Source organism: Eumetopias jubatus, unplaced genomic scaffold (genome assembly GCF_037043125.1).
Source record: "Eumetopias jubatus isolate StellerSeaLion01/CBP00866 unplaced genomic scaffold, mEumJub1_p1.0 scaffold_5, whole genome shotgun sequence".
NCBI lineage: Eukaryota > Metazoa > Chordata > Mammalia > Carnivora > Otariidae > Eumetopias > Eumetopias jubatus.
The window spans coordinates 149,150,184-149,220,609 of NW_028274811.1; the positions used below are offsets into that span (position 1 = coordinate 149,150,184).

At 47.9% G+C, this 70,426-nt stretch overlaps 2 protein-coding genes across 3 annotated transcripts; one reads left to right on the forward strand and one right to left on the reverse strand.

Moving 5' to 3' along the window:
- Positions 1-9,192: 9,192 nt before the first annotated feature.
- Positions 9,193-29,639, reverse strand: SRD5A1 (steroid 5 alpha-reductase 1). 2 transcript variants are annotated; one of them, XM_028122666.1, is made up of 5 exons: positions 29,301-29,639; positions 19,750-19,916; positions 16,708-16,809; positions 15,097-15,247; positions 9,193-11,045 (listed from the first exon to the last, which is right to left on the reverse strand). In XM_028122666.1, exons 1-5 carry the CDS (start codon positions 29,579-29,581, stop codon positions 10,979-10,981), a joined length of 768 nt encoding a protein of 255 aa, XP_027978467.1. In that variant the 5' UTR covers positions 29,582-29,639; the 3' UTR covers positions 9,193-10,978. The 2 variants fall into 2 exon arrangements, with proteins under 2 accessions (XP_027978467.1, XP_087879665.1); XM_088023539.1 differs by lacking the exon at positions 19,750-19,916.
- Positions 29,640-29,911: 272 nt separating this feature from the next.
- On the forward strand, positions 29,912-57,019 carry NSUN2 (NOP2/Sun RNA methyltransferase 2). Its single transcript, XM_028122654.2, has 19 exons — positions 29,912-30,237; positions 30,354-30,511; positions 31,142-31,246; positions 35,895-36,000; positions 38,306-38,377; positions 39,120-39,204; positions 40,614-40,806; positions 42,583-42,657; positions 43,718-43,848; positions 46,604-46,677; positions 47,286-47,416; positions 47,803-47,899; positions 50,267-50,451; positions 50,681-50,773; positions 51,447-51,582; positions 51,891-51,971; positions 52,127-52,265; positions 53,476-53,515; positions 56,183-57,019. Exons 1-19 carry the CDS (start codon positions 30,127-30,129, stop codon positions 56,484-56,486), a joined length of 2,316 nt encoding a protein of 771 aa, XP_027978455.1. The 5' UTR covers positions 29,912-30,126; the 3' UTR covers positions 56,487-57,019.
- Positions 57,020-70,426: the final 13,407 nt, after the last annotated feature.

Sequence of the window (70,426 nt, forward strand, 5' to 3'; positions counted from 1 at the left end):
GGATTTTAAAAAGGACTGCACCAGGACGAAGCCTGTGCTCGCTGCGGCCGGGCACAGGGAAGGGTGTCCCCAGGAGGGCAACAGCAGGAGAGGGCTGGAGCAGGCTAATCAGGGTTTGGCCGCCACGATGGCCCAGGATGGAGGCTCGGCCCCTCCAGGGGTCCTAATCCCTTCACATGGCCTTGTGTGTATTTTTGTCACTGTTATTTTAGCTACTTACCTGTTTCCTGCCTTTCTCGGCACCTGGGTGGGGACTGGTTCAGCTGCAGCTGACGCACCTCTGACTGTGCTTGGCACCGTCCGAGCTCATTCAACAGTTTGGAAGGCACACCTGACCCTGCGAAGCATCCTTTGAGAAGGGTACAAGAAGTTCTCTGCCTCGGTGCATTTCCACTTTAAGCAAGTTGGCCAGTGGGCATAGTCTTCCCACAGCTGGCAGCCACCGAGCATTCCCAGATCACGTGTGATGGAGGCTGTGCCTGGCGGCCTTGCTGAGGGAGAAGCTGGGACACAGATGGTTCAGTAAAAAGCAGGTGAAAGGTGGGAGGGGAGTCCCTGGCCAGGAAGAGTGCCAGATGCCACAAAGTCAAGTGGGGAGAGGCTTCAGAAGTGAGCCCTAGGGATGCTGGAGGGGATTCTGAGTCAGTGGATGATAGGCCATAGGGCCCGATGGGAAAACTGGGCAAAAGCCCAGTTGGAAGAGGCAGGCTCCCGTGGTGGTTGTTAAGACAGCGGAATGCCCCCTGACTCCAACCCCTTCCTGCCAGGCCAGCCCCTCTCTCTGCCCTGCAGCCTGGGTGCCATCCAAATCTCAAGGCTGAGGTTGGAGACAGGCTGGGCTGCAGGGGATAAGCGTGGGAGCCTGCCTCTTCCAACGCTGGGGACACTGAACTGGGGAAGAAGTGGCTCTCAAACCCTGGCTCCAAGTGGGGAGAGGGGCACACAAGCCAGGAGAGCACTGTAGGAAAGGGCTTTGCCTCTGCCCATTGCCTTGGCAGTTTCAGCTAAGGGAGTCCAGGGGTGGGGACGTAGGAGCTCACAGGGGCCTCCAGACTCAAAGGGGTGGCTCTGAAGGGAGCAGAGCAGTGAGCAGGGTGCCTGGATGCGCCTGCTTCCCCGAGGATCCCCAACCACAAGGGAGGGCTGCGGCCGGGTGGAGAGGGCCAGGGGCCACCACCCTGACCAATTAAGGCTGGAACACAGGTTCCCCAAGGAGAGGCCGTGGCCCCAGCAGCAGGGCTGTTTCCCTGCAGAGCAGCCTCCTGCCCGGCGGGCACTGGTGGACAGGGCCGGCGTCCCATGCTGAATCCTAGCTAAGAGCTGCTCACAGTGGGGTGGGGGACCCATGTTCACACACAGGAAAAAACAAAGGAAGTGGGTCCTCCCCAGGGGCGTAGAAGGAAGCTGGAGGGACCAGCAACCACTGACTCACACTACCGGTTCTAAAGTCATGATTTGTTTGGCAATCTTGGACTTCATGATAGCCTGGGGATTCCCCAAATCTCATCCTCGGTGAAGCTAGTCAGGTTTGAGCAGAGCTTTGAGAAAGAGGTCAGGTAACAGCCCAGAGGCAGATGTAGGGGCTCACACTGGCCTAGGGAGGGGCTGTAGCTTCTGGAAGTTGCTTCTGCCCCGAGGAAGCCACTGCCCACAGACACCACTAACTTGCTTCCAAGGGGACAGAGTTCCAAGACTGTGACGCGTTTGAAAATACACCGGCTAGTGGTATTTGGCGGCACACTGGAGGGCCTCTAACCCTAGAGGTGCTCCAGACCCTCCTCCTGAAAGCCACCACCCTCTGCACGATGCTTCCTTCGGGATCCAGGCCCTCGGGCTTTGGTGCCCTGTCCCGGCTTCCACCGAAGCACGGGGCTGTTCTACCTTGGTCTTCTCACTCCATTGAGAAGCAAAGTGAAAGTCATTTTCTGTATTTAACAAGTGTTTCACGCGCCCTGCCCATTATTCCAGGCTCCCTGCTAGGTCTTCATGTGGACTGCGGTGGACAGTGGGATGAAGCGTGAACCACCAAGGTCGTGCGGCGCTCACCTCGGATCCTTGGCGCCCGGCCTCCTGGGCGCTGACCAACCCTCGTGAATGGAACACTCTGGGGGATCAGCCATTCAGGACAGCCGCCAGCAATAGCTTGGGGAAATGGCAATAAATAAATAATTAGCAGAGAACCATTCAACATCTGAACAATTGAACACGTTAACAATCAACCTCCTGCTTGTGTTGAGTATGTGTCTGATAGTCTCGCACGGTGTCGTCCCTGTAACGTGTCCCAAGACGTGGTGCTGGTGTGTCAGAGCAATGGTGTGAGGAATCCTAAGGCAGGCCGTAGGAAATAAAAGAGGAAATCACTCACGTCTCTCACTGTGGTCAGGCAAAGGTGCATCTTTATAGGACGAGGCCACTTTTGGACTAGTTTTTTTTTTTTTTTTAATGAAAAAAATTGGGTTAAAATTTTGTAAATAAAAATGGTATTTTTAGTTAATAATAGTCACTTTTTTTTGGTCCAACCAGTTTGCACTGTACCTGGAGAACCTCCACTTTGAGCAAATCTGTAGTTTTTAAATGTTGGATGTAAATGTGACAATATTTAATGAAGTATTGTAACTTAGTATCACATCTATAACTGTAGTGTATGTACATAGTACAGTAGTATAACTTACAGTATACATAGTAGAATAATAGAATTTTATGAATTTTGAGTGTTGCTGGGAAAATGTTCATATTTTGGTGACTACCATATTTTGAATGAAATTTTATAGGTTTCAACTTTTCACATCAAAGAGCTTTGTGCAAAGCTGGCTGATGTAGGAGCCTGTGAACTCTTGGGCTATGAATTATTGAATGTCTTCATGGCTTGACATCTCTAGAAAGAGCCAAGTGGGACAACAGTGTAGGAATTGTTCTCATGTGTGCCTTCTGTTCTTTGCAGGGCCAAGCCTTTGAAAATGAAATCATTATTTTATGAATGAAATTATTATGTTTTCATAAATGAAATTTATGAATGAAAATACCCATATTTTCAAATGTATTTCAGATATATTTTCAAATATATCACAAAAATATTACTCATAAATATAATATTCATCAAATATTATATTATGAATGAAAATACTTATTCATTACTGAAATTATTATTATTTATTCAAATTGAGTTTTACTTTCTTTTTAAATACAGAACTCTTAAGCCTGAGTTATGTTTTGCCTGCCAACTTGAACCGGAATTTCTTACGGTATTACAGTCTATACTTAGTGTGTGATAAACTGTCTCCAAATCCTCCAATAACACACTTGTAATTCAGTCCATGGGATAAACACTTCTGAGTTTTGACAATAAAGCAAAGCTTTCAGTAATAATAAGTCCAGGGATGATGAATATCAGAAATGTAATTCCTAAAATTTGCAATGGTGCACTTACTAAATTCACACTGAATGTTCTTCGAAGAATATGCAAAAAATTTTTTTTAAATGCAATGATTGTTTATGGCTAAAACCTCCTAAGTTTCGAGAGAAATTCAGCTAAACTTTGAAACTCACAGTTAAAAGATTAAGAAAATGTTATGTTCTTGGGTGTGGGTAGATGACCCTTTGGAGACCAACAGCATTTGCAGTTCATGATCAAGTGATGGTAAAACTGTTAAGACCATGAATTCCTGGGGCTTTGATTAGCATTAAGTATCTGACAATAAAAAAAAAAAGAGAGAGAGAGAGAAGAAAAAAGAAGGAAGCTGGAATTTGGAGATTTCCCCAAGCGGCCTCACTGCTTCACCACCACCCCCCCCCCCACACACACACTCCCCACGCCCGCGAAGCAGGATGACAGTTCCTGGTGCTGGATGTGCTTGCCTGCACTTAGTACAGTCAGGCCTTTTAATTTCAGCCATTCTATCACCTGCGTGGTGTATGTTACGGTTTTAATTTTCATTTCCCTTGTGACTAAAGATGTTGAACATTTTTCCATGTGCTTATCTGTCGCAGGCATAGCTTCTTTAGTGACGTGTCTGTTCAAATCTTATGCTCGTTGAAAAATACAGCCTTCCACTCTCACTCCCAAATGCGGTTCATATTCACCTCCTCCAATACTTCATTAGTTCTGATCCTCATTTCCTCTTCTCTGGATTCACTGCCTGCCTCGCAGCCGCCCCCCACCGCCCCCCGCATTACTTCTCCACATTGCTACCCCAGAGTGACGGGGTCTTTCTGTCGTCCTTCAGCTGTCGCGTGGACACCTTCTTGCTCTGCTTCTCACCTGTCTGTTTCACCCTGGTCCCCCCACCACGCCCCCTTCTCACTTTATTTTCACCAACATGGGACTAAATGCCGAGCCTCCTTGCTCTCCCACACCTCTGGCCCCTACAGGTATGACTTGTGCCCAGAGTGTTTCTCCCTGAATCATATAGAAATACTCTCTTCTCTCTGAGCAGACGTGGGGGCACTCTGTCCTTTTAATTTTCCATAATGCAAACATCAGGTTGTATTTTCGTGATACATCTGTCTCCACACCGGCCCACAGATCTCCTGAGGACGAAACTGTATTTTGCCTTTGATCCGCCGTGTCTCCTGGAAAAGCCTGAGCACAGTGGGCCACAGGCTGTTCTGGAGACGCACTGACAGAGTGACCTGCCCCTGAAGTTCTCCGCTGGGCCCCGGGTCTCAGGGGGTGTATATTTATCCCGGGAAACTCCCCCCACCCCACCGCCCGCCAGGCTGCAGAGGGGTTCAAGAACTCCTTGTGCTGCCGTGGGCCCTGAATCACAACAACGAAGACAACCGAGACACGTTGAAGACTCTCTGTCCTAGGAATACAGGGGCAGGCCACAGGTGCGTGTGGGGCACTCCGGGGTCCCGCATGCCTTGCTGCCTCATGTCTGCCTTCTGAGTTACATATCCTGGCTTCACTCTCCTCACAATCTAGGCTCCATAGCCCCTCTCTACATTCTCTCTTTTTTTTTAAATTAAGAAATAAACAATACATAAAACCGCAAAGTATAACATAACCGCCCAGGGTAGTCATATCTGAAAAAACAGATCTGATATATTTGCTTCAGATTTCTCAAACCAGCAGGAAGAAATGCCCATCACAGAACACTGACATCACCTAAACTCCCTCCTCGGTCCCCCCTTGTCTTCAAAGGTAGCCACAGCCAGGGGCTTAACGTGTTTCCAGTCCACATTTTCATACTTTTACTACACATGTGCTCTCCACAGATAGTAAATATTCTTTTGTGTTTCCTCTCAAATTGCAAACACTGTATTATTCTCCAGTGAATCACTGCCCCTTGCTTCCTTCCTTCACCAGAAAGGTAACCAGGTCTGGCAGTTCTAGTGAGTCCACTTTGTCTCACAGGTCACCGTAAAGCAAACCTCTGATCAGCCTTCGTGGAGAAAGTGTCCGAAATCATCCCCATCACAGAAGTACAGAGAATGCTTTTCTGTAACACCCACAGGTCAGACGTTGGACCTCTTAATTGATCTTGTGTCTCTTGGTTCTTGGCCTTTTGTTATATTGTCTAGGATCAACTTGATTTTACCCTCTACCTTCTCTACCACATTTTTGTTTTCTAAATTCCTAGATTCACTGTTCTTGGATCATTTTGTTTTCATTGCACCCAGTTGTTGTATGGGTATAATAAACTTATGTCTTCAAAACATTGAGGTGTAACAGACATTCAATGAACTGCATATATTTACAGTATAATTTGATGCATACAGATGGGAAACTATCACACAAACAAGATAATGAGCATCAACCCCAAATGTTTCCTCTTGCCCTTCTGTAAGCCTCCCTGCCCACCTCGCTCCCATCCACAGGCAAATACTTACCTTACACAACACAGTCTGCGCTATTTTTTGTCCTGCTTCTTTCAGTCAGCATGGTGATTCTGAGATACCGTCATTTTGTTGTTGCTGTGTATTCCTCTGTTATGGTGCAGTAGTATTCCACTGTATGGACATAACCACCAGCTGGTTAGTCATTCACCTGCTGATGGACAACTGGATTGTTTCCAGTTTTTGGCTGTTGCAAATAAAGCCGCTTCGTACATTCGCGTAAAAGTCTTTGATTAGATATATGCCTTCACTTGTCTTGGGTAATTACCTAGGAGGGAAATATTTGTATCATATAGCAAGTGCGTGTTTAACTTTTCAAGAAACTGCCAGAATGCTTTCACCATTGCACATTCCCACTAGCAATGTGTGTGAGTTTCAGAACCTCTGCCTCCTTGCCAAGCCTCTGTTGGTCATTTTCTTCAATTTTAGTTATTCTGAGAGATAGGTAGCCGTGTCTCATTGTGGTTTGACTGGTGTTTCCCTCATGACCAAAGATGGTGAGCATCTTTGCATGTGCTTATTGCCGCTTGTATGTATTCTGTGGTGAAGGGTCTGTTCAAATCTTTTGCCTGTTAAAAAGATTGTTTTAAAATTTTTATTGTTGGAATTTGGGAGTTCTTTATGTATTTGGAGGCAGAATTCGTATCGGGTGAGCAATTTGTCAATCATACCAGCAGTCCATTCCTGGACATTGCTGGGTCATATTCTGGGCCCCATGACCCTCTGTCCACGCACCTGCTAATGCCCAATCTCCCCACGTTACATTTTTTTTCTAAAACATTTCCCTTTTGCTTCTGGAGTGATGTTTCTGAAGAGGCATTTGCTTTTTATTCATGATGTAGACTTCACTAAGTATCTGGTGATCCTTGGTCATCAGTGAATATTGCTGAAAAGGCTCCAGAAAAGCTGGGTGGGGGCCTGTACCTGAGGAGACCACACCTGCCTGGGCTCTCGTAGGACACAGGCAGAAGCTAACCAGTTACTACACTGGTGGATCCCTGAGAACCAAAATGTGGGGAATGTTTTTCTCTGGGATGTCAACAGCTAGTTACTCTGCTTCTCCCCAAATAGCTAATTTTTATTTATGAAAGGACCCCCCTCCCTTGCTCCTTCCCCAACCCCGCGCCCACTGTGTTTTTCCCAGAAATGGGTGTATATATATATACATATATATAGCTTCTGGGTTTTATTGCTGTTTGTGGGGTGCAAGAATGGAGGGGGTACTATTGCGTGCTCTCAGTATAAAGTCCGGTCGGCTTTCATTCCGAGGCGCGCGTTTCACCTCTCCCTTCTGTCAGCCGTGGCATTAGGACCTGCTCCTTCCCCAGGGCACGCCGTGGGCTCTCCATCGCCACAGCCCCCTGCCCCGCCTTATCAGCCCAGCCCTGTGCCCTTCAGCTCCCTCGCAGTGAATATAGCAGGTCAGGATCAGGACGGGGAGTAAAAGCATGTGTTCAGTTCCTCATATTGAATTGGGAACTTTTAAGTGTACTTCTAAAAAACATAAAAACCATTCCTAATGTTGCCTTTTTTTTTTAAGAAAATACCTTTCTAAATCACTATAGAAAATGTAAAGAAAAAAAAGGAAGTTGCAAACAATAAAAACAGAAAACATGATAAAAAGCATCTTAGTATAGCAGTTAGTGGGAGAATTTGAGCCAACATATTCAATGGCAAAGTCTGTTTATCATGTTGTTAAAGATAACCAAACAAATGACATTTGAAGCCTTGGAAAGGCCAGGAAATGCTGGATGAATTTGTCAATAAAAGCAGCAGAATGATAATTCTTTCATGAAAGCCAGATCCCAGGGGAGCAGCTCCAGCAGGAAGATCACCTTAAATTGTTAGCAGGGATAGATAGAAAGTTTAGCAGAATGCCAGCATCAAAACACAAAGCACTGGGTGTTATATGCAACTGATGAATTATTGAACACTGCATGTGAAACTAATGATGTACTGTATGTTGCCTAATTGAATTTATGTTAAAAAAAGAAACAAAACACAAAGCAAAACCTCTTAGAAGTACAAGGAAAATTTGACACAGAAGAAAAATAAGGTTGCAGAGAATTTTAACAATATGATCAATATCCCTGAATTAACAAGCTACAGAGCAAATAGCATCAACTATAAAGAACGGCCTTGTTATTGTTATAAAAGCCTCGAGGCTGCAAAAGAAAAAGTCAAAATCCGCAAAGGAGAGACTGTTTCACAGCAAACAATCTCTACTATATCCACACGTGTGAAAAAGAACAAAAGCCTTTCCATGAAATCTCCCAAATCGTTGAAAAGAAAAAAGCATCATGTCCAATAAAAATTAATTTCCTAGAAATATTGAGATCAAAGCAAACCTAAGAAGTACAGCTGGAGACCATTTAGGATCATAATTCTAGGAAAATGTCATCAGTGTCACTTCGCAGAGAGACACACAGGCTTAAAAGCTGAAAACACACCTGCGGAGAAAGCAGCTGAATGCGGCACGCCTCCAAGGCAGCTGTGCGCACAAGGAGATCTTCCCTCAACTAGAACAGTGAAGATAAAAGCAGATATGAAGTTAGGAGATACAGGGGAAATCACCATAACAAAAATTAGTTTAGAGTAAGACAAGATAAACTGAGAATATCTGATGAAAAAAACGATCCCCCAGATCAGAGCGTCCAGGTGGGCGCGTTCTCAGGTGCTGCCCCCTCGCACCCGCGGGCTAACCCTCCTCACTTCTGATGTGTACAGAGAATCTGTGAAAATCTCAAGGGAAATACCACAGATTTTTTTTTTTAAAGCAAAGAAATGATCCCATTGGCTAAAGTAAAAAACAGACCAATAAGTGTGCAAGAAAATAAAAGAATGCTCCAAACAGTAATCTCAAAGAAAGGCATTCCTGTTAAAATCACACGCGAATCCTGACAATCACCTCTTTTATTCAGGATTGTCTTCGCGTTACTTGCTACTCTAAGAAGCAAACAACAACACAAGTGACAGCTTCAAATACCGCCACACAAGAACGTGGCATGTTTGCAAGTGACATGACTGCGAAGTGAGGGAACTGGAGAATAACCAGAGAAAATTGTAGGAATTCATAAAATCCTCCCAGCAGTATGGCAAACATCAATAGCTTTGATTTATCCCAGTTATAAATGTACTGGGGATGCATTTTCAGCCACAATGAACAAAGCATTAAACACCCAGGAATGAGATTCACACGGAGAGTGTCTGTTGCATGGCTCCGCTGAGACTCGAGAGTATGTGACACTGTGAAATTGTTAACCTTGGTGGGAAGCAGGTTTCAGGGCTCCAGATGCTGTCTGAACTTGTAGAGTGAAGACGTGTGGATAGAATGGAGTCACACTGAAGACAAAATGCCTGGATTTTATGTAATTTTATTAATCTCCTCATTGTAATTAACACAGTAACTGATGACTGTTTACTAAGTTACAGTTTTTAGGAAATGGGAGGGCAGGGAGCCAAGATAGAACAGGGATTCTTCCTATTAATCGTGCACCTGGTGCAGGCCAGCGAAACCAGTAAGGGCGCATCAAAGCCTGAGTGAACGCGAAGGTCCGGTGGCCCCGGCCGCTCACATGAAGAAGGAACATTCGCGGAAGCTTCCCAGCTCTCAGACCAGCATCCTGCTCCTGCCCAGTGCGCCTTGCCGAACACGGCGGCCTCAATCTCTCCTGACGCGCTCGGCATTTTGGGTGTTCCTGAGGCAATCCAGAATACTTAATGCTTCACGTTTTCCAGTGATTGGAAAATGGCCAGGAAAAGGGACAATGTTCATTCAATAACAAGATTTCTGTTAAAAAAAAATGTGCTGTTTCCAGTTAAAATGAAGCACAGCTGCACCGGACAAGTTTTTGGTGAATTCTGAAACCACAAGAGACTCTAAAAATCCACTCACCCTGAGAACACGGCTTCTGTGTAAAACCTTGTAAGGGACACCGACCCTGGTTGGGAAGGCCAGCCAAGAGAGGGTGCAGGAGGCCCGCCGGGCGCTCTGGACGGCCCCCGCCCCCCACCTACAGAGCAGTGTCAGTGGGCCAGAGTGAACAGTCTGCTCCTTCCTTCCCCTGCTCCTGTGGTTTCCCACTCTGTGGAGGTGGCGGCCACCCAGGCAGCGCTGTCCCAGGCCAGGAGGGGACCTCCACCGTGTGTCCATCAGAGCTTCACGGAGTGGCCCAGAGATTGAACAGCCTTCTAGTTGGAGATTGCTTTTAAATATCTGGCAATAGGCAGTAAATTTTACTACTGCCATTTATCTCCGTGGACCTCTCAAGAGCATCTAGAGTAAGGAATTCTGTTTCAAGATATTGTTTTGCAATATTGAAGGTACTTTAAAAAGAAGTACCTTCCAACATCCCAGTTCTACCCAGAAGGAAGAAAAAATCATCTTGAACCAGAGCCTACCAATGCCTCTGGCAATCAGCATAAGGAGGCTCCCCGCTGCCTTGGGGGCTCTAAGTCCTTTCAGTGGGAGACAGAGCGGTTTACCCCTTAGGAGCACACCCAGCACCCTGCCCTGCTGTGGAGTCACCTGGGGAGCCAGGCTGTAGAAAGTGCCAGATGCCTTTTGTCCGGGCCTCAGCTGGACTCCTTGCTGTGCCTCAAGGTCTCTGCCCCACAACACCCACAGTGAGAGCCCAGGCATTCCCCTGGGGCTGTGGGGGAACACCACCACACCGTGGGCGCCCCTGGCCTCTGACCCAGCAGGATGAGAGGAACCAGAGAGGCGGGCCTGCCTTTATCGGGGGAGGGAGGAACATGGCCTTTGGCCTTGGGCTGATGGCTGGAATGGGTTGTGAGGGGCAGGGGTGTGTTTCAGCCCACAGAGGCCACCAGAGATGGCTTGTCATTCTGGTCTTGTGCACACTTAGCTGTACGTAGTCAAAACAGGAGACTCCAAAAGCAGAGAAACGGTCAGCTGGAATGACCCAGAGTTCCCGATTCTTGACCCAGTATGCAGTCCAGGCGTTCAACCTGCATTCCAGTCTGATTAGTTTGCTATTAGGTAGCTTACAAATTCATAGGAAAAAATGCCTACAGCAAATCTTGAAAAAGATGAAGTAGCAGGAAAATGGCAGAGACATAATTCATTTATATAATCATGAAATGCTGCAAGTCCAAGATGAGTCCATTGACAATGGACTTAAAACAAAAATGGGATTATAATTTTTCTGAACTTTGGATAATCTTCAAATTTTTCAAGGTACCACCTGAAATAAGACAAAAAAGAAACAGTAAGAAAAGGGTATGATTTTGTCGCTTAAACGTTTAATGGATGCCGGCAAAGGGCAACACTTTTCATTGCGCAGGAATACGGAGATTTTTAGGAGTAATACTAAAAACTGTGGCATTTCAGAGATGTAGTTTGATTTTGTCTCTACGAGGAATAATTAAATATATTTGATTCTAAAGCATGATTCATAAGAAGTAGCCCATGTAATTCGCTCAGGAGGAGTGTCTCCAACGTCGTCTTCGTCTGGTGACTCCCGATGGTTTTCCTCGGACCCCAGGACAGAGCTCCGGCTCCGGCTCCGGCTCCGGCTCCGGCTCCGGGGTCTGTGGAGCGGGCACCCAGCTGCGTGCCAGGGGGCTCTCAGACAAATCTGGGAGGCGCGGGGGGGCCGGCACACGGAACAAACACACATTTTCGGTGTTGCTATACACGACACCAACGAGGCACCCCCCCTCGTTTTGGGGTAGTGGCTAGTTGGGGAGGGCGGCATCTAAGGGGATGGAGTGAACACTTAAAATAACCTGGCAAGATGGAGAAATAGCCAGAAAACAAGGAGTTTCTGTCAGCACAACAGATAAACAGACGAAACATCATGATGGGAAGTGACTATGAGCTCATATGGCGGAAATGCGTGACAGCAGCAACCTGACAGGGAGTCGGCAAAATCTGCTGGTTTCTGGCACGTTTCACACCATGGTCGGCGGACAGATTGGAACTGCAGCCCATCAGATGGCCGTGGGCGCTTCCACACGCTGTCCTGCAACCCCGGGGAAGCCACGCGCGGTCCTGCGCCCCCCGGGGAAGCCACGAGCCGCCCTGCGCCCCCCGGGGAAGCCACGCGCCGCCCTGCGCCCCCCCGGGAAGCCACGCGCGGTCCTGCGCCCCCCCGGGGAAGCCACGAGCCGCCCTGCGCCCCCCCGGGAAGCCACGCGCGGTCCTGCGCCCCCCGGGGAAGCCACGCGCCGCCCTGCGCCCCCCCGGGGAAGCCACGAGCCGCCCTGCGCCCCCCGGGGAAGCCACGCGCCGCCCTGCGCCCCCCCGGGGAAGCCCCGCGCCGCCCTGCGCCCCCCGGGGAAGCCACGCGCCGCCCTGCGCCCCCCGGGGAAGCCACGCGCTGGCAGGGAAGAGAACAGTCCGAAAACATTCCTCCTTCCCATTCCTCTTTCCCAATTCCCATTTTGCCCTAAAACCACAGCATCTGTTAGCGACTGGGCACAGCTGACCCAATGTTCCCACCTAGAGCTTAATTATCAGTATAATTCTCTATGAATTTAAATATTTCACGTCCAATTATAGAAATAAACTCAGTGTAATAAAATATTGCTTTGAGAACATCATAATAAAATACAGGGCTAGGAATAGTCCCATGGATTGTTTTCTTTTAGTTTAATTAGCTGGGTTCGCTGGAGTATTTAAAAAAAAAAAAAAAAAGGATAGCTTTTATTTTGTCCTCAGCTTGTATATCCAACATTTCTGAGCATACTTCCACTAAACTGAATTCATTCATTTTTCAGCAATTAAAATTGGTTTTGCACTGACATCAGTATAAATAGCAAATGAATGAAAAAGAATCCTTTCAACTCGTGAACTTTCTGCAAAGAATACCTTTGGTTTTTATTAACAGAGACTTTCATTTGGAGAATGAAGTTATTTATTTCTATTTCCTAGTCAAATGATAGAATTTGAATATTTCCTATTAGAAATTTGAATATTTCCTACTCAAATGTTGAGGGAGATTTTCCCATTTTCATTTGAGAAAACGTCATTACCACTGACTTGGCATGCTCTTGTTCAATCTTCCTCTGATCCAATTTCTTAAAATATCAGTATCATCTCATTTTTTCCATTATTAGAAACCAGCCAATATTTGCTTTCTACTCTCTAGTGCACCTAATGTACAAGAAGAGCATGTTCCTCCAGAGGCGGTGCCAGGGATGAGAAGGTGGTCTCGGGGGATGGGGGGACCTGGGGAGGGGGAGAGAGGGGAGGATGGACAGAGGAAGAAGACGGGGAGAGGGGGAGGAAGGGAGGAGGGGAGGAACGGGGGAGGGGGGCAGAGGGGTCAGGAACACGGGCCGGTCAGGCTGGGCCAAGATTCAGGTACTGCTATCACTGTTATTTTTCTCCGAAATGCTTTGTTCACACCCGGGAAGAGGCATTCTGCAACAGCATGAGCTCTGGGGACACGCCGGTGTGGTGTCATCTGGAAGGAGGAAACGGAGGGCTCCAGAACTCACACACCTTGTCTTTCTCTTTCCTTACGGCCCAGTGGGGTTTGGATGGCTCAAAGGCGGGTGTCTTGGTTTCCTGGGGCCTCTGCAACAAAGGACCACGTGCAGGGGGCTTCAAACAGCAGGAATTTATTCTCTCCCAGTTCTGGAGCCAGAGGTCTGACCGTGCTGCTTCCCAGGCTCTCAGGGAGGGGCCTTCTCTGCCTCTCTCAGCTTCCAGCAGCCTCGGGAGTGTGCGGCAGCGTCCCCACGTGCTCTGCGTCCATGCTTCCCACGGCCGTCCTCGTGGGTGTCTTCGTGTGGCCTTCCCGTCCCTGTGTGCGCGTCTGCAATCTCCCTCCTAATAAAGGCACCGGGACTGCTGGGTCAGGGGCCCGCTTACCCCAGCGTGACCTCACCTTAACTAACTACATCTGTGATGACCCCTACTGCCAAATAAGGTCACATTCGCGGGGTCAGTTAGGACTGCAACATATTTTGGGGGGCGTGGGGGGAGGACACAGTTCAGCCCATCGTAGCAAATTGTTTCGTTTTCTGTCCCTTTGACGCGGTAACCACTTTCCCGAGGCTTCCCTGGTGTGAGCTTTTCCTACCTCTCTCCTCCTCCGCAGCTCTGGCGTAGGGACAGGTCCTGGCTCTCAGATCCCCCACTGTCTGGAGCGTAGTGGGGCACCTCAGAACACAGAGGGCTGGAGGATGCTTCTCCTCTGATCTCAATAATCTCAGGCTTTTGGCCTAATGTCTACAAATATTAGCTGAAGAGACCTTCCACTCTGCCCATTCTCTTCAGTAGCTCTGGTAATAAACCTCTGCATCTTTAAATACATGGTGAACCTGGAAAGAACCCTAGGAATTCTGACTCTGAAAAGTCTGTATGCGTTCCACTACGCCATGACATCAGTCTGTTCTTCTGGGGGCTTCTCTCTGCCCCATTCCCGAGAGATGGCAGACGGCCTGGAGTCAGAGGAAACTCTGTGTCTGCACATGCCTCCTAGAGTGTCAGCAGAACCAGAGATCTTCATGAAATGTGTTCGAGGGGAATGAAGCCAGGGAAGGGGGGCGGTGCCCTTTCTAGCTCGGGGGCACAAGCCGGCGTGAACCGCCTGTGCCCTATTTCCATCATCGCTGTGGTCTCGGGGGACGGCCGAGTCCTCTCCCTTCTGAGAAGCCTGGACTTTGTCCCCTGAGCTTCAGTCCCTTCATGGGTCAGATTGCGAGGGCACTCCCTAGGTTCACTTCAGCTTTGAAGCCTTGGATCGGTTTTTATGAGTTTATATGGGTCCCAGAGATCACAGGCCGTTTGGGGGATGTGATAAAGGCTGTGGCCCCGGACCTTGGAAAACAATGTGATTTCAAGGGCGCGCAGAGCCCAGGAGCCCGACCGCGACCGCGGGTCTGCAGGGGTGCAGGGCGCTCACGTGCAGGAGCTGCGTGAGGGCCAAGGGGGCTTCCTCTGGGCCCGGTTACAGGTGCTCAGCCTTCCACACTGCAGACTGCATGCTCCTGGCCAGTCCCCAAGGCCCCTGCCTGACCTTTCACTTGACCATCAGCTCCAGCAGCAAACATTCAAAGGGGCTCAGAGTTGGGTGCAGCCAGTGATGATGCTGACGTGTACCTGATTCCCTAGAGCAGGTTTTCTGGACGTCTGCAGGGTTTTGGACTTGGTTAGCTAATGCCAGGTACACCCTGGGATTCGGCAATTCAAACGAATGTGAACATTTCGAGCATCAAACCTGCCAATTGTTATAAGAAGGCCAGAGCACAAATTCAACATGCTGAAAGTGTTTGCAAACTTACTGGTGATGCTGCTGGGCCCGGGTGAATAAGATGCAGAAGGTGAAGAGGGCGAAGGCCCCGCCTTGGAGGGACCAGCCGGCCAGGCTGTAGCCGCACCACTCAACCACCTCCCCGAAGTAGTTGGCTGCCGTCACGTATTCGAACAAGCCTCCTGTAAGGAAACACAGGCAAGGGGGGCGCTTCCTACACAACGGTGCCCAGTAAGACCCTGACCGAACAGACAGCTGTGGACACTTGGCATGAATTCAGCCCGGGGGACACGGCTGCTCCGGAATGGTAATCAATGAAACACACCCAACATTACTAGTTCTACCATCTCACATCACGATTTCTGGTAGTAACCACATATCTAGATCAATACCTACACTGTTCATCTGAATATAAAATGCGACAGGTTTCATGTACTTTAAAATGTCACTTGACTAGTCAATGAATCACATGGATGAAAACGAAGTAAGGACCGAGACCACAGAATAACAATTAAGGAACTAGTTTGATCAGACAGACCTATGCAGAGGCCTGGACCCAAAATAGAAAAAATAAGAATTTTCAAGGGCAGATTCATTCATTCAGTCATCCATTTTCACAGATCCCTCAAGTGCACAGGACAGGCCAGGCCCTGCTCTAGGCACTGGGAGTGCACCGTGGATAAGACCACCCGCCGCTTCCAGAACACTAATCCCCAGCGTAGCCCACGTGGAAAGCACGGAGCCCAGCACATGGTGGGGAGTGCTGCAGAGCAGGAGAGAGGGGCCCAGAAGTCAGGCTGGGGGTGCAGGGAGGTCTGGTCGTGGCCGGTGGCTGGGAAGGGGCCCTGCTGGCAGGTGAGGTTTGGGGCCGCAGTGGTTGGGGCTGGGACACTCTGGGCGCTCTGGGCACTCTGGGCAGCAAAGGCTCGGAAGCTGGAGAGCAGAGTGGCATGCTCCAAGGACCACCTTAGGGTCATAGTTTAAACGACCTGAGATGTGTAGGGTTTTTCCCGTCATTTGTGGTCTGCCGGGCTCTCCGAGGCCTGAGTTAAAGACAGGTCTCTTTGGGGATCTGGCTTTGTGCAGGCCGGATGTGTGAAGGCACCCCTTCCCTAGGACCACATGGATCCTAACTCATGGCTTGAGGTTTTCGGAGTGTCCACAGTTGGCGCACATTTGGGCTACAAAGCTGCCTGAGAACAGCTAGTGGTTATGGACTCCCACGAGTTGGGTCCTAGACTCAAGCATTTACCCAGGTTTTGCCCTCTGATGATTATGACTTCCTTTCTTGACACCACATGGATGCACTTTAAAAGATTTAAAAACAAAAACAAAAAACATTTACCCAACATTTTTAACTATTTTCAGTTGTCCACTCCTGCTATTACCAGAAATGAGGTATTGCGCACCCCCGGTAAACCATAAATTCTTCCTCATATTCTCCTTCCAAAGAGATACAACTGGTTTCCTTTTTGCTTAATAACCACTCAGTGAACCAAAATGGGCTCTTCTATCATTCTAAGAAAACAATAATCATAGTGATTGCGATCGGTAATGGTTAGTTATTGGATCCGACAAAACTGAAACAGCAAGGCATCCTGCAGAGCAATCTGGGATCAAGTCTCCCGTTTTCAGTACGTACCCCTTGGTATCTTATATCCAGTCTCCCCTGGTTTCCGGAGATTCCTCAGGATATGGTCTGAATGGATGTTTATCAGCATGCCTATTAACCACAAGCAGAAACCTGCAGAAAAGCCAATACAGAAGAGTATTATGGTCAATAAACCAGGAAATTCCCAAACCCAAGCCTGAATGAGCGGTATGACTGTAATCCGTCCTATTATCATTATGAGCAAGCCATGTTAGCCACAGTTGATAGTGAAAATCATAATAAATACCATGCTTCACTTAGAAAGATAAGTGCTGCACTCAGGTCTGCGAAAGTGGGCGGCACCACCATCTGTGGGTCGGCCCCTCAGGAAAACTGGGTGCGGGTGGCCGGGCCCTCCCCAGGGCACACAAAAGCCTGGCTAGCCGCGCAGGGGCCCCTGCAGCTGTGGCTCCTGGTAGCTCGGCCCTGGTGCTCCTCTCTTCTTTCATTAGAGCCTCATTTGCACAGGCTCACACCCATCCACAGCTTCGCCTGCGAGTCCCTTCCTGCTCATGGCCAGTTGCGCTCCTGGGTCTGCTCCTTTGCCTCAGCTCTGGAGAGAATCCCCAGCCGCTGGCTACACGTCTCCCCCTACACATCCTGTGGCATCCCACATGTTCTCTCTCCCGTTCCTAAAAGTCTTCGGAGGTTTGTCATCACCTAAAGGGAGTCTTATTAGTATCATGCAAATTAATTCCAAAAAGAAGACGGAAAATACCCAGTGTTTTATAAAAGGAATACCTTGATTTGATAAAAAGAGTTAATTTGATCATCCTGTAGTATTAGAAAACTGGGAAAGTCTGACAGTGCTGATGGGTGGCACTCGATTCAGGATCAAGGAAACGTCCAAGTGGAGTAACTCTATCATTCCTCTCTCCTCGGCCCCCCAGCGGCATGGACTCCTCTTCCAGCTACTACAGGGACAGGGGATGATGCATTCTGGCCCGCAGCAAGGGTTTCAAGCCTTCTTCCTTCTGATTTCACCACGGTAGGCAGTTTTCTTTCTAGATAGTTCCTGCCAAAGCTTGTAGTATTTTATAAGTCACTTATTAGATCCATAAATGTATAGTTGATTTGAGACCTTTTTGTGCATTGCGGTATGTCGCCTCTAGGTGATTTGGCCCCAATGTGAGGTTCCAGAAAGAATCACGTTCTCAAAATGCCATTTTTTCCTTATTTCTCTTCTAGGAGACAAGCTCCCTTTATTGTCCCGATTGGTAAGAAAACTAGTATTTGTGTTCATCTCAGCTAATTATTTAATCCTGTTTTGGGGGATCTTAAAATCTTTTAGATTAACCACTTCTGCTGCTCTGGAAAACTTTTTTTTAGGATATTATTATTACTACTTGCTTAGCTCTTCATGGCAAGTAGCATAAATGCAATTAATTATTCATGTTATTTCATATTTATTTCCGTACAAAAACTATAAACTCTATGTAATAAGCATAACAGAAAAGTAACCTAGTTTGTTTCCCTGTTGGCATTTTTTTTTTCATTTTTGATTCCTCCTGCTCACTTGTAGAGAAGTTGAGAGGTTGGTATACAATTTAGTGGTGTCTTTAATGTTAGACCAGCTTCAAAGACATGTGCAAGTGAAGTGGTCTATCAGCAGACCTACTTCTAATCACATTTAAATTCACTTTCACATTAAATTCACAAAGGACTCTTTGCTGTTGTTCGTCAAACATATCCAAACAATTCATCATAGAAATGATTTGTGGGGGGAACTCAAACGAACATGCAAAGCCTACATCCTGGAGTTAACAACCCCCTTCCCCTTGCCCCTGGCAGCCTGCTCTTGGGGCACCAGCACTGCGGTTCTGCTATTTCCTCAGTGCAGACCTTGGGCCAGGTGTTTAGGCATCGGTCTCCCTTGCTCCTGTGAAAGGTCCCTAATTTCTGTCCTCTCAGGAACTTGGGGTGGCAGAAGGCTCATGTGGGGCTCCTGGCAGAGAATGAGGCCTTCTCTGCAGGGCCCCCGCAGCCTGCTTTCTCCTCCTGCTGGCTGGGGTGAAAGAAAATCAGGTAGTCAAAAAGCGGGTAAGTCAAGAAGGTATTTGGGGGCACTGCACCAATAAAATCACTTGGGTCTGGCATCTGGTGGAGGGCTTGGCGGAGCTGCCGAGGCCCTTGGGGACCCTCTCACCCTTCCCCCACCTGGTGGCCGGGGGTGCACATACCCTGCTGCCACGGCACCCTGGTATGACACGTGAGGACATGGCCCTGGGAATAGAATTTTAATACACGGACACAGATGACCGAGAAACGTGAACATGCCTCATCAACAGCAGAGTACTCCTCCAGCGCTAGGCTCCCACGGTCACGCACTCGCACACAGAGCGATGCCCGGTGAAACGGGAGGCCACGTCAGGGCACTAACGCCAAGAGCTGTGGGACTCTCCGAAACTTAGAAGAAAACTTCCTCATCAACAAGAGCCTCAAGGTGATGTATTTTTTAACACTCTTGCATGTATTTTTGACCGCTGATGTTATATTTTCATTTTTACCCAGAACTTACAAGGCTTCAAGTAGAACTCAAAAATGATAAAAGATTTAAAAAAAAAAAAATCAGAAACTTCACACACCTAAAAGCTTATTCAAGTTAGCATAATCAGCAAACTCTGACTGCCTTGTTGGAAGGTGACCCGTCGGACTTTTTCTCATATTCCAGAAGGAACTGTGGGAGGCTTAATGATGGTCTTAGATTACACGGCCAGTTAGTGACAGAGTTCCTCAATCTTCATCTGCTGCTCACTCTGCTGGAACCTGTTGCTATTTTTAGGTCCGCTTTAGGAACAGGTATTTATGCTTTCTGTGCCAAGTTGGCCGTGGTGCTGGGCACCTGCATCATCTGCTGCTGCTGGCGCCGCCCGCCTCTCCCTCCGCATTCAGCCTCCCTACCACTAGGTCATGGACCAGCACAGACCCCCTCTCTCCCTCGAGGAGCGTGGGTTTTCTAACCAGGAACGGCGGGAGCATGAAAACCCAAGTTCTGATGAGAACAACGGAGTGCATCCCTGGGGGGACTCTTACCTACTAGAAATCGGGGATCCGTGACCCAGTCGTCGGCATACACAGCATACTGGCTCAAGTATCTGCTTTGCAAGTAGCCATTATAGATACAGAACATGAATGCCAATACAAATGTATACAAGGGCATGGGCTTTCCTCCTCGGATCAGAAATGGGAAAATCAAGGACCTTAGGAAACATGAAACAGAAACACATTTAAATAAAACACAGACCAATGATAAGAAATCTCATTTCTGCAATTCTATTTCAAGTCTTGGGTTTTTAATCTTGCTTCCTTGTCCAGAAGTCATTCTCAGTAATGCTCAGACTGATATACTCTGTTCAAAGCAGAATTTCTAAAGAATTAACCATGTTTCAATAAGGTTCACCATAGTGCACAAACTCAGGGTTCTAATTATATTGAACATGAGACAGACATATGGAGAGAAAACTAAAGGCTTCAAGAGGCTGTCAACATTTGCATTATCCTCCCTCACTCTCGTCTGAGCAACACGACGTGGGGGACACCATCACGCTATCCATCAGCACGGTGGCTGCATTGGCTGAGCATTCTCCACCCCACTCGTGGTACCTGGAGACACCCACACAGGAAACACCATGACACACGCAGGACAGAGCACGAGATGGACTCAGAGTGGGTATGCCCATCAACTCACGGTCACAGAGCTAGTGAGTGGCTAAGCTTTGGTACAAATCCAGGCAGCTCAAGGGTCACATTTTTCTATTCCACCACACTAGTGAAAGTTTAGGGAGATAAAATAGACGGACAAGAAAGTAGACCTTATGAAGAAAAGAGGACACAATATTGTACTCTGAACTTCCTCTGTAAAATCAGTATGTAATATGCTGAGAGAGGGCTGTCACTACATAGCCTAGGGACCTTAAGGGGATAGTAAGGAACAACCGTCTGCAACTTCATGCCAATAAATGTGAGCATCTGGACAACACAGACTCCTTCGATGACACGGGTGACCAAAACTGACCCCAGAAGAAATCGACAACTCAAATAGTCCTCTGTGAATGAAAGACATTGAAGTGACTTGTGAAGTTCTAGAAAAGGCGCAACTAGAGTTGGGGGAGGGGACTAGTTAGCTGCACAGAGGCCCAGGGACATATCAGGGGATGCAACTGCTCTGCATCTTATTGTGCTGATGATACGTGCTGTATGCAATCATCAAAACTGACCAAGCCACAGACTTAAAATGAGTGAATTTCATCCTATGTAAGTTATATCTTAAAATGGGAAAAACATAAAGGCTCATTATTTGTTTCTATTCCGACCATCCACTCCAGGGCGAAAACAGAACAGATTCTTAGCAGCAGTAGTAACAGCCTGATAGCATGACACTGGCTATGTGTCCTCAAGGCATTCTCTTGTAACATGCTCCCTCAGGTCCTGCGAAGGACATTCTTGCCATCAAAGGCAGCCTTCAAGGTTCTCATCTTGCTCAGGCCAGCTCCCCTGAAGCAGACATCATATGGGGTTAGGGCAAAGCACTGGTTGGATGGAAACATGCATCTGGCTATGATGTCATCAGTGAGGTTAGTTGTTTGCCTGGAAACCAGTGTCGAGAAGGACCTCAAAAAGAACAGGGGATCTCAGCCATTTCTCTCTGCATTGTGGAAGCATGGTTCACTCTTTAGCAGAGTTGGGACAGTGAGCTGGCGTCTGGGATGCAGGCCCGCTGCAAACGTCTGTACCGCAAGAGGTGGATTCTCACATAAATTTGCAATGGATATGATTTCTAAGCTCCAGATGGAGTTCCACCAGTGGTTTTTGAACATTTCAAAACCTATTTAACTGTAATTAAGGAACTGCCACCTGCCAACCAGAAGACATTCATCTACATTGTAGTGACATACTAAAGGACAAATATCAAGAGAAGAATGGAATAGAATTCCATAAATGTATTCCAAGCAATTGACATGGTAAATTACAATCAGAAACTTGTGGACTGAAATCAAAATTTGGCAGTACCAATGTATGTGAAAAGACATTTTCAAAGAGAAAATCTCGAGGTTCCTGGGTGGCTCAGGCGGTTGAGCCTCTGCCTTCAGCTCAGGTCACATGGAATTAGTCCCACATCAGGCTCCCTGCTCAGCGGGAGAGTCTGCTTCTCCTCCTCCCTCTGCCCTTCTCTCCCCCCCACTTGTGTTCTCTCTCTCAAATAAATGAAATCTTATAAAAACTTTTAGAAAAAGAGAAAATCTCATTGCCCATCAATCAGCATTAAGGGGTGAACACTTGCCATGGATGTTGATCATGGGGAATGCTAACTCTGAAGCCCAATTAAGTGAATGTTGTCCCCACCAAATAAAGAATTCTACTCTTCTTGTTATACCTGTTAGAGAAATTAAGGTATTAGATTTAGAATTTTCTCAATAGAAATCTTTGTGAAATATCTCTTTCACAACAACCCTAATTTTGTCCCTTGGTCCACAAAGCTTAAAAAAAGCACTACGGTCCTTTCCAAAAAGTTTTGACCCTTGACCTAGATGAAAACAGAGGTTACACTCTGGAAACCTCATTGTGACTTTCTTAGTGAATGCTCTTGCTCAAGGCCCCAGTACCTAGATTGCAGGCAGCCTCTTTGGTTTGGGGTCCACCTGGTCTGCGAGATGGGGTCTGTGCATCTGGGTCCTCAGTTATGCAACAGGACAGAGAGTCACAGTGATCTGCTCCAGGGTGTGCCCTGGGGGAGCCTGGAAAAGACATGCCCAGAGGACCTGGGACAAGATTCACTTCTCTCTGGTCTCATATGAACGTCAGAAGCATGGCAAGGACTGGAAACAGGGCTTCAGAAAGGTTGATGCAGATCTCTTCTGTTCCTCTCTTATCTCTACCCTTGAAGGGACAGCAACGCCCCTGACGTCCATAGGCCTGGCCATAAAATCAGAGGTCGGGAGAACAAGCTGGCTCAGGCAATGTCACTTATGCCTTCAGACCTTGAAGGGGGAGCTAACATCTCCTCACCCAGCCTCCCCTACCCCACAGGCTGAGTGCACCAATATGAACCAAGCACTCCTGGCTCTGGGGTCTTCAGCAAGCTAGATGGCCGGATGCAACGCACCTTCCAGAGGGGAGCACTCTGCTCCCTCTTGCTATCTTTGGGATTGTCTTTCTCCTTTTAGGTTATGCCCTTTGGCTTTACTTCTTTTCCTTGGAAGTCCATGCAACAGTTGTTGGAAAGGGTTTCCTTTGAATTGGGTCAATTAGGAACCAAAATGGGGCAGGGGGCCTTCTGGGCATGACTTTTATCTGAGCCTTCATCTCGACGCTAGCGGGACAAGGGCAACCCAAGGATTGCAGTGGACCCCAGGCTGCTTATCACGGTGAAGGATCTACTTCAAGACATGATGCCAGGCTCCGTGAGGAAGGTAGACATGGCCGCTGGACCCACACAGCACTTGCCCTGACCCGGTGATCGGGGGCCCAGGACATCTCAGTTCAAAAGCCTTTCTCAAGTAGTGTCTCATCTGCACTAACAAGCACCCTTCCACATAGGAACTGTGGGAAACGGGCATTACCCCTCTTTGAGAAAACATATGAAGTCGGAAGTTGAAAATCCCTTAACGTGGAAATCATCTGTAAGATAAACCGTGAAGAGCTTGCACTTAAAAGTACCTTATTTAGGTAATGTGTTATATAAATCTATGCTCTGTTCCAATAATGAGCTAAAGGACATAAAACTGTCGGGTCCCAGGGAGGTACAAAGAGCTACAAAGAGATTCTGTTTTCTACCTCATCAGATGGAGTGTGGGATTGAATCTGACACTTTGTTTTCTATCATGTTACAATATCCCATTTTCCCCCTTCTGTTCCATGTAAAGAAACAGTACTTACTTTTTCATCAAGTTGTTATTACCCATGGAAACTTGCACATCTCTGTGGTTGTGAGGCAAGCAGGACAGCGGGACACGTTTGATGAGGGGTTGAACTGAGAGCTTTCAGAACCTGAATCTCTGTGGACCTTCGATGGCCAGGCAGCATGCTGTCTCCTGCGTGGGTGAGTTTACAAGCTTGGGGAGAGTGGAAGTGTTTCTCACAGTTCCTGACACAAAGTGTCTAGTAATTCCTAATCCTACACAAAATGGTTTTTTTTTTTTTTTTTTTTTTACACTTCACAACTGTTACTATTAACCTATGTAACAAATCAGGACCTGGAGGCTCAGAGGAGCCTGGTGGTAGAGACTCAAAGTGGCAGTTCCAAGGCTATGTCCCCTTCCCACATGTTCTCCCAATAAACTGGAATAATCACATCCAGTTATTTTGCAATGAGAAACTATGTATTCATTCAACAAATGATTTGACTCTCAAAATAAAAGCAATTGGACATTGTGTCCCAGGTACAATGAAACATCCAATTTGGTGATTTGCCAGCAAATCTAACAGTAGATTTAATCATTTTTAAATGTTTAAAACTGAAAGTGGTTGTTATAATTTTAATAACTATATTACTTTTTCTCAACAATTTGACATCTTTGAAATCTACAGATCAGTTCCTGTTACTTCTCCCTTCTGAAATGCTCTTTTGCAACAAAAGGCAGATTCCTATAAAGCCACACACTTAGATAAGCTCTGTGGGCTTTTAAGGCAAGGTTACAAATGCAATGAATATTTCACTACCTGTCATTCTATACTTTTGAATAAAAGTGTTTTTTTTTTTTTTCCAAATTATTTGAATCCACAAGGCAAGGGCCAAGGGTTCAGTGTATCCTTCAGCTTCTCCAGTTCCCTGGTGTGTTTTAATATTAAACGTGCCATATGGCACATTTAAAAGTGAGGCTGGGGCCAGGTTCTTCCCCGCAGGGCCACCAGGAGAAAAGATGAATCCAGGCAGGTATGACTCTTTGAGGATCACCATCAGGGGTAACAACAGAATCGAGATCCTGCAAGCTCAGGGAACTGGCTGAGCACCGACCTTGGGGAGGGTGTTAGGAAGAGGAGGCCTTGCGGGCATGTGAAAGTCTGCATTCAGCACTCTCCCTCTGCTTCACAGTAAAGGTGGTTCCTGGGGCCTCGGTGGTAATTGGCGCCATGTGCTCAAGTGGGACTTCGTCTCATTCGCTAACTCACCGAGTGGCAAGAGAAAATTCATGAGCAAAGGCAGCCTGAGCTCAGTGACTACTGAAAAAAACCTGCTTGGCAGGAGAGGAAGCAGCAGAACAGGAGGTCCGACTGCAGTTTAGGGGCCTATCAGGAGGGCCTGTGACACATGCAGAGCTGCTCCGCACTGATGCTGGGGACCACAGGAAGCCACTGCCCACAGCTAGCGTGCACTCGTCTGCGGGGCAGCAGACGCTGCTCCACGCGCAGCAAAACCAAGGATGGTGTGAGAAGACACCCGCCGAGCCCTCCAGAACTCAGAAGCCCTGTGGTCAGCATGAGACACCTCAGGGCATACAGGATTCAGGCAAACACTATAACCATCAAGGGCTGTGGGAAGACTATGTTGTTTGTCATGGCTTACAAACGTTCCTACAAATGTCCTTCGCCACCCAAGGGGGAGCCGCCTAGGGCTCTGGGATATTCTTTCCTATAGCTACCCCCTCTTCCTGTCCAGGACGGCCTTCCCTTCTTTCTCCGACTCTTCTTCCAAAAAGATCCCATAGATTTTTCTGTCTTGCATTCCTGCACTCCTTAAGGGAGTATCCTTTTTTTATTTTTTATTTATTTACTTCAGAGAGAGAGAGAGAGAACGCAGCGGGGAGGCGCAGAGGGTGAGAGAGAAACTCAAGGGGACTGCGAGCTGAGCGCAGAGCCTGATGCAGGGCTCAACACCACAACCCTGAGCATCACGACCTGAGCTGAAACCAGAAGTTGGATGCTTAACTGACTGTGCCACCCAGGCGCACTGTGAGTGTCTTGTCTCTATATCCCCAGTAATGAGTACAGGACCAGGTATGTAAATCGATCTTCTGAAATGTGTGCAGAACGAACACATAAAGACACACAGCTTGTCCCTCCTCTGTAAGCAAACACCACCTTCCCATTGACTATGGGACACCCCCCCCCCCCCCCGCCCCCGACACTGGTCCTCACCACTACTTCAGGCAGCTAGAACTCCCCCAGGGCAGGGCCCTGCCTCACTCCCAGGTAACCTCGGAGCTCAGCAAAGAGCCCCTGCAGGCATGTCCTGGCTCTGTAAGGCACCGCGTCAGCATCTCCCTAGCATGCCCCCTGGTGTGAGTCTGTCCTGCCATCAGCCCAACTCAGGCTCGTACTAACGTAGTCCCCCATCTCCCTCAGTCCTGTGTCATCTGCAGGACCCTCGATAAATGGTAGGGCTGCACAAATGTTCACTGGGTTGGCTGGATGGTTTACAGCAAGTGCTACATGCTGTTTGATCTTCTGTTCCCTTACAAATGCTCAGTGACTGTTTAATAAATTAGCTATTTGGGTAGAATGGAAAATGTTTATCTTTTCTATTTGGAAAACGTAGATGTCCCCAAACCGCACAGGCAATATGTGCTGTCACATGTACAACTTGAAACAGAATAGCCCAGCAGGTTGAAAAGCTACACCTGACCTAGCAAATCCCCTGGAGTACGTTTCTAAAGCCACTGCTCTTGGAATCAGGGGTTCAGTCCCAACCGCCCCTTGTCCAAAAAACTTGGGTAAAACACCTGAATTCTGTGTCTCAGTGGCCTCCCTGAAATGAAGGGTCAAGTTCTGGCACTCCACAGGTGACTGTGGCCCGGCGGGCTACAATGAAACAGTGTTTTAAGTTAGAAGGCTCAGCTCAGGCTTTCAAAACTCTGCAAATTGTTCCCTTTACACAGTTCCAATGCCCCGTCTTCAGAAGGTTCTCACTGGCACTTGAGACTGGCAGCAGTGTGCGTGAACAACACGCAGGGTACATGCGTGGCTGTGCCATCTGCATGACAATATGGAATGGTCTTATTAATTGCCTATTGAGCATTTGGATTTGCCAGCACTGTGCAAGCATTTTATGGAGTTGTCTTTTTTTTTTTTTTAGATTTTATTTATTTATTTGTCAGAGAAAGAGAGAGAGGGAGCACGCACAAAGCAGGGAGAACAGCAGAGGGAGAAGCAGGCTCCCTGCTGAGAAAGGAGGCTGAGGCAGGACTCTAACCCGGGACTCTGGGATCATGACCTGAGCCAAAAGCAGACGGTTAACCAACTGAGCCACCCAGGACTCCCTGGAGTTGTTTTCATTTAAATGCATGCTAAACCCATGGGATGGCGCCATCACTGCGCCCATTCCACGGACGGGGAAACGTGCAGCACAGCAGCTTAGTAACTTAGCCCAGGTCCCTCGTATGTGGCTGGGATGACACCTAGCAGTCTGACTCCAGAGCTCACTTTTGGCCACTAGAGATACCAGAGAGACACAGGTTCTAGCACATTTATGGAGACATGTACGTGGACATGACAACTCTACTGACATTCAGATTGCAGTAAGGCTTGAACACATTACAAAAAACAACAACAAAACCCTAGCAGCGTGACAGTAATTTTGCTCACTGGAATAACCTTTTCTTAAATGTTTTTATTGTTATGTTAATCACCATACATTACATCATTAGTTTTGGATGTAGTGTTCCATGATTCATTGTTTGTGCATAACACCCAGTGCTCTACACAGAACATGCCCTCTTTAATACCCATCACCAGGCTAACCCATCCCCCCACCCCCCTCCCCTCTAGAACCCTCAGTTTGTTTTTCAGAGTCCATCCTCTCTCATGGTTGGTCTCCCCCTCCCATTCCCCCCCCTTCATTCTTCCCCTCCTGCTATCTTCTTCCTTTTCTTTTTTTCTTAACATATGTTGCATTATTTGTTTCAGAAGTACAGATCAGTGATTCAACAGTCTTGCACAATTCACAGCGCTCACCATAGCACATACCCTCCCCAATGTCTATCACCCAGCCACCCCACCCCTCCCACCCCACCCCCACTCCAGCAACCCTCAGTTTGTTTCCCGAGATTAAGAATTCCTCATATCAGGCTCACTGGAATAATCTTAAAGAGTCAGGAATACAGGACTTGGAAAACCTTTGTTGAACGTTTGTGCCTGTTTAAAGTGCCTGCATACCACAGCTGATTCTGCATTTTATTTTCTAAGATTTTATTTTAGAAAGAGAGAAAGAGCACAAGGAGCAGAGGGGAAGGAAGAGAGAGCGGCAAAGAATCTGAAGCAGACTCTGCACTGAGCAGGGAGCCCTATGCAAGGCTCAATCTCACAACCTAAGATCATGACCTGAGCCGAAACTAAGAGTCAGACACTTAACTGAGCCACCGAGGTGTCCCTGATTCTGTATTTCCAGTATCCCCAGTGCTCAAGTAGACTTTTGCCCCTCATGCTAACCCTTTCACTACTTGTCCTGGGTTATTTGCTTCTCATGGCCCAGTTCAAGTTTCATTCCAGTGAAGGCAGTCCCATGTGTCTTCTAAAATTCCTGGGATACTCAAGCACAAACCACAGAGGCGCCAAGCCCTGGGTTAATTTATAAACATAAAGATCATTAAACTGTTAATAGTTCCACATTTCAGATTATCAACTTTGAGGCATTGAGAGTTCTCACAACACAATGATTTTAAACGATCGCTATAACAAGGTGAATTTAACCAGCACTTTCTGACACCTTTTGAGATTTTGGTTATTCACGTGTATGATATTTTCTCTCCTTTCTGGATGCCCTTCAGTGGTCACAAACCAAGATCACGTTTTTTCATTAATCCTGGTTTATAGATTGGCTTGCTTTTCTTTCTTCCATCGGTCATATGGATTTTCAGTGGCCATATCACAGAGGTGCACATCATACACATTTTGAGTAGAGGCTGAATGGCCAAATGCTAAACTCAGTATTCAGCCGAGCTCAAAAGCAGATGTCACCACTGGAAAACACATTTCTGGGATACAAGGATAAATCCACAATTTTATGCCAAAGAAAAATTGCATAACGGTTTTTTTTTTTAATCAGACATTTTAGTCAGATTTTAAAAGCTTGCAGGTTCTGATACAGGGAAAGGTCTCAGGTGGTCACTGGTTGCATGCCCACTGTACTGAAGTCATTAGAAAAGGAAAATGATTTTCTAGCTGCTGTACCTATGACATTGCTGAGTGAGCTAGCCTTCACGTCCTCAGGCTTCCTCCCCTCTCCGAGGAGCTAGGTTATGCACTTAACTCTTCCATCACTATCTCTCCAGCCCTCTCTAACCCTCCCCCCACTTTCCCAGACTCTGCTAAGCTAAGGTGTCTGCACCAGGGGAGGAAGGGGAAGGTGCTAGGTACTGGGCGAGAACGGCATGGACGGAGGGAGCCAGGCGCCAGGAGAGGACACCAGGGAGGGGTCAGCAGGGCCAGGGCGCGAGGGAGGGTGTGCAGAGTGGTGCAGCTGGGAAGGTCAGGGAAAAGGAGGCTGCAAGGAGCAGGCATGCGAGCAGGGGGGAGGAAGGAAGGGACGGGGACCGGTGAGGAGAGGACCCTGGAGAGGGAGCCAGTGGTGCGAGGCGAGGGCGCCGCGGCGGGCGCAGGCAGGGTGCTGGGGGGGGGGGGGACAGGGGCGCCCGGCGGCCGGCCGTTACCGTTGCGCGTAGTGAACGAGGAACATGGCCAGGAGGATGCGGTTGGGCGCGCGGCGGAGGCGCTCCGCCGCCGTGCCGGCGCACACGCACAGCGGCACGGCCAGCGAGGGCAGCTCCTGCAGCGCCCAGGCGGCCCGCGCGGGCACCCGAAAGGCGAGGCCCGGCGACGCGTAGCGCCCGTAGGCCGAGTCCACCCGCCTGAGCACCACGGAGCCCAGGAGGCCCAGGGCGCACTGCAGGTAGGCGAGCGCGTCCAGCTGGAGCTTCTCGACCGGCTCCATGGCGGGAGAGGGTTGAGGAGCCCCATGGCCCTGCGACCACTTATAGGGCGGTGGCGGCGGGGGTGAGGGGGCGGGGGGCGCGGTTACCTGAGGCCAGCGCCCACTGCCGACGCCGGGACCCTGAGCCGCACCCCTCCCCTCCTCCAACGCGCGAGGCGCTGGCGCGCCGGTCCCGCTGGTTGGACTAGACGCGGTCCGGCGCGGCGGGAGGCGGGCAGGCCCCACCCCCCCGCTGCCGGAGCCCCGCCCCCGCCGCTCTGCGCACGCGCGATCGCGGGCTGTCCGCGGAGCTGCCTGAGCCCGCGCGGGCTACCTCGGGGCTGCTCTCCTGGGGTTTCCTTTTTGCTCAGGGCTGCCAGTGCTGCCCGTCGCTTGCTGCTCAGCGGGAGCACGGATCGCGGCCCTTTGGGCGTCTTCCTCGCAGCGCCCGCGGGCCCGGGAGCGGCGCAGGCGCGGAGCCCGGGGGGCCTCGCGTGCCAGCCCGGAAGTCTGCGCGGCCGACGGTGGCGGGAGCTCTGCGGGCGGCGTGCGCGGCCGCGTGGGCCATGGGGCGGCGGGCGCGGGGCCGGCGGCTCCAGCAGCAGCAGCAGCAGCAGCAGCAGCGGCCGACGCGCGCGGAGGACAGCGCGGAGGGCGGGGGCAAGCGTCAGGAGGCGGTAGGACCCGGGGCGCGGGCGGGCAGGGCCCCCGTTCGTCTCCCGGCCGCCGCGGCTTGCGGGACGGCGCGGGGAGCCTTCTCCGGCCCGGGGTAGACGCGTCTCTTGTTCCTCAGGGCTGGGAAGGCGGGTACCCCGAGATCGTCAAGGAGAACAAGCTCTTCGAGCATTACTATCAGGAACTCAAGATCGTGCCAGAGGGCGAGTGGGACCGGTTCATGGAAGCGCTCAGGGAGCCCCTCCCGGCCACTTTGCGAATTACTGGCTACAAAAGGTAAGGGACCTCGCGGAGCCTTGATTTCCTGGAGTTGGGGTCAGTTCAGGATGAGGGTGCCCCCCTCGCCCCGCCAGGCCCCCGGCGAGTGTTGCGGGCCTGGAGAGCTGCTGTTTACCGGTGCTGTGGATTCCAGCGTCTGGAAGCATTGAGCAGGGAGCACGGGGGTCCAACGGAGTAGGCCGGGGGGTGTTGCAGTTCGGGAGGCTGGAAGACACGAAATGCAATCTGAGAAAAGGTGGACTTCCGGGCCTTCGGGAGCCGAGGATGCCTCCCCTTTGGAACACGTGAGAATTTATGATATTACACAGTTTGTGCGAAACTCCGGTTCTCTTGTCTTTTTAAGTCCCCGTGGTTCCATCTTTCCGAGATGAGTTGCAAGTAGATATGAACCCTAGGAATATTTAGGACGGAAGGAATGCAGTAGTAGTCCTTTTAGCTTGTCCTTTAGTGATGAAACGAGAGTTGTTTAAACTTTGAAGGGATAGGGTAGAAAGGCACGCTGAATGAGGTCCGCTTTCAGCGCAGAGATGGTTTTGGTTTTAAGACACTTGTCATCTCAGGTTCACAAAAGACAAGATGCATATTAAGCCTTTCAGATTGGATCAAAACTTACTTATTTTTTAATAGCCACGCAAAGGAGATTCTCCATTGCTTAAAGAACAAGTATTTCAAGGAACTGGAAGACCTGGAGGTGGATGGTCAGAAAGTTGAAGTTCCACAGCCCCTGAGCTGGTAGGTAAAACAAGTCTTCAACCTGATGGAGGTTTTTTTGGGATTTTAATCTTTGTCAGCTGACGGCATGTTTTTTGGCAACATGTTTTCTACTAGCTGAGAGAATTTGAATGTACTTTACAGACATCCCTGTGTGCTTTTACCCAGTGCTTTTTACCCATATTATTTTACTTTAAACCGGTGTGCAGCTTTTTTTTTTTTAAAGATTTTATTTACTTATTTGACAGAGAGAGACACAGCGAGAGAGGGAACACAAGCAGGGGGAGTGGGAGAGGGAGAAGCAGGCTTCCCACGGAGCAAGGAGCCCGATGGGGGACTCGACGCCAGGACCCTGGGACCATGACCTGAGCTGAAGGCAGACTCTTAACACCTGAGCCGCCCAGGTGCCCCGGTGTGCAGCTTTTAATGAAGGATTTGTGGCTAAGAGTTACTTGGTTCAGTTAATTTTTGCAAGTCAATCAACCTGTTTCCTTCTGTGATGGTACCACTTCTACCCATTTCCATTTAAACCCCTTGTTTCCTCATGTTGAAGGTGTTGTCACGTGGCTCTCCTACCTTCAGCAAAAGGACAGATTCGACCTGACAAAGGTTGCCACGGACTGCTCCAGCTGATTCTATATTTCTTTTTCTTTTAAGATTTTATTTATTTTAGAGAGAGTGCACACAAGGAGCAGAGGGGAAGAAGAGAGAGGGGAAAAGAATCTGAAGCGACTCTGCACTGAGCAGGGAGCCCTGTGCAAGACTCAGTCTCACGACCTAAGATCATGACCTGAGCCAAAACCAAGAGTCAAGACACTTAACCGAGCCACCCAGGTGCCCCTGATTCTGTATTTCCAGTATCTCCAGTGCTCGAGTAGACTTTGCCCCTCATGCTAACCCTTTCACTACTTGTCCTGGAGGCATCCTGTGGGTTATTTGCTTCTCATGGCCCAGTTCAAGTTTCATTCCAGTGAAGGCAGTCCCATGTGTCTTGGAAAATGCCTGGGATACTCAAGCACAAGCTATAGAGGCGCCAAGCCCTGGGTTAATTTATAAACGTAAAAATCATTAAAGTAAACTGTTAATAGTTCCACATTTCAGATTATCAACTTCGAGGCATTGAGAGTTCTCACAACACAATGATTTTAAACGATCGCTATAACAAGGTGAATTTAACCAGCACTTTCTGACACCTTTGAGATTTTGGTTATTCACGTGTATGATATTTTCTCTCCTTTCTGGATGCCCTTCAGTGGTCACAAACCAAGATCACGTTTTTTCATTAATCCTGGTTTATAGATTGGCTTGCTTTTCTTTCTTCCATCGGTCATATGGATTTTCAGTGGCCATATCACAGATTTGTGATAGTCAGATTTTAAAAGCTTGCAGGTTCTGATACAGGGAAAGGACTCAGGTGGTTACTGGTTTCATGCCCACTGTACTGAAGTCATTAAAAAAGGAAAATGATTTTCTAGCTGCGGTACCTACGACATTGCTGAATGAGCTAGCCTTCACGTCCTCAAGCTTCCTCCCCTCTCCTAGTAGCTAGGTTATACACTTAACCAGTGCCTTGGTTTGGAGGTTTGACTGATGGTACTGTTTGAAGCAGGGGCAATCTGATACTTTTCAAAAGAAGTGGGTTTAAGGTTGCCTTTGTGCACATTTCTAATTGTCTTGCATGTTGGCTGCTTCATATAATCAACCAGAACACCTTTGTTCCTTAAACCTTGTGTTTAGAAATGCAGCTTTTCAGATGAGGAAGTCTGACGGGCCAGTAAAAGGAGCTGAAAAGCATGCATCCTGTAGGAAAGAGGTGCCTGTGGGTGGGTCATTGTGGGCATTTTCTTCTGCAGGTTCCAACAGATAACATGAGAATTAGGCTTGCTACTTTTATTGTTCTCTGCAAACTGCAGTTCAACTTTTGTTAGCCCTTATAACATTTAACAGGTGCTTTTCCATCTTGATTGTCGAACAGCCGCAAGGGGTCCATGAATAGGCAATTCTCCAACATCTGTGTGTTCTCTGGGTGAAGAAGGAACAGGAATCACTAGTAATTACTGGTGATTTTCCTCACATTGCTCTTTGCTGAAATCTTCTGAGCACACCAACTGAAGGGGTGTGAACAACATACTCTGTGATTGGGGTTCCTAACACTCAGCTTTTCCATTATCAGTGACAGTTAATGACAAGTTTTATGGTACAAGCAAATTTGCTGGTCAGGTGTGGGCTACCCATAAGTCTCTTGGTGAGCAAGCAGAGCAGAAACTACCAAAACTTCGGGTGGTTTTCTATGTTGTTCAAAAAATAGAAATACATTGTATAATATTTTAAGCTTTTGGTACATAGTGGAATTAAATTTAGGAAAGTGTTTTTGGGAACCATGTTTTCTGGAAGGGATATTAAGTAGGACTCATAGTTTGGGCAGGTTTCTTTTTTTTCCTTTTTGTGGACTCAGAACTGTAAGGCATTATCCCAAAGCATTCTCATAAAAGCTTCGTTTTGACAATTGGTTGTTGAGAGTATACCTTATTGTCATTCTGTTTATGTTCTTTTTAACATGTAAACTGAAGATGATTTGTCGTAAGTGTATATGTTAATAGAGATGTTTTTCCTGTAAGAATTTTTGGGTATAAAGATGACAGTGATGCTTTTAATTCATCCTCAGAAGACATGACAAGTTTCCAAGTAGGACTTTAAAGACTCAGGAGCTACATTCGAATTACATAACTAAAAATTAAATTTAGTTCTTTAAGATACCTTATTTGATGTTAAAAGCTACAAAGATTTTAGTAAACATTTGTTGGTCCAAAAAAAATGGTTACTAAAACTGTATAAGATGCATACTTTTTCATTTTAACAGTCAGTTTTTGTATTTAATGATTTTAAAGTTCTTAAGTATTTTTTTCAGTCACAATCTTTCACAATCTTAATTACTTGCCGTGGAATTTTCATCCTAGTAAAATTACATTTTTTAAATGGAAATTCAGTCTGAAATGTACATAAGGAAATATTTGCTCAGATTATATCTGCTTTATTTTTATTTGAAAATGAAAATTCAGCTATTAATGATTAATAGCTAGATTGAACAATTCATGGTTGATTGAATGCATGTGACATTGAGCTTCGTGATGTTTTGGTGATTTGGCAAGGTGGTAACTTGCATGATTCACTGTAATTGATCACATACAGTTCAGGGTTGCAAGAAATTTCGTAAAAGTCATTGATTGCATCACAGTTCAGGGTTGTAAGAAATTTCGTTAAAGTAGGTGTCTTGGCTCCCCAGTCTTGCAAAGGTTGCACTGAAACAGCAGATTTTGCCAAATACTGCCAGTGAAGGCAAATCTGAGTATATTCCTACCATTTCACCTCTAAGGAGGCCAAAGGGAATATTTAAAACTCAGTTCTTTTTTAATGGCGTGATAAGTATGGTTGCGTTTTGGTTTTAGATTTTTGAAGCAGGTTAAATATTGAAGGTTCTGGACATAGGGAATAGAGACAAAGTGCTGGGACAGCGGGAGGGTGGCCATGAACAGATTCAGCCAGTTTTATCTTGTTTGGTAGAAAGTACTTCCCAGATATATCTCATAATAGCATGATAGTCGAGTAGTGTCTTAAAAATTTCAAGGCTTGAGTTTGTTTCACCTAATCATTCTGTTTCAAAGCAGTCAGATATATTGTTTTGCAAGTGTTCTGGTTTCAATTTCATGGCTGTCACCTTAGCTACAATGTGACGCTTGGAAATACTGAGTAATAAGTACAAAAACAGCAGTGAGACTTATCACTAAGTACCCAGTAGTGCATAGCTTGGCGCTGGGTTGGGGAGAGTGGCCTGGGTCATAGTAGTGCGCCAGCTGGAGCCTTGGAGCCCAGTGATCTGTGTGAGCCACATTTAAAGAGACCTGTTCCTAATTGGTGATGTCATCGTTCTAGAAAGTTTAAATGGCAGGGGATGCTTCTTCATTCTTCGGTCTATACAAGTAACAGCCTAGGAGTGCAAGTCAGTGCAGCAGTGATCCCCAGGGTTTTTTGGTGTGTAAAGTATTTCGATACATTATTGGGCTGTTTTGTTTTAGACATGAAAGGTATCATTAAAAAGATTACAATTAAATATCAAACATTTTGATAGTTCCTCAACTAAGTGATCTGCATTTCTTTAATTTGTTGTCTTTTTTTCTTTAAGATTTATTTGAGAGAGAATGTGGGGAGGGGTGGAGGGAGAGGGAGAATCTCAAGCAGACTTCCCTCTGAGCACAGAGCCCAACTTGGGGCTTGATCCCAGGACCCTGAGATCATGACCTGAGCCGAAATCAAGAGTCAGATGCTTAACTGACTTTTTTTCTGATAGTCTCTGTACCATTGTTAGCATACATGGTGAAGAGCAGAGGAGTCTCCATTTTCTCATCTGTTCTTGAACAGTCATCATTGCAATTTCATGGTAACGTCATATATATATATATCTCTTCAAGCCACCCAGCTCTCCTGTTTCCGCCTGGTTTATGCTATAGTTAGACACCCTGCAGTCTTGGCCGACTACGAAGAGGATCGTGGATGGGAGGAAGTAGAGCAAAATTGGGTGTCCAGTTAGTGTATGATCGGTAAAAGCAGGAAGTTGTTAAGAGAGCACTTTAACATATATAATCCGTGGATGCTTTATTTTCTTTTTGGTCAGGTATCCTGAAGAACTTGCCTGGCACACAAATTTAAGTCGAAAAATCTTGAGAAAGTCTCCACAATTGGAAAAGTTTCACCAGTTTCTGGTTAGCGAAACTGAATCTGTGAGTAGATTTCTTTAGATTTGTTGGTTCCCTTGAAGCTTGAAATGTGCATTAGTGTCTTGGTTATATTTTGTCCACACGTGTCACCGGGAGTGACGAGGTAGATACGGCGTATGGAAAAGTGTGCTTGTCACCTTTAATTTCTGAGGATTCCTACAGCTGCTCTCTTCTTTGGCCCATCCAGTTGTGGAACTCGGGGAGGGTCTCAGCCACAGTTGTCCCCTTGATGTATTGTTTCCTTGCTCCTCCTGGGTCTGGCCGGCCACAGCGCCGGGCCGAGCAGCACACTGCGCAGGGAGGCATCGCTCAGGAGACAGGCCACTTCATCTGCTCCCACTTTGTTGTGTCTGTTCTTTCTGGGCTCCTGTCTCTGTTCCACCTTTGCCGCAAAAAAACAACAAAATCTGACTTTGACAGCTTTGGTTCTCCCATGACACAGTGTCTTCACCTTCTTTGCAATCCTGAATTCTTTGGTTTGGTTCAGTCCCTAAACTTCTCAGCTTTAGCCTCACACCTCCTCTCAGTAGCTTTTGCCTCCTGCCTCACACAGTTAAACCAGGTACCGCGTGTTTTGCTGTTGAACTTTTTGGTGTTTTGGAATTGTCACTCTGGCATTTAAAATCCAAGTTCCCCCTTCCTGTTCTCTAGTCTCCTTTTTCTAGCCAAGGAAACCTTTGTGTTTGCCTAGATGGTGTTCATTTCTTTTCATCCTGAGCTCCTGGGCGGGCTTGTAGGATTCCTGTGGTTCCTGCACATCTCCCCTTGAGGCCCTTGGCCCTGCCCCGTTCTCTCCTGCCACGGTGGTGCTCTGTCCGTTTAGGTGACCTGGTAAACTGGCCTCCTGCTTACCGGGGCTTTCCACCCTCTCCCCCAACCCCATAAGGGAGAAACAGAGCTAGGTGCTGCCCCATTCCTGATTCTGTCCTTGGGTCAGTACAAGAAGGGGTTCTCTGCCTGCACTTTCCATCCAGATGTAAGGTCAGGCGAGGGTAAACTAAGAGAACAGTTCAGGTTTGAATTTCAGCAGAGCAGAGGGTTTGTGGCGAGTGAGTTCCCTGTTGGGCAGACTGAAGAGCCGCGTTTAGGTGGAGGAGATGGGAGGTGAGTGTTGGTAGCCTGGATTGCAGAGAACCGGTACAGGTTTTTGATCGGGCGTTGGTAGGGTGAGATGCCCTTTGGGGTATTCGAAGCCCCTTCAGAACGTGCGTAGAAAGGAAGTGACTCACAGCCGGCTTGTCTAGTCAGGGACTCTGTCCCTGTACAGCTCAGATGCTTTGGTCAAAAACTTGGATGAATGCAGGAGGCAGGCTTGTCAGGATCATACGTTTAACCTGGAACCTGGAATCAGTGTGCCTGGTGAGTGGATGGGGATTCAGATAGTCTCCACAGACTCCTTGCTGGCCGGAAACCCACGAGGTGAACATCCGCAGGTTTGGCTGTGAGTCTGTGTCTGGTTCGGACAGACGCGCAGGTGTGAGGTGAGCGGCGGCTCCCCGGATGGCTCTTCAGGTTCAGAAGAGCCAGGTTGTCATGGGGCAGAGGTCTCCTGGCAGCTGACGGCCTCTTGCTTTTTAAAGGATGATTTCTAAGGCATTCAGTCTTATGGTGGGTGAACTAGATTAGTGATGAGGCCAGTGCTGGACCCTGTCAAGAACGTGTGTCTGAACAGGCGTGCGTGTTAACAGACACCCTGCCCACCGGCCGAGACCTAGAGGGCTGGTGGCTGAGTGGGGGTGGTGGAAGGTGGGAGCACTGGCTGGGCTCTTTATCTTCTTCAGGGGCAGTTCTCAGGAGGACAAAGCAGACAGGGGCTCTTCCTACAAACAGACAGGACTGAAATAGAAGTTGCAGTTTTAGCTGAGAGGGACACCTTGCTGGCAGTGGCTCTGTGTCCTCTGCTCATGGGGCTCGCTCCCTGCTGCCGAGGGTATGGCGGTGCCTCTGTCCACCTCTGAGCTGCTCATCCAGCTTCCGTTCTTTCTCAAGAGGGCGAGTTGGGCAGCATAAGTTTAAACTTCCCTTTCTTTTGTAAAATCCGGGATTATACGTGCATTTCTAATATTCCAACAGTAAGTTCTGCCATTAATGGTTATTCTTCCTTAGCCTTTTAGGTAGCAACCATTTACCCACTAGGATAAAAACCTGTCCTATTTACGTAATGTTCTACGTGATAGTATTAACTGTTTTATTGCATGGATGAGGATTATGTGGTCTTTTTCTGTTGCATATGAAATAATGCCTAATACTGAAAATTTCTGCCTTTTTAAATATTGTTCTTGTTTTTTTTTTAATTTTACTTTCTAAGGGAAATATCAGTCGTCAAGAAGCCGTTAGCATGATCCCACCACTGTTACTCAATGCTCACCCTCACCATAAGGTATTGTGTATTAAACAGAAAGTGGCTTTGTTTGTTGACACCTTTTTTTCTTAATATAATTCTTGTTTTTTTTTTTTTTCCATGCTTTTGATGGAGAATGCTGTGTTTTATTTTAGGTTCTTTTTTGCATTTTTGTCTTGTTTAAATTTTACAACCCATAACTGTGTTTCTACTCTTAAAGTTTGTTCACTAACGTGTTTACTGCACAGATCATCGGTCTTGACTGACTCAGATTGAAAATCGTGATGAACACGTCCTGAGAACTTGTTACATGCCAAGCATTGCTTTGTGCTCTTCTCGTACATTAATTCAATTAATTCATTAATTCATACATAACACATCCCCGTGAGGGTAGATGCTCTCCCTGTCCCTGTTTTTTCCAGATGAGGGAAAGGAGGCAAGGAAAAATAGAAGCAACTAGTTCAGGGTTTGGGGGCCAGCAAGTGGCTGGGCTGTTTGAGGCCTGGGAGTTCTGTCCCTTAGCAGGCTGCTTATAGTGCTGCTTGCAGTTGGTGTCCTTGCTCGTCATCTCCTGAATGGAGTGCTTCCACTGGTCTGTAGGGTCATTCTGTTCTTGTGGAGAGAGTATCTTTCTCAATATATCACGTTTTAGATTCCTTCTGTAAAGAAATGTATTTAAGTCTTAGAAATCAAAATACTAGAATGACTCCTAAAATTGTTTTAAATTAAGTGTCGAATGTTTGATTTCTTAAAACCTCAAACATTTCTTGCTTTTTAATAGATCTTAGATATGTGTGCAGCGCCTGGATCAAAGACCACGCAGTTAATTGAAATGTTACATGCCGACATGAATGTCCCTTTCCCAGGTATGCATTGGACTGCTCTGTGGAGGGTCGGAATGCCACTTGGCTGGGTGTAGATGAGGAAGAGATGGTAACACTGCCTGTGGGTTGGGTCTTGAAGCCTTCTTCAAGGCTGTTGCAGTTGGTGTCCTTGCTCGTCATCAACCTTGCTGGCAGTGGCAAGATGTTGACAGATGGGTTTCTGTCCCTGAAAGTAGAACTAGACATTTCGCATGCCACTGTGACTGGTTCCTAAACCAACGTGTTTGTGCATCGGGGTGGAAGCGTGGCTTCATTCTAGAATTACGTGTGTCTTCTGTGAAAGTATATGGTGTTGCTATATTAAGCCATAGTAGGTAGATTTCAGTTTGGATCTTCAGTAGTATCATTGTCATGTTGGGTTTTTGTGTTGGTTTTGTGGTGACTCACTCTCTACAGGAACGACAGTAGAGTGTCGTGAAGAACTGCTATCAGGCCCGCCAGCTTCACCCCCCCCCCCCCCCCCGCGGTAGGCGACAGTATTGGACGTTGCATCCTGGACTTGGGGGCGTTCTGAGCTTGCTGGTGGCTCAGACCATGGCTGCGATCTGCTGTCGCTGGTGCTCCTTTCTGGGGGTTCTCTGAAGACGCCTGTCTGTGGTGGTGTTACTCTTCAGATGTTTTATCTGCTTCTGTTGCCCCTTTTTTTATTCAAGCCACCTGCTCTCCTTCTGTCCTAATGGGCATGCTTGTTTAGCTTTGTTCTAAGTGTTTTTTTCCTGTGACAAATAACTTTGTTTAAAAGGCTTCTTTATTCTTTTGTTTTTAATTATTTTTTCCAAATTAGTGGTAAAGAGCCTCTTTCTATTATCAGTGTTTAGCATTTCATATTTTCTTAAGAGCGATCTTGACTATAAAATGTTTTTAGGCGTATGTGCCTTTTTGCCGGCGGTGGAACCAGAAATAAGAGGCTGCACCTGGGTTTTAGCCAGGGGGTCAGACCAGAATCGCCCAGGCAGCCTTCAGGAGTAGCCTGGGCCCCACCCCAGAAACCTGATTCGCAGGGTCGAGAATGGAGGCCCATCATACACGTGCAGTATTTTAAACACTTGTCGGGATTCTGTTGTCTCCTACCGCTTTCTCTCTCCGTTCTCTTTGTTTTAATTGTTGTTAAAAGTAATAGATGTTTTTGGCATAATAATTGTTACAAAGTGAGTAATTGTTCAATAGTTGGAAAAATAGATCTTGCAGTTTTAGAATTTTATGTGATCATAAAAGTCTATGCTGAGCCATCTTTTTGGACTACTTAGCTTATTCTGGCAAATCTTATACTTGGGTCTTAAAGTTTGGTGGACTGCTGCTGCTTGAAGTCTGCCAACCAGGAGTGTACGTATTTCAGAAAATTATTCTACTTCTGCTGCATTTCACCTGACGCTGTAACTTTCTGTTCTCAGAGGGGTTCGTCATCGCGAATGATGTGGACAACAAGCGTTGCTATCTGCTCGTTCATCAGGCCAAAAGGCTGAGCAGCCCCTGCATCATGGTGGTCAACCACGATGCGTCCAGCATACCTAGACTCCAAATAGATGTGAATGGGAGGAAAGAGATTCTCTTCTACGATCGCATCTTATGTGACGTCCCTTGCAGGTATTTATGTTATTAAGAAACCAAAAAGCCTAAAATCCACTAAGGAAATCAATTTAAATATAGACTGATGTGAATTTGCACACAAATACACACGGAGTTGTACACGTTCTCGTGGCAGCTGGTATGAAGACACAGACACTCAGAATTTCAGTGCCACCCAGCAGAGCAGAACGAGGGTGCGGAACGAAGAGACACAGATGGAACGGTTCCGTAGTCTTCACAGGGGCAGAGGAGATCCCTGAGGGGGTAGTAGCGTCATAAGCTCTGTCGTCGGTCCAGGAAATGATCGTTAGGAATGGTTGTTCCTCCCATTCCTGATTCCGCCTCATTATGGAGGGATGTGGAATAACACTGGGTTTTCATGACCAGTCTTCTGTTACTCAGCGCGGTGCGACTCCAGAGTTCGGACCCTTGACACACTCAGTGTGCCTGTGTTTGTACACATACATTTCTTCAAATTTTATGTGTAAGTATTAGATTGTTAGCGTTTACCTATAAGAGAATTTTATGGATTAACGGAATAACTGAGTTTTTCCAGAAAGAAAAGGAGAAAACAAAAGACCTCTCTTAAGTTCCCAGAGGCAGTGACGTAGGCCATAGTCACCTTGTGAGCACATGAATTTGTTTAGCGGGGAGTGCAGAAATCACCACAAAACTGTGTTAGCATGGAATGTGATGCTTCCATAAGACACCCGCTACCACACTCCATCTCACTTAAACCACAGCAGATTGCCTGCTTGTGGCAGAACTCATTGTGAGAGCTGTAAGTCCGTAGTATGAATAGGATGGGGCTTTAAAATTCTTGCAAGAACGCCTTGTGAAATAAAACTTAAAATGGGTCATGAGCCACAGTTGTCTTGATTTTCCTTCAGCTCAGATGTTTTCCCATTCCTGTGCTCTTTTGACCAGAAACCGGTAACTCACTTCTCGTGTTATCTTGGAGAATGCAGGGACCTTCTGAGCACCGAGTTGTAAGCTGAGGAAATCCTAAATATTACGGTAGAATTTTAAGCCACCACTGTACCAGCAAGGGATGTCATTTGAGAGCCATTATATCTGATAGGGCATTTTCATTCTCCTGTAGCCCCTTCTCCTCAAGACAGTTAACTAGACTACCGAGGGAGATTAAACTCTACAGAAAGCCAGCTGATCCAGAAAAAAATGGGTAGTTAAAGTCAGATGTGGACAAAAAGATAAATTGATCAAGCCTGTATTATAAAATTTACATGGAAATAATTTCCATTAAGTAAAAATAGAAAATCAAAAATGTTTGATGCATAGAAAAATCTTGATAAAGAAGTTAAATTGGCTTAATTGAATTTGCCGTGGAAAATCCCTTATGAGTATAAGTTTACCATTACCTACGTAAATCTGATTAAAATGCCACTGTTGATTAACCGAGTTGTTAAGTAACAGGATCCAAATGGCTTCACAGTTCTGTGTCCTAGGTCTGAAAATTAGTTTTGCTAGTACTTCTCTCAAATGGAAGCAGATTGATACATCTGTAAGTCTTGAATGAGGTTATCTGTTCAATTCTGTTATTTCCTTATCTAATCGAAAATTAAAGTATAATTTAAAAGTTTTCATGTCATTAGTGTTCCTAAAGCAGAAATAGAAAGTTGATGGTAGTTTGTGAGAATTTAGGTGGTGTTCTAATTGGTGTATATAATAATAAAAATACCCATTTTGTAATTAGCTTGGATATGAGATAATGGTTATACTCTAATTGGTCTACCTGGTCAGAGTTTTTAAGTTCTTAAATATCTTCCTTTCTAGTGGAGATGGCACTATGAGAAAAAACATTGATGTCTGGAAGAAGTGGACGACCTTAAATAGCTTGCAGCTGCATGGGTGAGTCAGGCTGTATCCAGCGGGCTGTCCCACACGGAGCAGGGGAGGGCTGTCGCTGCATTTGGGGACAGCATCTGGAGCTGGAGTTGTTAATGGTCACTCTTGAGAGAGTTTGGGTACGTATCAGAAGTAGTTGTTTTCAGAACCTCTTCAGAGTAGTAAACTGAAGACTGTATGTATACATTTCAGGTACATATTTATCAAAAGTGCCTTTTATGACAATTTCCTGTAACATTTCAAGACCTGTTTTCCATGAAATGACCACTTACCTTTTACTGTCTCACTCATCTTTGTTCTGTTTTCTCTTCTTTTGTGTTGAATTATTTTAACATTTTGACCTCAGATACTTAACTGTCTTTAAAGACAGTTGGGAAAATTCTTAAAAATAGAAGAAAGAGAAGATCTCGTAACTCAAAGATAACTTCTGTAATGTCTGGTGCGCTGTGTGTTTTTCTGTGCATACCATTCTTGAGTGTATGGTCTTCAGGGCTATGGATTCTTTTTTCATTTAACATTAGAATTCTGCATTCTTAATTATAGAATTGTGGGTAGTCTACAGTGTCCTGATGAATATTCACTGTAAATAACTCCAGCAGGAGATTTTGTTTCTCTGTTAAATACTTTTTAACTGTTTTGTGTGTGTGTGAAATAGGTTCTAGGATTAGAATGTACGAAGGGACGTGAGTTGTTCATAGAAAGAAAAGTTAAATGTATGTACTGATAGGGAGGCTTTTTAATGAGACTCACATAATCATATTGACTTCAGTCACTAATCAGCTTTGTGCTTTGCTTGTCGGCTTGTTGGGAAGGGCTAACAGAATAGTAAACGCATTGTTTATACAGAGAGATGCTTTTTTGATTGATATGAAACATCTCATGGGTTTACTGTAACTTCATTTAGAATTTTAAAGAGTTCTTTTTGTGGGAATTGTTTATTTTGTATTTTGCATTTTATTGTAAGTCTGGCATAAAAACGTGTGGTAAGTATGTGGTATAATGGGTGCTGTGTGTGCCGCATGGATAGGTTTGGTCTCAGGGTGACCTAGGATCCAACCCTTAGCTTACAGCTGCGGATTGCAACACGCGGTGCTGAGCAGCTGGTGGAAGGCGGTAGGATGGTGTATTCTACGTGTTCACTAAACCCCATTGAAGATGAAGCAGTCATAGCATCTTTGCTGGAAAAAAGTGAAGGTAAGTGTGCGGGACACAAAGTATGAGATTTTCATGCGTGTTGTTTATTGCCATAGTATAGAATTCCCGTAGACCTTTTCAGGCATTTGCTAGTATGATTAGCCGATAAACCCTGAAGCAAGCTACCCTTAGAAACATGCTTATGTAATGATTTTGTCATATTTAATGGATTATGACAATTACCTATTTGGTGTCTCTTAAGTTTGAAAAATTAGGTCAGTCCTTATCACAGTGGTTTTTTGAAAAAATCTTAATTGTGGAAAACACTTGTAACTTGAAGTTTACCATCGTTTTAACTATTTTTAAATGTGTGTTTTGATAGTGTGAAGAACACTCATGTTGTTCTCTAGCCAATCTCTAGAGCTCCTTATCTTGCAAAGCTGAAATTACGGACCCATTGCACAACTCCCCATTTTCCCACCCCATTACCCTCTTTGCTGTCTCTGAGCTTGATCACTCTGGGGATCTCACGGGTGGAATCAGATCATACTTGTCTTTTGGTTGACTGGCTTATTCCGACTTAGCACACTGTCCTCAAGGTTCCTCCGTATTGTAGCGGTGTCTGGATCTCCTTCCTTCAGCCCTGAAGGCTCAAGATCCCCACTGTGTGCATGCGCCACGTTCTGTCTGCCCACTCACCTGTCCGTGGACACTTGAGGTGCTCCCTGTTTCAGCTCTTGACTAGTGCTGAGATGACATGGCTGCACAGATAGCTCTTTAGGACCCTGCTTTCAGGTTTTGGGGTGTATGTCTTGTGGAATTGCCGGATGATATGATTCTGTTTCATTTTTGGGGTTCCCCCATGCTGTTTTCCACAGCAGCTGCACCATTTTACATTCGCGCCGACAGAGCACAAGGGTTCCCACTTCTCCGTAGCCTTGCCGGCTCGGCTCTTGTTCCGTTCTGCTTTCTTGATTATAGCCATCGTAACGGGTGTGAGGTCTTAGCACACTGTTTTATACGAGAAACCGGACAGGTGGTATGAAATGTGTTTAAACAACAGTTTCCATAATGGTTTGATGTAAAATATCTCTTCTTAAAGTTTTTACCAATATGTTAATTTTTCCCATCATAGTCTCCTTAAAGCCAATAATGAGGGATTTCAGACTAGGATTCCAGAATAGAATGTTTCCACATTTGCTTCACACGTGTATGAAGGAAGTTGGAACATAAATACCAAGACAAGTATCCACAGCTGTCTCGGCTTCCAGTTACCTTGTTTGCAGTGGCTGACTGACCTGTGCTGTGTAGTTAGCCCTCTATAGTTCTTGCCTTCAGAGTCCTTGAGATCGGAATTTAGTATTTGTGATTGTTTTGTTTGGCTATGCTTAAGTTGGGCCTGTGTAAGGGTGTGGTTTCTGAATGGTGTTCTTTGCGGGGTCATAGTCTCCATGTTTGTGGTGGGACTTCATTTCAAAGGCGTATGAAGAGAAGGACTGATGACACTGAGTGGTGACCGTAACTGCAGGTGTCCTTTGCTGCCCCACTTTTTCTTACTGGGTGGGTGGGGTTCCACGCTGGGTTTGCTGTGACAGCCATCTTTCTGTATGTGGTGGTTTCAGACCGCAGTGTAGTCTCCGTCTCCGTTGTCTGTCAGGCGTCGTGTGTAGGCATGGCTTCATGGAAGAGTGGTTCTTTGTTGAGACTTGCACTTGACAGTGACTGAGGATTTGGGAGGAGTGAAGTCCCCACCTGAAGGAGCTCAGACCTGGCTGCAGGCGGAGTGGCTGATAAGCATTCAGTCTGCACACACTGGGTCCGTGTCGGCTCTCCTGACCCCCGTGGTGGCAGGGTGTACGGGACAGAAACCTGCTCTATTACTTAGTGTTTGCTTTTAGAAAGAATATTCAGATAGAACAGTACAAGTCAGCACAGTGTTTTCGTCAGAGATTTCTTACGAGGACACCTCTGCCTTGAGGACTCTTTTGCTCTATTTTTATAATCGTCTGAGCGTTTCATAGCTTCTGTGGAGCTTTGTTGGATTTTCCTCTTCTGTGAGGCTGTCCAGTCTGTACCCATAATCTGTGGTGGAGGTGTGATCGAGAGGGTTCCCATCGTGGCCCCATCATATAGCTTCTTGTGAGGTTGTTACCGTGGACGCCTGTTTTTAAAGCTGGCTCTTGCCCTGCAAGTGCTGCACAAGTTTGGAAAACTAACTTGGGCCTGGAACAGAATGTTTACAAATTTTCACAGTTCATTTTAAGTGTTACTTTTTCGTTCTGGGTTATTAGATGTAAAGGCATCAAGACTCATGTCCTCTAACGGGCGTGTGTCTAGAAGCCAGGAGTGGGTCGAATGCTTGGAGTCCTAGCCTCCTGGTGTGTGCGGGGGGGGGGGGGGGGGGGCTCGTGTGTGCGCGCCACTGCCACGGGGCTCACGTTGGGTACTTTATGGGACTCTGCACCTGCTGCGTGTCTCCACGGCTTCGTTGGCAGTAACTCACGTGCCACCCGTGTCCCTCGTTTTAAGGGTACAACTCAGTGACCTTCAGCGGGTTTCTGTGCACAGCCATCCCCACAGGCCAGGCTTTGGCCGTTTCTGACCGCCCCTCCCCCCCCCCCCCCACGGAGTGCTCTGAGGGCCTGCGTGCGCTTGCTGCCTGTACCACCCCTCCCCCGGAGCTGCAGCGCTGCCTTCCGTCCCTATGGAATTGCTCTCCCTGGGCATTTCGTAGAAATATTTGATCTTTGGCATCTGGTTTTTTTCACGGGGCATAATGTGGAAAATTTATTTATTTATTTATTTTTGTATGTAGGTGCTTTGGAGCTTGCTGATGTGTCTTCTGAGTTGCCAGGACTAAAGTGGATGCCTGGAATTACACACTGGAAGGTAATCTTTCTGGGAGGACTCTGGCTTCTAAGAGCAGGTACAACTTTCCAGGCTTGTCAGAGTCACGAACGTTTTAAATGAAAGCAGCCACAGTTGGGTAACGTCAGTAAATACTACTTTTGATTGTGCGGTCATATTTGGTTTAGAGTTAATTTCCAAATTCTATTGAATGACAAATGGTAACGATTCTACAAATATTTTTCTCTGGCAATGGGGAAGTTTCCCTGCCTTTATTCTGCAGTTAGAGATCAGCTTTGTGTATTCTCATCCCTGTAAGTGTAGCTCTACTGTATTTTTATTACTGGCTGGGATTCAAGCTTTGTTTCCAATATGAAACAATTTACTTTTCAATTTTAAACCAGAATCTACCTGAGGCTTGTTAAAAACAAAATAAAACCTACATGGAAAATGCTCTTTTACAAACTGATTGTTCTATTTAATGGAATACAAGATCGTCTCATTTTTCTCTTCCCACACAGTCTCAGCTTTGGAGAGCAATGAGAGTTGCCGTTTATCATGTTTGAGCGCATTTACATTAGCACCCTGTGATTTTCGTATTATTAGGTAGTGCGGTGACTTGGAGTCCTGCCGTCTCTCTCCTTTTGCAGGTAATGACAAAAGACGGGCAGTGGTTTGCGGTTTGGGAAGATGTCCCTCACAGCAGACATACCCAGATCCGGCCCACCATGTTCCCGCCAAAGGACCCTGAGAAGTTACAGGCGATGCATCTAGAGCGTTGGTGAGTTTGTAAGGCTTGCAGAGGTTTGGGAAGGTGGGGAGTTGGGACCCTCTGGCATTCCCGCAAGGCCTGGGCCATGCGTGTGGTCGACTCGGTGTGAACGTGCCAGCAAGAAAGAAGCTCACGTTCCCTTTTGGCTGTTGGCATTGAGCATCCGTAAGTAGAGCCAGTGGTGAGGGCCCAAACGGTCAAACTTTGCATCCTGCCTCAACTGTGTATGCAGACCACGCGGCTGCCCCACGAGTGCGGGTTGTGGGAATACTGACCGGAAGACACGACTTTTCTGTCACAGGTCATCTTTGTGGTTTTTGTCTTAATACTAAAAGAGTATATTTTGAATCAGTTAAAAAGTGTGCATTGTGGGTTTTTGTTTTTGTTTTTTCTAGTCTTAGGATATTACCACATCATCAGAATACTGGAGGGTTCTTTGTGGCAGTATTAGTGAAAAAGTCTTCAATGCCCTGGAATAAACGTCCACCAAAGGTAAGCACGTGGCATATCATGTAAACTTTCTGTGCATTCTGGGCAGACGCTGACGGTGGTCAGTGGAACATTTTTTGGGTGTGGAGAGCAGCTGAGCATGAGCATGTGTGTGGTGGGGGTAGGGATTCGTTTAAATTTTGAGTTTTCCAAGAAAGCAGCAATGTCTTAAGGGATAGGTCCATGAAAAAGGCATACTTGGGGGATTACATTCCTTCTGCATTAAATTCAGTTCTTTAATAAAAATTGAAAGACATCATAACTGCTCTGTGGCTCAGAGTTGGAGCCCCCCAAGCTGGGTTCTGTGCTCTGGTCCCTGGGGGTTGGTTCAGTTGAGCCCCTTGCAGATTGACAGAACTCTGCCAGCCTCAGGCCAGCCTGTCTTTCCCTTGGCCGTGGGGGACAGTGACAGAGACTTTGTCCAGGCCTGGCCGAAAAGGAGACAGAGAAGGCCCGAGCCATCCTAATGGGTTGCCGTAGGGGGCCCTGAAGCAGGGAGGGTGAGTAGGAGGGCAGCCTTTCAAGTCTTTCCATGTAACGTCTGCTGCCCTCCTCTTTTATCAACGTGACATTTATCTCGCCAGTTCATACCTCAGCCTTTCCATAATGTCAGAACATGGCTGGGAACACAGTCTGAAGGTCAGTATTTCTTTCAGATGAATGCTTACAAAGGAGGACAATGAATGATTAGACTTTGCAGAGGCAGAAAGGAAAGCGTTCCTGGGATCTGGCTAACCCACACGAACGTTTGCGTGTCCGGCCTCACCACCGGCCCAGCAGTGGAACCGGCATGCCCGGGCAGGCGCTGTGCTGGTTGTGGGAGGCTGGACAGTGTTCTGGACTCTCCTTGGCCCTGGACTCCTGGGTCAGGAACTCCGAGCAGCACTGTCATCGACGTGGCGTGCCAGCTACATGTGTAACTTCCACGGTATTGCAGCCACTTTTTTAAAAGCGCACACAGGGGCGCCTGGGTGACTCAGTTGGTCTGCCTTTGGCTCAGGTCATGATCTCGGCGTCCTGGGATCAAGCCCCATGTTGGGCTCCCTGCTGAGCGGGGAGTCTGCTTCTCCCTGTCCCCACCGCTCCTGCATGCTCGTGCTCTCTATCTCAGATAAATGAATCTTTAAAAAATAAAGATAAATAAAAGCACAAGGAAAAAAGCGAGATTAATTTTAGTATTTTATTCGTTCCGGCATACTTAAATTTTCTTTTGTTGTAATCATATAAGAAGTTCTTGATAGTTATTTTCCATGCTTTCATACTGAGTTTTGAAAGCCGCGTGAATTTACAGTCTGAGCTTCCTTGTCCTTGCGCTGCTCACGGGGCGGCGGTGAGAAAGCACGCCTGGCGCACGGCTCAGGTAGACTCCTTGTCTTCAGGACGCCCCGATGTGGAAGTGAGGGGGCCTGTAAGCACAGAGCTGGCATTCCATCCGGGGAAGCCGAGCTGATGGTGTTTGACAGAGCGCAGAAGCAGCCTAGTGGGGAAGGGGCCTTGGAGCTGGGCTGGGCGGGGCGAGGATCAGCATTTCCAGGAGCTGGAGGGGCAGGGCCCAGGCCATCGCCACTGGGTCACGGTGTGTGGGTGACTGTTTTGTCTCTTTTGTCTTTTACCTTTAAGTAAAAGCTCTTTTCTGGGAGGTGGTGTTGCATAGCATGGAGTCCCAGCAGCTCATCTGATTTAGAGCTTTGTGAACTTGGGGAGTGTGTTTCACATTTCTGAGCCCACATGTCCTAATTTCACCAACCCTGTGACTTGTTAGGACGTGTTCTTTTAAATAACTTTTTATACAGTATTTTGTTTAAAATGCATATTAAGTAGTTTCCGTAAGTGAACCATGCTAATTTTTTAAGCCAGATACTGTGGCCCCAGTTCCGAAGTTCATTCGTTGTTCCGCAGTTGCTTCTGCGCTCTGTGGGGCGCCCTGGGCCTGCATCTGGGCACCGTGTGTCCGGGGCGGTGGCACTGGCCTTCCCAGTGGCACTGGCACTGGCTGCACTTACTGACACGCATGTCCTGGCCCTGTCTGCTGCTCTGGGATCGTGTGTGGCCCGTTTTTGTCCTTGAGCGTGCCTGACACACGGCAGGTGCCCAGTAGCGTCTCTGAATGCCGATGAGCTGGCTGCGTCATCGGCCTGTACTGGGAAATAGTCTGCATGTGCTCTTTGTGGGATTAGGGGGGAAACAGTGCCCACGACTTCTGCGTATAACAGCAAATAGACTTAAGATACTTCCAGAACATTCTGTTGCCTTCTGTATGTGAAATGCCGTAGAGATACACAATGGGTTTTGTGTTGTGAGTGTTCATGTTTTTGCGGCAGTGTGAAGTGGTTTGCCTTGGAGTGTAGACGCACTTGTCCCCTGTTGCAGCTGCAGGGCGAGCCGGTGGAGCCCAGAGAGCCCGTGCGGTCCAGCCCTGCACACCCCACGGGAGGAGCAGCTGCGGACCCCGCTGAGCCGGAGAGGAAACCCGTCGGTGGGCCGGACGACACGGACGTAACGGAACGACCCGAGAACGTAGGGAGCAGCGGAAGTAAGAAGGACGGAGTGTGCGGGTAAGAGAAGCGGTCCTGTCTGCGCCCCCGTGTCTTCCAGCCCCTTAGCTTGCAGGGGCCCAGGGCCGTCTGCAGCAGGCGGGTGCCGCTGCGTGTGGCCGGGGGGCGCGTGTGTGCCGAGCGCCCGGGGCCAAGAGGGCTGCGGAGGAGGGCCGGGTGGCGGGGGGAGCACTGCCGGCGTGTCACCTGAGGGCTGATCACAGCGCGTTTCTCCCGATTGCCTCCTCAGCCCTCCTCCGTCTAAGAAAATGAAGTTGTTTGGGTTTAAAGAAGATCCGTTTGTATTTATTCCTGAAGACGATCCGTTGTTTCCACCTATCCAGTAAGGGTTAATTGAACCTACTAAATTCTTGTTCTAAATGTGTAACCGGTCACGTTTGGCCATATATTTTTATTTAGTTCCGTGTAGCACCTTGTTTTCTTCCTAATGGCTTGGTAGAGCTGGGTGACACTTTAAAGAGTGTACGGTGAGCTGCCAGAGACTGTAAAGTGCCTGGGATGGGGGTGGGGGGGCGGGGGGACTGGACTGCGGCCCCGAACGTCAGTCCCCCGGTGGAGCTTCCAGATCCGTGGCCGCCGGCCCAGGTCCTGGGAGGTTGGGGACCCCAACTGGAGACTTCTGGGTGGAACAGAGGGGAAAGGTGCTTAGGATAACGGGCTCTGGTTCATCTCTTCCTGCTTAGTTAAGTCTCAGTATCCAGTCACCGCGGTGAGCACTTGCGCTGCCCTGTGGCTTGTGGCCTTTCTCTGTGGGCATTGGTGTTGCCAGGTCCCTGGAGCAGCAGCGGGAGAGGGGAGGTGTGCTCGTCAGTGAAGGTCCCCGCTCTATAGTTGAGTCTGGTGATCTCCATCAAGTGTGGGTGGTGGGCGAGCGCGGCAGGGCGCGAGTGCCCTGAGCCGCAGATGAGAACCCGGGCTCTGTCGGGAGAGAGACCGTGCTGGAGGCACCTGTTGCGTTTGAAACAAACTTGTAAGCAGCTCTGTCTCGTTCGTAGGAAGTTTTATGCGTTGGATCCTTCGTTCCCAAAGATGAATTTGTTGACTAGGACTACGGAAGGGAAGAAAAGGCAGCTCTACATGGTCTCCAAGGAGCTGAGGAACGTGCTGGTGAACAACAGTGAGCGGATGAAGGTGCGTGCACAGCCAGGGCCGCGGGGGCCTCTGCTCGAGCTGGGGCGGAGGTGGGCTCGGGCGCCGGCTTTCCTGGTGTCATGTCTGCTGTGCTGATCGGTAGTCCACATCAGCCACACTAGACCAGCCTCATCTGAGGGCATCACGGAGGTTGCGAGAACCCCTACTTTAGTCGGACTTGTAAGCTCTTCCTTTTCTTCTTTCCTTCCCTGCTCACAGCTCTGCCTCCTTGGGGCACAAGGGGTTATTTTAATTGAATATTCCCCTTTTATTTATATGTGTGTGTCATCTCACTGTCTCACTTGCAGGTTATAAACACTGGGATAAAGGTGTGGTGTCGGAATAACAGTGGTGAAGAGTTTGATTGTGCTTTCCGGTTGGCACAGGAGGTAATTTGGGGCATAGACTTGGTAGCAGCTGGGGGTCAGCCCACGGGCGGGGGTGCCGCGCGGGGAGGTGGGGGCTGGGGACGTGTGTGGAAAGGCCTCGGGGACAGTGGGTGATTGTCCTCATTCATGATGGTGGCCTCTCTTTACTCCCACAGGGAATATACACGCTGTATCCGTTTATTAATTCAAGAATTATCACTGTATCAATAGAAGATGTTAAAATTCTATTAACCCAGGAAAATCCATTTTTTAGAAAACTTAGCAATGAGACCTACAGCCAAGCCAAGGACTTGGGTAAGCAGTTGGCCTTGCATAGAGGAGTGACTTGTCCTCGTAAAGACAACGAAGATGTGGGTGTGCAAGCTTGTTAGAGCTTTCTCAGTCTTAGATTTTAATACGTTGTGGCTTGCTCTCTACTGCTTCTTGTCAGCTTCCAGAGGGCTTTGTGGGGACAGAGGCACATCTCAGCATACCCAAGGGCCAGAGGCACCCCTCAGGTTGCCCTGCTTCCCCAGGCCACATGGAGGCCTGTGCCGCCCACCAGCCCACAGGTGTCTGCAGGTGTTGGGCCCTGGCCGTCCGGCGAGCCAGATCTCCGAGTGCCCGCGGCCTAGCAGAGCCCCGCAGGGACGCAGGGCACGGTGCTGGGGCTTATCTGCGTCTCATCCTGAGGCGCAGGATGCTAACCAGCACAGCCTACTGCATGCGCTTGGCATCCCATCAGCCAGGTTGGAGCAGGCTGCAGGTGTTGGCAGGTTCTCCTGTGGCTTGGCCAGCCCCCCAAAGGATATACTCGGTCACGTTTCCACGTTTTATAAACTTCCACTTCAGAATCATTCTAGCGATGTTTTCACCTAAGAACAAAAATAACTCCACCAAGAATTCTAATTTTGTTTTTCTTTTCATTTTTGTTGATTTTTTAAAACTTTGTTCTCTGTTTCTGGCTCAGCTGGCCGAAAAACTGCTCAAATCAAGTTACTGCAGTTCTGTGGTCGTATATTTTGTGTCCGAAACTGAAGGATACAAAACATGCTGTGTGGAATCTGTCTCCTGGTGTCTCAGGCAGGAGCTGCATCTAAAGTAGACATTATTTTAAAGGATAAAGGGACCGTTTGCACTTCTTCTTTGTCTTAATCTCATATTTAGATGGGGTATAATTTTGGACATTTTTTATGTGTGTTTCATGCTGTTTCTGGAAGTTGGAGCAGTTATTTGTTTAATCTTGAATTTTGAGAATTAACCAGTAGTTAATCGCTGTCTCCCTGCTGCTGAGAGAGACTTTCTGAGTAGTTTCACCTAAACCCTACTGGTCTGATGCAGTCCCCTGCCACATTGCCTGGTCTGCTTGGTGCTCGGCTTGCTAGTGGCTCTGTGTTTTTAGAAAGAAAGTCCTCTTTTCTCCATGGAGATCCTAAGGACCAAGAGTGCGGATTATTTGCTGCCCTCTCTCCGCAATGCTGGACACACAAACAGCTTCGCCAACACATGTTTGTTTCTCTTCCAGCCAAGGGGAGCATCGTCTTGAAGTATGAGCCGGACCCCACGTAAGTGTCGGTTGCTCCTGCCAGTGGGGGGACGGTGGATGGTCGTGGGAGCCTCTGATGAGCATTATCCTGAAGATAGTGTTGTAGAAATTTTAGGACAAATATTATTATATGTATAATTATAGATATATAATTATATATTATGTGTTAATGTATATATTACATATATATATTATCACCTATCATCACTAGAATACTCTCTTACAGAACATTCAGCTCAGGCCAAAATTTTCATTTAGCGAATAAAACGTACAGTACTCTTTCTCTGTTCCTGAGAAATCTAGTTCTGATTTTTGTCTTAAACAGAATGAAGTAAAGGTTGAAAGTTGAGAGACAGTCTTTCCGTCTCTACTGTGGGTTCACCCCGGGTCTGTGGGTTCCGTGTTTTGCACGCGTCAGGTGGTGGTGTTCTAAGGCAGGGGTGAGGGTTTGCTCCTACACGACTGCTGTCCTGTGGTGCTCACAAGTACCCACGCAGCCCTCAGGAGTCTGCGGAGAGTAGGCCCCAAGGGTCAGCGCTGGCCAGAGCGGCTGAAGAGCTAGGGAGCAGGTCGGGATCTGTACCCAGGTCTGGTTTCACGTGTTGCAGCCACCTCTTTCTAAAGTAAAATACTACTTCCAAGGGGAGGAAAGAAAACAGCACAGGCCTGAAGAGGAATTTGGGGGAGAGCTTAGGTGGAGGCGCAGACAGGTCTCTGGGAGGTGGTGTTTGGCCAGACTCTGGTGAGAAGGAAGTGGAGAAGCACCAGCCCTGAGGAAGGAATGAGCTAGAAGGCAGCCTGCATGTAGCTGGCAGAGGAGGGCAGGCCCAAGACCCTCTGCGTGGACAGTAGCCTGGGCGTGGGCCTGAGTGTGCGGGTGGGAGGCAGGGGTGCAGGGCAAGAGGGGGGCAGCTGGGGCTGGGGCAGGTGCCTTGGCCCAAGGGTTGGCAAGAGCGGTGCACGTGGGGTCTGGCGGGGCTGCATTTGGACGTCACGCACACGAGGTGGGCTGTGGGTGGCAAAGGTGCAGGAGTGCTCAGGGTCAGCTTCTGGGTTGAGTTGCACAGGTGTCATCCAGGAACGGGAAAGCGGGCGGAGAACGGACATACTGAATTTGAAAATGCTGGAATAGACAGCAGGAGACGGCCAGGCCGCTGTATGGAAGTTTTGGGAATTAAGGGGAGAGGTCATTCCAGGTGTGGATCTTCGGGGCTCATGAGCGTGTCAGTGCTGCATCAGCCACGGGCTTGATGTCGGAGCTCCGAAGGGCCGTGTAGATGGGAACCAGGCTTTGCAGGCTCTCGTGCCAGTATCGGGGTCCGGGTCCGTGAGGTGGGATCAGCTAGGGAGGGGGCATGAGGCAGGAGAGAGAAGACGCAGGGAGGAGCAGGGGGAGACGGGTGGTGCCCCACGCGCACACCAAGCTGTGGCAGCCGGTGCAGACCACGCTTGCCAGGAGGCTGCGGTACGCAACAGCGAACGGGGCTTTGCGGGGCAAGCGGCCGGGTCAGAGAAGGTCTACGTGGGCGAGGCTTCGGCCCGCTTCTGTACTCGTGGAAAATCCAAGAAAAGGAAAACAGGCTGTGGGTTTCTGGGAACAAGGGGCGGTGTCACAGAAACGCTTTGACAGGGACCCAGAAATGGGTTTGAAAGGTACGGATACCGTGTGCTCTTCCACTCACTCCAGTTCTGTGAGCCGGCGCGCGCGTGCAGAGGCAGCTGTCAGAGCCCCTCAATCGAAAGACGGGTGGGCGTTGGGGACTCTTGTCTTTTCTTGTCATCGTGTTTTCTCAGTGTATCGTCCAGATTTTCCCCAGGGCAATATGGAAAGGTACTGAGGAGTTTCCCTCTCTTTTTGTCGTGGTTTATTTCTCTCGGTTCAGCCCCTGCGCTTTTGCTGTGTGTGTTTTTTTTAAATCTGATCGGAACCCTCCTGTGTTCCTTTCTCTGCCCGCGACCTTGATGCCTGGCATTGCGTAGAGCAGGACGTAGGGTTGATTGAACAGGGCTCCAGGAGCTGAAATACTAGAGCAGAGTCACACCTGAAGGGAAACGATGATTTGCATGGTCCTCAGGAAGGGGCACGTGAGTCACACGATAACTGGCATCTCAGCCAAGGAAAGGGGACTTGAAGCTGCCTGGCGAGCAGGTGGGCACGTCTGTGTGGCAGGATCGAGCAGACTCGGGGAAGCAGGGGTGCTTTGGGCCCCGGTAACACTGCATGCTGGAAACGGGTGAGCACAATGTGCTGGGGCTCATCCTATCATGTGGGTAACCGAGAAAAGTTGGGGTCACCCGGCCCAAAGTAGGGGAAGCACGGAGTGTCGACAGCAAGGGCGGTCTGGCTCCCAGCCCGGCTCTGCAGACGTGAGGCCTCACGGGTAGGTCTTCACCTTTGAGAAGATGGAAGTACTTGGAAATTCTAACGTTGAAAGTGTGTGTGAATTCTGGATGTGGGGTTTATTCCATTAGGAGCTTTTAGAAAGATAAACTGGCCAACATGAGCATGTTGAGAATATTTAGGACTTGAAGCAGGAGCTCATCTTCCTTGGAGAAAACCATCCATAGGATCACAGACAAAAATGCTCCAGTGCTTTGGGCGTGTTGTTTACAGAAAGGTTGCCTTTTAATCCTTCAGTGCAGTTAGGAGGACACATGATACTCACACACAACCACTTTTTTGTAGGAAACCAGACACCCTTCAGTGTCCCATTGTGTTATGTGGATGGCGGGGAAAGGCCTCCATTCGGACTTTTGTGCCCAAGAACGAACGGCTTCATTATCTCAGGATGATGGGGCTGGAGGTGTTGGCGGAAGAGAAGAAGGAAGGGCCTGTTCTGGCTCAGGAGGGCGCAGGCAGCTCTGGGCCGCCGGAGGACGAGGTGAGTGCAGAGCCCGGAGCGGAGCCGGCCGCCAGCACGGACACCCGCGCGCATGCCGCCTTGGGTCCCTCGGACCCTGCCCCGGCAGAGGCCGCCCTGTCCCGGTGAGGAGGCCCTGGCACTGTCCGCATGGGCAGCCTGCGGGGGCCTCCGCCTCGGTGTTCAAGGCCGGGCCCGAACTTCTGACCTGCAAGTACAGGTTTTTAAAGACTGGAGACGGATGGAATCATAGAACAGTCACGAATGATCTCAGTACCACTTTCATTTATTTTTTTAGCTTTGTTAGAAGTTGCTCATTTTACTGTTTATTTGGCAAAACTGGGTCCGTTGTGCCTGTGGCCGGCGGTAGACTGTCACCATTGGTCTTACTCCTCCCAGGAAACAAACTGCCCTTGCAGGGATTTTCAGGTCCCCTTTGTTGTGTCTATGTTGGTCTTATGGTCCGGTGTTTCTTTTAATTATTATTTATAGAAAGAATCTATAACTCATCATGGGTCATTGGAAAACCATCCTGTAAACCCCAGTAATTGTATCCAGTTGCACGTTAGTGCAACAGCGTACGGTGGGTCAACATCTGAGGTCTCAGATGACTTCTGTGCCTTTGTAGCAAAAGGTAAAATAATAAACTCTTTTTTCTCAGAGTACATGGTCTCGTGATACTAATTGTGAGGGTTTGGGGTCTTTTTATTGAATGGAGTGCTTTGCAAGTCTTAGGTTTTAAATGGGGTTGGGATCCTTGGAACATTGAAATAAATTCTTAATGATGACGTGCATGTGTGTATGAGTTGTTTTTACTCTCGGTGAGGCGGAAGGAACAAACTTATTTTGGGGTAAATGGAAACGTTCAGCTTGTGAAAGGAATTTTAATGGGAAGGTTGCTCTCGAGGGAGTAGCTTGACGCAACAGGAAGTGAAGCCCTTCCTGTGGGCTCCCCTCTTGTTCCATAGAGGGCAGCGTTCAGGCCTCCTCTGCTGGGAGGGTCGGCGGGGGGGCGGTGCGGGCTCGGTTTGTCAAGGTGAGAAGCGTCTGCAGCCCTAGTGGGGCTCCCTCGGGCACTGTTGTTAGGGGACCTGGAGGGGATGCTCATGAGGCAGGTGCCACGGGGCTGCCTTCCTTCATCACTTAGGAAGCCCCTGCTGTGTGTCAGGCAGGGTCCTGGGGCCTGGTGACGCGGCTCACCCTCACGGCCAATCTCAGCGTCGTCAGGAGAGTGTGGCGTGGCGAGCCTGCGTGTCCCCGTCCCCTAACGGGCATAGTTGTTAACAGCCGTGTTTTATCAATACCCCAGCTCTTTGAAATACTTGGAGCCCCGGCTCCCTTTAATGGAGCACAGTGGTTGGAAACTAAGGTCTGGAATTAGGTGTGTTCATTGCTACGAGGTGTTATTTCTTACAGACCAGACAGAACTGGGAATTAAATGTCTCTGAACACTCACAGTGTACATAGAAACACGTGCATGTGAGTTTGTCGTTTAAACGAGTTGCCAGTTGTTTAAACCCCATCACAGCAATCCATCTGACTCCAGCCCATGCTCCATCTCTGGATCACCCCCCTCTATCAGATGGCCCTGATTTTCCTCACTGCCTTTACGTATTTGTTCAGCCTTTGCATGTTGTAATCTCCCCCTTTGGCTGGCTCTGGAACCCAGATCCAGACCCTCCCACGCCCAGCGGTCCTGTCAAGGCCACACTTGAATCCTTCCAACTGCTTCCCTGGAGACCATCACTGATCAGGGCCAGCATGACGTTCAGCACCAACTAAAGGGAAGGGGAATCTGAGTTCTCTTGCAGTTTCCCCTCCAGACCTCCTTTAAAATGGAGATCTCTGGCCCTACTTTGTAGAGATTCTACATGGCTGGCACTCTGAACCCCACATCGTTCTGCTGTGTGGCCAGGTTGAGGGACCGTTGGGTCAATGACTAGCTCATCTAACAATGTGACACTATAATGACAAATTACAACCATTGGTGTTTTCTTTGCAGTAAAGAGGGCTAACATTTGTCTAGTTGAGGTGCTTTGCAAACATTCTTCAGTGCCGTTCTAATCCACAGGCATGGTTAGATTGTCAAGATCAAATGCTACATGACAGAGTCAAGGTTGAAAACCAGTTATGTCCACACTGCCTCCTTTGGACAGTGAACACCCTGTGTATTTGGACAGATCCCTTCCCAGTTTGACATATAAGCAAACGAGGCCTAGGCAGTAACAGCCGTCTGACAGGACAATGCCTGGCCCCGCAAACGCAATGTAAGTTTTTTACTTTGGGGAGAAACCACACAGTCGCTTGCACAAGGAAGATTTAATAGCATCACTAACTAATGGGGTTGGAGTGGTGAGGGGTTGGCTAGTAAAAACAGGATGCCGAGGAGTATGGGAATGCCAGGAGGAACAGCTCTTGTGCTCAGGCAACAACAGCACCTCTCGAACCTGCTACCTCCCTCCCTGGGGCTTGTTGGGAGGGCTGGATAGCGGAGAAGTTGCTGCTGTTCCGGATCCGCTGAACTTGCTAGAAATCTGCCCCCTAGGCTACTAGGGAAATCCTTGTCAACAGAGATGCTGTGCTAGGAGAGCAGGGTGGTTCTGGGGATGGCGGCCGGCCGCCCTGCACTGCGGAAGCCGGGGTCTGGGAAGCCACGGGCCGTGAGCAGCCCGGGAATCCAGGCACCAGGGCCAAGCAGCCGAAGGCCTGCTTCCCGCCGTGTGTGCGTGGTGCCCCTGCAGCCAGAGCGCCCCGTGGTGCGAGCTGGCTGGACGCATTTTAAGGGCCCAGACCCGTTGAGAGAGAGGGTAATGGCTGGTGAATAGGGAGGCCTGAGACCATCGGTTGATGACTGACCTGTGACTCACTTAATCCAACAACCTCATAGAGGCGGAGGGAGGGGTGTTACCCACCCTGCTTACAGATATGAAAGTCGAGCAATAATCCGTCACAGAGTAAGTGACGAAGCCAGGAGCCCAATCTTTAAAAATGTCTTGACCAACCGGAGCAGAGCTGGCTCAGTTGTACGTGAGGGTCTCCGCCCTGGAATGCGTCCCCTTTCGTGGATGGCACAACAGCCACTTTGTTGTGATCTACTTTGAAGATTTTAGCAGCTTTTCAAAATTGCCAGAAATGAATGAAGCTACAGAAGGACAAAGGTCATGTTTAAGTGTGTCTTTTTCTTTTTTTTTTGATTAAGGCTATTTATTTTATTTATTTTTTTTAAAGATTTTATTTATTTGACAGAGCACAAGCAGAGGGAGAGAGAGGGAGAAGCAGGTTCCCTGCTGGGAAAGGAGCCTGATGTGGGACTCGATCCCAGGACCCTGGGATCATGACCTGGGCCGAAGGCAGTGGCTTAACCAACTGAGCCACCCAGGCGTCCTTTGATTAAGGCTATTTAAAATCTCTAATAAGCCTTTTTTTTTTTTCCTGTCAGATGTAAACTTGAACTGTTACCAAAGCAGAGACTTAATTAGGGTCTGCCTGGTTTGAGATATGAATCGAATCTACACCTACAATTTCACTGCCTCCCAAACCCGAGTAACACTACAGTAACAAAATTTTAACAAAAACAGGGAAGGGGAGTGCAGACACAGCACAGTTCTGGAAGCTGAAAAGCAAACGGAAAGGCCGTCATAGAGAAGAGAGCAAAGCCCCATCCCGCCGTGGGAATGGCTGAGAGGCAGAATTCTGAAGTCTCAGAGCTGGCTGGGTTCATGAAGCAGGTGGTTCTCTCCTGGGGGTGCTGGGCACAGTGGAGGGCAGGGGGATAGCGGCCGTCTGTGCACCTCCCCTCCCTCGCCTCCCAGAATGTGTGGGGCAGCCAGACCTCGGTCTCCTGCAGACCGTTGGAAGACGCTTTTCTGGAACCTGCCCAGCTCTAGAGAAAAGACCTCACTATTGCACCTCTCAAGTTAGAGCCTGTCGCATCCACCTCAGGACAGGATGCCCCAACACACTGCTTCCCATCCCACATGCCGTGTGGCCTCACGCTTAATCGGGAGCAGACTGCCGCCAGGATTAGCGACATCTGACAACAGCCGTTGGCATCGAAGACAGGGACCAAAGCAAACGGACAAGCGGGTAACAGGAGGCATAGACGACACAGGTGGCAGAAAAGTTTTTAAAAATCCCTGTTACTGAAAAACGAGCTAAACAAATCCTGATGAGACTGTTTACAAACCAAAAAAGAGCGTGTTGCTAACATGAACAATTACACTGAAAGCTTTTCTTCCAGGTTTAATCAACATTTTGGCAAGGGGCTTCTCCAGAAAGAAGGCATTGCAGCTGGCAGATCCGGCTGAAGAAGGTTCTTGTCCGTGGACGACACGCTCGTGTGTGCCTGGGCCACCGCTGGAGTGGACCCGTGGGTCAGCGGACAGTGCTTGGTGCAGGTGAGCTAGAAGGGAGACACATTTTTCACTTAAGACCCTCCGTGCCCTTTGAATGTTGAAACACCTATTGAGACGAATAAAATAAATTTCCTAGAAAGAATGAGAAATGCACATCACCTTGACCCAGTACAATGGCAGAAAACCAGAAGGACCCTGGTCCATGCGTGAGGAGCTCTGGTAAGCTAAATGAGCCGGACTAAATGAGCTAAATGAGCTCCTGTTGGCCTAGAACTTAGGGATCACCAAGAAATGGAAGCGAGAAAGGCAAGGTGCAGGGAAGTGTGTTTACCCCACTGCCATTTGTGTAAACAGGGAGAAACACGTACTTTTGGAAGTGCACAAGCTGAGGGAGGCTACGGAAGAGGTTGGCAGTACCAGTTGCCTTGTGGGGAGGGGATCTCGGTGGGCTGAGGCCAAGGTTATGATGGAGAGTTTGCACGTTGGACCCATTCAAAAAATGAATGTAAGTGATACAGGAGTGTGCATGTGCATGTGAGTCCAGAGGGCAGAATCCTTGCGCCATCTGTGACTTGTGGTTCATGTTCCACATCAGTAAATGCAAGTCTAGCCTCAGAGCACTTCTCAGGAAACAGAGCCCCAGCTGCTCTCCTGCTCTTGCTCAGGATGTCCTAGCACCTGGTGAGCCGCTGGCTGTGGAAGCAGTCATTCACATTGAATCCTGGCTCGGCTGCCCACTCTGTGGTAGCAGCTTCCAGAACTGCCCTCGGTGATCCCCACTCTAGTGCTCTCCACGGCTGCCGGCTGCACCTAGGGAGTGGCTCCCAAGGCAGAGGTATTCTAAGGTAAGATCCCAGAGATGGTGAATTCTCTGTCCTGATAGAACTCTCTCAAGGAGTCAGGAGTCCCAAGACCATCCCTAAATTCGATGATTCCCGAGGAGGATTCAGATCGTAGTTGGACTCACAGCCCTGATGGATTACAGGGAAGGATTGCAGACTCAGAGGGAAGGCGCACGGGGTGACTTTGGGAGGAAACCAGGCTCGAGGTTGCAAGAGCCCGCTCCTGGGGGAGGCGCATAGCGTGCACCTGGTTCATTTGGCAAGATGGGGCAGCGTGCGTGTGTTGTCTGCCAGGGGAACTCACAGGGCACTCAGCACCCAGATCACACAGGCCCATCCAAAGTCCCAGACCTCCGCAAGGGAAGCAGGTGTTCTGTGTATTGTTTGCATAAACAGGTCAGGCACGGTGAACCCTCCTTATCAGTTAGGTCGGGGGACGCTCCCAAAATCCCAGTTCTCAGACGCCAGCCAACAAACAGCCATGTATCCGGTGCCTTCCGGAGGACAGCGGGCTCAGCCTCAGCTGTGATAACCTTTCCTGGCACACCTGCTGCGCCGGCTCAGTCACTGAGAAGCGAGCACGGTGCTGGAAGAGCGGGAAGGGAGCACCGTGCTGGAGGAGCTTGAGCACGGTGCGGGAGGAGCTTGAGCACGGTGCTGGAGGAGCGGGAAGAGGCTGAGGCCCCTCGCCCAACAACTCCTGTGGAAATGAACCCCGCCGACAGTCGTGTGTGTGAGCTCGGAAGTGGGCCCTTCCCTAGTTGAGTCGTATGTTTTGAGTATGGCTGACACACAGGTTTACATTAGTTTCAGGTGTGCAACATCATGACCAGTTCATACGTTGTGCCGTGTCCACCACAGCGTGGCCACCGTCTGTGCCCCTCGTTGAGTCTTGAGAAGATTCGAGCCTCTTGAGAGACCCACCTAAGCCCTACCCAGATTCCCGCCCCACAGAAACTGAGAGATGAGATGTGTCAAGCCCCTAAATTCTCTGGCAATTGGTTGGGCAGCCACAGGTGAGGCATACAGTGGGTCACCGACTGCATGACCCTGGGCACGTTTCTTGACATCACTGGGCCTCCATTTCCTCATCTGTGAAATGGGCATCATGATGGGGTGTGCTGGGAACTGAACTCATGACTGTGTGGGATGCACTGAGGACAGCAGCTTGCAGCTGGTATTTCAGGTGGACACTGGGTTTTTAGGCTGAGGCTTAGACGAAGCATTCACTGATAATTATGCACGTGGTTCTTTTGGGTACTGAATAAAACCTTTTGATCAGGAGAGACAGAGCATGTGGGTGAAGTGTGTAACAGCTTAAGTGGTGGGTTTTGCTCCCAGTCTGCTGCTATGACATCCTCGGTCAGGAGAATGAGGCCCCTACAACCAGGCATCCGCGCTTCTTCTTGCTTCTCTTCGGTTCGGGGAGGGGGCGTTCAGGACGCGTCCCTCAAGCCGTCAGGGGCACCCAGCCCAGCACCTGGCCGTGGCAGCAAATGCAGCAAATGCAGCAGACTACTCCCTCCCATCCTCAAAGCCAGACTTCAGTACTGACGATTATTTTAAACGAGTGGACGAAAAACTAGTAAAAACCGGAAAACACTGGCCCAGCATTAAAAGTATGGAAGCACCTGGGAAATAACACAAATGTGTGTTCTGATTCAATTTTTTGTAAGATTGTTGTTGGTGTCTGGAGAAAGTCTGCACTTTTTATAAAATAAAAATAAATATCTGTGGTTTTTCCAGGTGGACTTTGGTTGCAGCAAATAGCATATCCCGATAACAATTTCTAAGTAGCTCAACCAGTTTTAAACAGTGACAACCATAAGCAATATAGTGTCTAGAGCCCACAGTAAAGGGACCTGTCCAGTACCAGCATATGGATATGCTTTTTTTTTTTTAAAGATTTATTTATTTGAGAGAGCGGGAGAGAGTACATGACGGGGGGAGGGTTAGAGGGAGAAGCAGGCTCCTTGCTGAGCAGGGAGCGTGATGCGGGACTCGATCCCGGGACTCCAGGATCATGACCTGAGCCGAAGGCAGTCGCTTAACCAACTGAGCCACCCAGGTGCCCCTATGCTTTTTTTTTTAATAGTTTTTTTTTTTTAAGATTTTATTTATTTGTCAGAGAGAGAGAGAGAGCGTGCGCACAAGCGGGGGCACAGCAGAGGGAGAGGGAGAAGCAGACTCCCCGCTGAGCAGGGAGCCCCATGCAGGACTTGATCCCAGGACTCTGGGATCATGACCTGAGCTGAAGTTAGACGCTTAACCGACTGAGCCACCCAGGCGCCCCAGGGATATGCTTTTTAATAACCGATCATCTCTCACTGATCACATTGGATCCATTTATGTTTTCTCAGGGCTCTTCGAACATGTTAGACAAACCCGTCCTTGCAGAAGAAGAGACATAGAGCAAATGTAAATGCATAACAGTGCAGGGCTCTCCTTCCCAGGAAATCAGGTCCGGGTGGGAGAGGAAAGGCCAAGCTGTGCTGAGGGACTGGCCTGAGTGGGAGGGAGGCCACAGTTTTCATGAGGCCGATGAAGCAATGTTGGTTTTCGTAGGTTCCTTGAGAGACGGACTCTGGGCTGGAGATGTGCATGTGGGGAGTTTGGATCGGTCCCTTGGGGTTGGGTCCACTCACATGCAGGCGAGTGTGGGTGTCTGCCCCCCAATGAGACACACTTGTCAACAAGACAGAAGGACAGAGGGGCACTATGCCTTCCTAACCGCTGGAGGAAAAAAGGCCCGAAATTTTATCCATCCCACCAAGGAAAGTGGAGGAAGGGAAAAAAATATATAGAAATGAGGAAACATAATCAACACAAAACACAAATAGCTCAAAAACATGGAAACAGGACTGACCGTGCTCACGGGAGATGTGGGTGGGTTTTTTGTTTTGTTTTCTTTTGTTTTTTCAATTTTAATTGTTCAACATGCGAGAGTTCAGTATTTGAGAGGTGAGCCGCCTGCCTCCAGGCCCCATCCTCCTTCATGGGGCTGCCTGTGGGGAGTCTGTTCCTCCTCCCAGCTGCCCCCCCCGCCTCCATCACACAGATGCTGACATCTTTGCAGAACGTTCAGCTTCCAGCAGCAGTTTTCATTTGATAATATAGCATGAGATCATCTCCCATCAGGAGCACCATTCTTCCATCAGATGCAGATGAGCTGTGTAACCAGACCCTGTGAATGGACGCTGGGGTTGATCCCAGTGTTTTGCTACTACCCAAAGCCTATAGTGAGTAAACTGTTCCTCTCGTTTCAGTTGTTGCCCAGGCGTGTGGATGAGAATAAATTCCTAGAAGTACTACTTACTGGCCAAGGAGTATGTACATTTTAAATTATGATAGGTGTTAGGTGTGTCGATATTAATATAAAATAAAATGGAATTCATGGCAAGACACATTAAATGCAAAAATCGGGGATACTCTATAGATTTTGTAGTTATAAAATATAGAACATATTTTGTAAGAACATACAACAGCCTTTAACCTTACAACACCTTACAACAAAATATTGAAAAAGAAAACATTACCAGTAGAAGAAATTGACAAACCTACAATTATATTAAGAAATTTTAATAACAGCGTTGATCAGAAATTGACACAGTAGGATAAAGTGGTCTGAGTTATCAATTGGTAAGTGCAAGTAAGCACAGTCATGAAATAGAACCCATATTCAGGGTGATCAAGAATCCGAAAGTTTTTGGAACGACCAATAAAATAGATCTTTGGTACCTACTCAAAGAAAAAGAGAGAAAGCCGTTACACTACTGAAGAGATTCACACTTGCAAGAACACCACATTGACTTTCATGCCAACAATATGAAAATGTAGCTGAAATGAAAATGCCCGGGAAAGCCCAAGTTATCAGCCTTCTTTCAAGGAAAGGAGAAAAACCTGGGTAGGAGGAAGAAACAGTCGGTTGGAGGTGTTCCCACTTCCATGACCCCCCCCCCCCGGAGTGGGCATGGAGCCCAGGGAGGTTTCCAGGCCAGCTTTGCTGCATTTTCAGGAAACACCTCTTTTCTTCTGTTAAATTCATTTTATAGAAACAGAGCGTTTCCCCTGTTATTCCACACTGGCATACCCAGGGGGCCCTGCGTGGACATGGCTACCAAGCAGAAAAGGAACCATTCTGCTACTGCTCGAGTGAGAATACCTGAGTATTAGCTAAACAGAACGAACGGGCAGAACGGGGTCAGCGTGCTGTGTTCATGGAGTAAGACGAATTATAAACTTTATATAATATGTAAATAATATTTAATTACATAAATACTTACTCTATTCCTTGTATTATAGATAGTATTCATTACATATCCATGTTATAAAATATATATGAATTTATATATTGTAATATAATTATATAGGAATCATAAAGAATATTAAGAGGTCAAGGGAGAAAAATTAATATCTCGATTTGCTAAAATTCGAGACTCATTCCTTATTTTAGAAAATAGCAATGGGGCGCCTGGGTGGCTCAGTTGGTTGGGCGACTGCCTTCGGCTCAGGCCATGATCCTGGAGTCCCGGGATCGAGTCCCGCATCGGGCTCCCTGCTCGGCGGGGAGTCTGCTTCTCCCTCTGACCCTCTCCCCTCTCGTGCTCTCTATCTCTCATTCTCTCTCTCTCAAATAAATAAAATCTTTAAAAAAATAGCAATAAGCTAAGAATGGAAGGAAACTATTTAACTTGATGAAGGATATTTATCAGAAATCCTATGTCAAACAACCTACCGAATGGTAAAATGTTAGGAACAGGAATCAGCTAGTCCACACTGAAAATCTTCACCAGTGCAGGAAGACCAAGAGAAGAAATCAGGTGTAGTAGGAAGAAAGCTGAGATTAACTTTGCAATTATTTGCAGGTCAGATAATTATCCATTGATGAAAATCCAAGAGAATAAACAGGAAAGGTATAAAACTCATAATAGTTCAGTAATTTGATAAAGATGAAAGACATCAAAAAGATTTTGATAAATTGGCACACTGGGAGAGAATATTCAGCATATATATATATATATATTATGTACTATATATATATAGTACATAACACATCATGTCCATACCATATGTAAATAGCTTCCACAAGTCAATAAAAAATATTAGCAATTCACAAGTAGTCAAAGGATATAAATGGGTAATTTCCAGAAGATGACATACAGTAGACAGCCCCACTCATACTGAAAAATGGAAAATGATAGTATCAAAAAATTCCATTTTTCACTCATCAAAGTGACAAAAGTTTAAGGAGTAATAACATCTAGTGATGATGATGGTGGGGAAATGGATACTTTCAGTTTCGTGCCATCTTTTGGGAAGGTGGGCTTTCCCTGTGCTTCTAGTTTGATTTTGGGGGAGGCCACGTTGCTGACAACCCCACCGTGCCCTCGGCTTAAGTGAACATCTGAGTGTGTGGATCCCGGCTGCTCTGGGACTTGGGTCCCAGGAGCTGTGAAGAGCCAGGAGTCAGATGGATGAGGACTTCCTCTCAGCCGTCTCATCCTCTCGGGGTGTTGGTGTGGAGGATTTCGTTTCCATCTTGCGGGCTGTGACGCCTCTAGAGGTGACAATTCCAGAGGAGCTCTTTGCTAGTGTGAGATTAACAAACAATCAAAACAGAAGCCGTATGATGTTCTCAGGTGTCACCCGAAAGTCTGAGAGCGGAGAGGCTCCCTGGCTCTTTCACCAGCTCAAGTTCAGAGTCAGCGCTCCATCTGTTCATGTCAGCTCGTCTTAAACCCGTGAGGGCGGCATTTAGACATTCCCTTTGCCATTGGCTGTCTTACTTTGCTTACTGTCAGCCTCCCTCGCTCTCAAGAGCAGGCTCCATGAAGATAGGCAAGTGGTCCATGCCCAGGCCTGTGCCCGGAGGGTATTCTGCAAGCATCTGTTGACTGAATGCTGGTCGATGGATCCCCAGCAGCAGGGGTCCTATGTGATGGCAGCCTCTCAAGGGGGACACTGAATTCTCTGTCCTGGCTTGTGAGGTGTCTCTGCTTCAGGGTTACAGTTTGAAAGGAAGGAAGTGGGGGGAGTCACTGCTTTGCTTAGCCTGTCACAGGACTCAGGGAGGGGCCTCAGGCAAGCCCCCCAGGGCCCCCAGCTACTGTTCAACTCAGGGCGCTGGCCCTCATTGAGCAGACTTGTGAGGCGTCTGCCTGGCCGGCGATCACTTGGACCCCCTTAGCCACCTCATCTCCTTAGCCAGCAGGTGCGAGGTGCCCATTGTCTCTTCTCAACAGAGAAATGTGCTCCGCGGTGGGCCTCAAACCCTGGTCTGGTTTAGGATGAGGAAGCAGGAGGGTGTGGACACTCCTTTTGGAGCCTTGTGGGGTTGTAGGTTAACACACGTGTATTCAGCTGATGAATGTGGATTTTACATTTGGAAGATGACGCTGAAAATGTTTAAAAGAAATATTATTTGCAGGAAATGAGGCTCATGAGAATCCTCTTGGCCAGCAGAGCTATGTAGAAGACTCCCCTTCCTGGTGGGGGCGGAGCAAGATGGCGGAGGAGCAGGAGACCTGGATTTCGTCTGGTCTCAGGGATTCAGCTGAATAGGGATCAAACCATTCTGAACACCTACGAACTCAACAGGAGATCGAAGAGGAGAACACCAACAGCTCTCTGAACAGAGAAGCGACCACTTACTGGAAGGTAGGACGTGCGGAGAAGTGAATCCGAGGCGATGTTCGGGAGGATAGACGGCAAGGGAGGGGGCCTCCGTCGGCCGCTTCTGGCAAGTGCTAGAGCCGCGGAGCACAAAATCGGACCTTTTAGAAGTCGGCTCCGCGGAGGGACGTCGCTCCAGTGGCTAAGCGGGGGGTGGAACCCTCCCGGGACGGTGTGGTCTCAGGACCCTCGGGGTCACAGAAAGACCGGGGGAGCCTGAGTGCGGCAGAGCTCCCAGGGATCGGAGCGGGGAAGCCGGCTGCAGAGACGGAGCCGAGGCGCGGGCTCTCAGCTCGGGGTGGCCATAAACTGTGATCCGCGGCCCAGTCGGGCCACTGCTCCTGCAGCAGGGACCCAACAAGCGGCAGAGTCGGGGAGACTCCCCTTCCTCCCCCGGGAGGAGCGGCGCGGGAGCGCACCGCAGGGATCTGCTGGGTTTGGAGACTCCACACGGGGTCGGGTGCCAGAGATAGCAACGCTCGGTCACAGGCCGGGTGAGCACGGAGTGCGGCCGGAGACCGGGGACACGGGAGTGACTGCTTTTCTCTGGGGGTGCACTGAGGAGCGGGGCCCCGAGTTCTCAGCTCCTCCGGGTGGAGATTGGGAGGCCACCATTTTCACCCTGGTCCTCCAAGGCTGTACGGAGAGCTTGCAGGGAACAAAAGCTCCTGAGAGGGTGCCTGGGTGGCTCAGTTGGTTAAGCGACTGCCTTCGGCTCAGGTCATGATCCTGGAGTCCCAGGATCGAGTCCCGCATCGGGCTCCCTGCTCAGCAGGGAGTCTGCTTCTCCCTCTGACCCCCTTCCCTCTCGTGCCCTCTCTCTATCTCATTCTCTCTCTCAAATAAATAAAATAAAATCTTGGAAAAAAAAAAAAAAAAAGCTCCTGAGAGCAAACCTGAGCAGCTTGCTTAGCCCGGACCGAAAAGGGCGGGGCAATTCCGCCTCCGGCAAAGACATTTGGGAACCATGGCAACAGGCCCCTCCCCCAGAAGATCAATAGGAACAGCCAGCAAGCCAAGACCAAGTTTACCGATCAAGGAGGACGGGAGAACTCCAGCGCTAGGGGAATACTGCACATAGAATTCATGGCTTTTTTTTACCATGATTCATTAGTTTTTCAAAGTTAATTTTTTTAACTGTTTTTTTTTTTAATTTTTCTTTTTCCCTTTTTCAACCAACATCTTATCAATCCCTTTTTTTAAAAAACATTTTTTATTTTTCATTTTTAGAGTCATATTTTATCCCTTCATAGTACTTACCCTTATTTTTGGCATATATATATAAGTTGATCTCTCTTTAAAATTCTGAGACACAGTTTCTTCTAACAGATCAAAATATACCCTAAATCACTAGTGTATGGCTTTGTTCTAGTCTCCTGCCTGATCACATTCTCTCCTTTTTTTTTTTAAATCTTCTTTCTTTTTTCAAACAACTTCTTATCGTATCAATTCCTTTTATAAAATCTTTTATAATTTTCATCTTTACAGTCATCTTCCATCCCTTCATTGTATCAACCCTTATTTTGTACATATATGTATTTCTTCATTTAAAATTTTAGGAGGCACTTTTTTCTAACAGACCAAAATACGCCCAAAATCTAGTGTGTGGCACTGATCTATGCACTAGCCTGATCATATTTGATCATATTCGGGTTTTTTTTTGTATTGTTCTGTTTTTGTTTTTATCTTTTTGTTTTTGTTTTTTCTTTCTTTCTTTTCTCTTTCTTTTTTCTTTCTTTCCCTTTCTTTTCCCCTGGTTTCAGGTCTTTTCTGATTTGTATAGAGTATATTGGCTGGGGACGTTGTTAACCTGTTAGCATTTTGTTCTCTCATTCATCTATTCTCCTCTGGACAAAATGACAAGACAAAAAAATCACCTCAGCAAAAAGAACAAGAGATAGTACCGTCAGCCAGGGACCTACTCAATACGGACATTAGTACGATGTCGGACCTAGAGTTCAGAATCATGACTTTAAAGGTATTAGCTGGACTTGAAAAAAGCATGGAAGTTATTAGAGAAACCCTTTCTGGAGAAATAAAAGAACTAAAATCTAACCAAGTCGAAATCAAAAAAGGCTATTAATGAGGTGCAATCAAAAATGGGGCACTAACTGCTAGGATAAATGAGGCAGAAGAGAGAATCAGTGATATAGAAGACCAAATGATGGAAAATAAAGAGGCTGAGAAAAAGAGAGAGAAC

Coding starts and splice junctions, on each gene's coding strand:
- SRD5A1 (XM_028122666.1), bottom strand. CDS start 29,581: ATGGAGCCGGTCGAGAAGCTCCAGCTGGACGCGCTCGCCTACCTGCAG. Junction 19,917..29,300: donor CTCGTTCACTACGCGCAACG/GTAACGGCCGGC, acceptor ATGTTTCCTAAG/GTCCTTGATTTTCCCATTTC. Junction 16,810..19,749: donor GGATCCCCGATTTCTAGTAG/GTAAGAGTCCCC, acceptor GCTTTTCTGCAG/GTTTCTGCTTGTGGTTAATA.
- NSUN2 (XM_028122654.2), top strand. CDS start 30,127: ATGGGGCGGCGGGCGCGGGGCCGGCGGCTCCAGCAGCAGCAGCAGCAG. Junction 36,001..38,305: donor TGGTTAGCGAAACTGAATCT/GTGAGTAGATTT, acceptor TTACTTTCTAAG/GGAAATATCAGTCGTCAAGA. Junction 53,516..56,182: donor AAGTATGAGCCGGACCCCAC/GTAAGTGTCGGT, acceptor ACTTTTTTGTAG/GAAACCAGACACCCTTCAGT.